Genomic DNA, 72,089 nt, shown 5'->3' with positions numbered 1-72,089 from the left:
ACATCCCTTCCAGCAGTACATGACCGTCTCAATTTCCTTACATCCTTGCTAGCACCTGTTATCTGACTCTTTAAAAAACTGTTTTGACTTATCCAGATAACTGAATAAGAGGTGTTTTATTTCAATTGATTTGAGAGACGTAAATTTATATTGTTCCACTAATTTATGCATTCATTGGATGATTCTGGTATGTGCCCTGACTAGGGATCAAACACACAACTTTGGCGTATCAGGACAATGCTTTAGCTAACTGAGCTGCTCTTTGATACTAGCCATTCTACTGAGTGTGAAGTGGTATTTTATTGTGGTTTTTACTTGCATTTCCATGATGGCTGATAATGTTGAAAATCTTATCATGTGCTTATTGGCCATTTGTGTATCTTCTTTGGAGAAATGTCCATGCAGATCCTTTGCCCTCTTTTAATTGAAATATTTGGGTTTTTTTACTATTAAATTGTAAGAGCTCTTTGTATTATATATATGCATATCTATATGTCTATCTATCTATCTATCTATCTACCATCTATCATCTCTCTATCTATGCGACAAGCCTCTTAACAGGTATATGATTTGCAAATATTTTCTCCCATGCTATGGGTTGTTTTCACACTATTCTAATGCTGTTCTTTTCCTTTAATATCCTTCTTTTCTTATTGCCCTGCTACTTGAAAGAAGTTTATTATGGTTCATTATGTCTCACTTCCCATTTATTCCTGACATCCACATCAATGTGGTTTCAACACCCACCATTCCCTTGAAACCCTCTTACTAAGGCCAACCTGCTCTTATCTATCTGAGCCAATTTATTGTTAAATTATCAGGCTTTTTCTCAATGCTCCCTCTACTTTCCATTTAACATTTGGCAATGCTCAATCTTTATTTCTCTGAAAATGTTTCCCCCTTAGATTCCATGATACCATTTCTCCAGATTTCACTCTTTTAATAATAACAATTCCTTAGTTTTTCCTCTGCTCCTCTTCTACTTACACTTAAATGTTACAGTTCCCCAGAGTATGATCTGCCATCATCTTTTCAGAGTACATTGTCTTCTTGAATAATCTCTCATTTAATTCCATGCCTTCAACTCTGTTGATAACCAACTCCCCAAATAAATCTCCAGCCTCCACCTTTTTCTAGAGTCCAGAACTATGACTCTAACTGATAGTGAGTAGCTCTCTCTTAAGCACTGGGAAATCTTACATGCCATTAAAACATGCCATTTTCAAAATCCAAAGTAACTTCCCTTCCTAATTGTTTATCTTCCCTTATTCTTGTCTCATTGAGACAAAGAAGTTTGGAATTATTCTCCATTAATTTTTTTCTTTCATGTTGATCTCACATTGGTCATCATGTTGATCTTTTCCTGTAAATATTTTGCTGACCTTATCCTTCTGCTTCCTCACTGTTGTCATTGCCTTTCAAGAAACTTTTACAACCTTTTATTAGGGATTATTTTTAGTAAACCTGTTTGCCATCATTCATCATCTCTCCTGTTCAATCCATCTTTGCTCCTTGGGCCAGCATTAACTTCCTAAAACACAAACCTGTTATAGGAACCTTTACATTAATTACTTTTCATGATTCCCTGTGACTCACAGGATAAATTCAGAGGTTTTTTTCATTATGTATCAGACCATTAATTAGTTTTTCCCTTGTCTGTCCATCTACCTCAAGATTCATAAATTTTAAACTTCTGTTTTCTGAAAATTCTATATTCATTTTTAATTGATGTGTAACATATTACCAGAAAATTTGCAGTTTTAAATGACAACAATTTATTCTTTTTTAGCTCACAGTTTCTGAGAAATTGGGCTCTGGCACAGTTTAGCTGGGTGCTCCACCCAGGGTCTCATTAAGGTGAAGTCAAGGTGTCTGCCACCTGCATCTTTATATGGGAGCTTTACAAGGGAGAATTCAGCTCCATACTCCTTCAGGTGTTTGTAGAATCTATTTTCTTGCAGCCATATGTCTGAGGTAGCAGTTCTATTATAAGCTGTTATAGGGACTACTATAACTAAGGGCTACTCTCAGCTCCTAGAAGTGGCTCTCACATCCCTAATATAGGCCCTATCCACAATGTGGCAATTTGCTCCTTCAAGACTAAGGATCTTAATTCCCTCTATAAAATCTATTTTCACATACAATACAACATATGCATGTGAATAATATCCCATCATTTCAGAGGCATGTCCTTCTCACACTCAAGGGAAGGGTTGCACCAGGCATGTGCAACAGGGGTGGGGATATTGGGGGCCATTTGAGAATTCTGCCTGCCAAACAAGACATGCTCTTTCATTACTTGATGGCTTTGCATGTACTGTTCTTTCTTCCTACTACATCCATTTCCCCATTATCAATTTGGAAAACTTCTGATTAGCGTTTAAGAACAACTTAAAAAGTTACTTATTCATTAAGCCTTCAAGATAAATCAGCTTTTACTTTCTCTATACTCCCATTGCACTTTCTATCTCTACCATAACTGCCCATGTTCCTGCTTTCCCAGCTGAACTGCAATATTTTCAAGGACATACACTACCTTTCACTTGTCTTTGCTTCCCCAACTCCAGACATGTATTAAGTTCTTAATAAATGTGTGTTGAATGAATTAAGCCATATTTTTGTTGTACAGTAAAGCCATAATAACCTCACAGGCTATAGGAGTGAATGGAGCTTTTGACAACATAGAAAATGTCCTCAGACTGACATTCTTAAGCCAGTGTTTTTTGTTTTTTGGGGGTTTTTTTGGTTTTGCTTTGCTTTTGGTTTGGTTTTTCCTCTCCCATATATTATCAGATTGTCAAATGTTACTGCTTCTTAGAATCAGGAGACTTAGATACAAAACTGCTTCTTCTGAATTGTGGCATCCAAATTGATACAGACCAGGAAACAAATTAATTAAACATATTAGAATTAAAGATAAAGTATGTGTACAATGGGTTTTCATTGATTGTCAGGAAGTCTCTTTAATGGGTGTAGTACATGACCTTTGGTACAGAGACTGAAAAATCAGTTTTGACTGTTTTTGTAGGCATTCCTCCAGGTATTTGGAAATCGGCTAGCAGAGTTTGCTGGGTAAGTGATCTTTGAATAAGTGAAGGCCAATTTTATGTTCACAAGGTTAACCATTTTAAAAGGTAGGTTTTGATAGGAGCCAGTTAAAAGCAAGAGGACTAGTCCACCTCTTTATTATTCTGTTTACATAATTATTTGCAAATGAAGGTTTTCAATGAGCTTAACAGAAAGCCTTGAAATTGGAAAAATGAGCTCAAAATATTTCCTCCAAACTTAAATAATTCATTCATTGGGTCTCCCAAGTGGAGAGATAAGAACATAAAGGTACATTTTAGAATCAGCCATCAAGTCCCCAGCAGACCACAAAAAAGCAAAAGTCAATAAAGCAGACCTCAGTGGAAAAAGCTATAAATTTTGAGCTGCCCAAGTTCTATACTTCCACAGGGTGCAATGGAAACTTGCCAGGAGCTTGAGGGCTACACGTAATTTGCACATAAATTTATATAAATTTTAAATTGTGAGCATGCATGCACAAGCTTAGCACTGGTTTTCATGATTAATGGTAATGTCTTGCTTGCTTTCAGTAGTTATGAAAATTCCAGGATGGATAACCTTTGTCCCAAGACCAACATTATGCAAAAATGGCATCTCTGGGATTTTTAACGAGACACCCCCAGAAAGCACAAATATAATTTTCTTAGCAGGTTCAATAAGGAGAATTGTGATTCTATTCCAAGCCTAGAGACAAATCTTCAATTTGGTTTGATGTTATTCTGGGACCATGGTCTGTCAACAACATGTCTTTATTAAGTGAGCTTTCTGATTGGTAAATGAGGGAATAGATTGGGCATTAACTATTTGCAGATAGCAGTGACATTTTTATAGAATAATATGTCCTATATAATAAAAGCATAATATGCAAATTGACCAAACGATAGAATGATGGGTCAGTGGGGGGTGGGCTGGCAAGCAGGTGGCACCAGGCCAGCCAAGGCACGTGCCAGTGGGCAGAGGAAGGGGACGGTGATGGGAGGACTGCGGCGACCAGTGGCAGTGGAGGAGTGATAGAGGCAGTGGGGTCAGCTGCTCACCAGCCTGCACAGTCCCCTGATCGGCCCACCTGGTTGCCTCCCACAGAGAAGGCCACCAGTGGTGGCAGTAGCAGCAGGGAAATGGGGGACAGGGATGGCTGCTCGCTGCCGGCACCTCCCCTGATCAGTCCGCTGGTTGCCTCCCATACAGGGAGGCCAGACTGTGGCTTAGGACATCTCCTGAGGGCTCCCGGACTGTGAGAGGGTGCAGGCTGGGCTGAGGGACCCCACAAGTGCACGAATTTTCATGCACTGGGCCTCTAGTGTATATATAAAAGCCTAAGTGACCAAACAACCAGTCGCTATGATGCACACTGACTACCAGGGAGCCGACACTCAACACAGGAGCTGCCCCCTGGTTGTCAGTGCACTCCCACAGCGGGAACGCTGCTCAACTGACTGACCTATCCTGGAGGCCCACCAGCCCAGTGGCAGCCACTCACTCCCTCTGTAGTCCTGCAGGTCCAATCTCCAGAGAACAGGCCAGGCACTGACAGATTGGTGCCACCAGCACAATCCCAACAGTGCGACTGGCCTCCTGGAAGTCAGCCTCAGGCACCACGGCTGCTTCCCCTCCCTAGACATTCCGCAAGAAGGAAAGGATATAAAAGCTGCCATCAGGTGGTTCCCGACAACCGGCATGGATGTCAGCGGGACGGATCAGAATCCCAGGTGGGCAAAAGCATCCCACTGCCCACCTAGAAGGCCGATTGTGTCCTGCCTCCCCACACACACCCCTTTGGGACGAGTGCCAGACACAGGGCTCACAGCTGGTGAGCGCCGTTGCAGCAGCGCAAGCCTCCCTCAATCGGGATTGACTGGGCCTGAGCTCACGGTAGGCACAGCGGGGCCAGGATGAGTGGGAGCAGCAGGCAGGAGCGGCAGGTGGCACTGGGCTGCCAGTTGATCCCTGAAGGCCACATCCAGGAACCCCACCGGTGCATGAATCCGTGCACCAGGCCTCTAGTATTTTTGTATAACAGCATGAGAGATAATGGAGAAGGCTCCAACCCATACCTGAAGAGACCTTTTTCACTTCTTAGCTAAGTAGTTCATCTTCTCTAGTGAGGTAGGATTGACAATGATTGGTAGACTCACATGCCAGTTATGCCTTTATATATTACCTATAGCTATTGTATGTATTATATATGTATGTTAAGGTTAAGAGTAAAATATTTCACAATATTACTTTGGTCCTTTAGAAATTTATATAAAGTCTTGAAAGCCTAACCATATTACTTTTTAATCAACAATATCTGGACTTGTGTGAATCAAATAATACTTTTCACAGACTATAAAGGCAGAATAAGAAAACCTCTTCTTAGGATGATTCATATAAAGAGCCTTCTTGTATCATTTATCATTTTATATAGACCAATTCCTTCAAACTTAATCGGGATAACATAAGCAGAATACAGATCTATTCCTGAAGACCCTATGGTATAATGTTAATGAAAAAAAAATTGAATGCTTTTGAATGTCCTTGAGTGAGTTTCTGGGACTTCGGGAGTCCTGTGGAGAGCCATAGCTAGAGCAGTTTTATAGCAAATACACTAAAGAAATAAACTACCCTGGAAAAATGAGGATGACTATTATCATGGAAACACTCATGTCCAGGGGTTCTGAATTCTACCATGAGATTATTCATCAGGCTATCTCCCTACTGAACTGATTTCAACACTAGCCATGGCTATTTCATCAAGGACCTTGGAATGAAATTTTTAACAGTCTCTAAAAATGCTTTGTGGAATGCATTGGGCAAATAGAGATGTTTACTCTGGGTGTCTTTTATTGGGAAATTCAGTGACTACATGGGAATGGATCAATTTCTGAAATCATAATGATTTTGATAATATACCAGCACCTTGAAAGCTAAAGGAGTATAAATACAGTATATTTTTATTGACATTTAAGAGAAATGGTCATCAAATAATGAGATTCTTCCCATTTATTTTGCCACAATGATTTCTGTCCTTGAAATGGCTGGGGTTCCAATTTATAGGTTAGACTTCTCTGTGAATGTCAGTCTTTTTTAGTTCACAGATATCTATCTGTTCTATATTTTCTGTTCCAGCACATGACCCAACATAAAACTCCCATCTAAAAATATACTGTAAGATCACTTGTAAGATTTCAATAAAAGTCAGTTAAATTGAACTAAAAACCTCCTCTACTGGCACAGTCCACATGGTAAATCGACCTGCCTTTTAAAAAGAGTTTTTCTAAACCTCCTGTTTTAATTATTTCTTGTCCTCCCTCAGAGGCCATTCCCAGTTAAAGACCATAGCAACCTTTTAGTTATTTATAAACACTGTTTCTAGATACAATAAACCTTTGGTGCAGTCCACAAATAAAGCACCAATTGGCTGCCATATCTTCTACCCTCTGAGCTTGAATGAGATGTTAGTTCCTAAAAATTCTGAAGGGAACATGAAAAAAAAAGTTGTATGCTATTAGCCAAAGTAATTTCTCTAAATAATACCAAAAGAGTAACAACTTTATTTTATGAGAGAGCATGCAGTCATTTCTTATACCAAAGTGAAATATCATTTGCTGTGAACTCTAACACAGAATCCTTATGTATTTGGCTGCCTAAAGAATAAAAACACAAAACATGTCTAGTATATTAAAAACCCTACTTCCAAATGTATGTCCATGGGGCCTACATGAATTTAAAATACAAGTTTATAAATTTATTATGTATTATTACTACATTCATTGGTGTTGAAAGTTTATATGTGCAGAACTTACAAAATGTAGTACCTACCTTCAAATCAGTTTAATTGAATTAGACCATCAAAGGTGTGTGTTTTCTAACTTGATTGTTGACTTTGGTTTAGGTAACTTTAGCAGAAAGTTGCCAGCTTCCGATCTTTGATCCTCTTGGCTGAAAACAAACCAGAACATGCTATTCCTCTGATTAAAAGCCATCAGAAACTCCCCATCCCTTTTTTCCCAAGGAACATTGTACATTGAGGAGTAATGGTTCAAATTCTGGCCCCGATGCTCAGTGGCTGTGTGACCATCATGTTTTCATGTGTATACTAGGTATAACACTAGTCTCCCCACAGCATTGTTGTAAGAATAAAAGGAATCAAGTATTACACCCAGAATAATTATGCATTTAATCAATACTATTATTTTTGTTTTAATCAAGTCATGCTTGCTTGCCTAATTTTTGTCTACCAACCAGGAATGCTTTTTTTCCTACTTTTTTTTTCTTTTAACCAAGTAAAGTTCTAAATAGCTTTTAAGTCCCAATGTAATTAAAGGTTCATTTATCAGCCTTTCTTTGATGTCTCCTGGTAGAATTGTTTCTTTTTGCGGAGGGGTGGGGGGGAGGTCTCTATAGCCACCTTACAAGTATCAGTATTAATTTTTACCAAATATCTACCATATGTGAAGCACTGTGGGTATACAAAGAAGAATATGACTTGGTCTCTGTTTTTGTTGTTGTTGTTGTTTTTTATATATTCTGAGTCTGATATATTTTATGAAGACTATTTGAACTCCCCCACCCAACTGTGAATAAGGCAGGGCCCAAACCTTATTCATCTTTGCATAATGAGCATAGTATATGCCACATAGTAACATTTGATGAATGTGGCTTGAATTAGGTTGAATTATGGCAAAGATGGATGCATTGTCATTTAATCTCCTCTTATACAATGGTCTATGCGTGGTTGAAGCATCCATATAAAAATAGGCCCAACTGGTCCTGTGGCCTGGCAGAAACCTGCACCGGTATGGAGACCCAGGTTGTTTCTGGTGCTGCTATAATGTAGATGGCCACTGGCTGCACCCCTTTTTCAATCGTGCTGCTCTCTAAAGAGGGTGGAATAGCCTTTCTTGGGCTCAAGTACAGTCATACTTCATCTTTTAACTTTTGTTTCTTACTCCTTCCAAATTGTATCTAACTCTCTATAATCCAAAATAGTACTCATCACACCCAGGCCGCATGGCTCAGTAGTTGAGCCTTGACCTATGAACCAGGAGGTAGAGGTTCGATTCCAGTCAGGACACATGCCTGGGTTTGGGGCTCAATCTCCAGTGTGGGGCATGGAGGAGGTAGCCAATCAGTGATTCTCTCTCATCATTGATGTTTCTATCTCTCTCTCCCTCTCCCTTCCTCTCTGAAATCAATAAATATATTTTTTAAAAATAAAACAGTACTCATCACAAATTTCCTCTCCCATATTTCCCTATGTTCTTTTTTTATGATGTATAGTTTTCATTTAATGGAATACTATACAGCAGTGAAGAATAGCAAAGTACCTCCCTATATACTTTTAGATCAAACTCTCCATTCAATTTAAGCTGAGGGTAACTAAATCCTGATACTTTAAATAGGAAGGGGATGGGTCTGAAATGAAATGTTTTATTTTAACTCTGAATACAAATGTCTCATCAAAACCATAAAATCTCCATGGCAGTTCATTTTCACACACTCTTTGCCAAGTCAGTAGAATAAGTAAGAAGATAAATGAACGTTGAATCACACTTCAAAGAGTGGATCCCATCAACCTTTCTCCAATGCACTCATCCAGAGGAAGAGCATTAATGATGGAGGCTAAGAACAGTACTTAGCATAATAAATTCGAGAAGTTCATCAGAAGGCTGATGGATATTTTCAGCAGGGCTGAAAATCTGCATATTATTACCTGCTGCTGAACAGCTGTAGGCATTTCCCCTAATCTGATAATCTTTTCCTGTTTACCAAACTTTACCTTTGATATGCCTGTTTGCATTCCTAAAGGACCAATGTGTTTTCCAGTAAATAAAAAGCCGTGGGTCTGGAGATTCAGGGAGCCACACCACTAGAAGGTGAAGCCTCCACCTGGTTCCCCAAAATGCCTTCCAAATTTATATTTCTTGTCTAGTCTCTATTCATTTATGTGCAGCCCTTCTCCAGATTCCTGAACCCAGCTGCAGAAAGACTACAGTACATTAATGGGCTTTTGGTTATGAAATACAAATGTAACAAGGACCATCTCAAGAATGTATCATAGAGAATAGCCCTTCGAGGATTGATTAGAAAGGGAAGGTCACAAGAGATTCAGAAAGCGATTGTCTGAGGAGAAAAGGAAAAGTTAAAAAAAAAAAAAGATGAGAATTCTTTCCACTGGAATACCAAGGGACAGAAACAAAAGCCTCTGCATTAGGTTGTGAGGGCTGCATAACAAAGTACCACACACTGAGTGGCTTAAACAACAGAAATTTATTGTCTCTACCTTCTGGAGGCTAGAAGTCTGAGATCAAAATGTCAGCAGGTTGGTTCCTTCTGTTCCATGCCTCTCTCCTAACTTCCTGTGGTTTTCTGGCAATTTGTGGCATTACTTGGCATCTATAAACATCATCCTGGTCTCTGCCTTTGTATGCACATGGCATTCTTCTTGGGTGTAGGCCTGTGCCCAAATTTCCCCCTTTTATAAGGACACCAGTGGTATTGGACTAGGGCAGTGGTCGGCAAACTGCGGCCCCTTGAGTGTGGCTCTTCCACAAAATACCACATGCGGGCACACACGTACAGTGCGATTGAAACTTCATGGCCACACTCAAAGGACCAAAGAGCCGCATGTGGATCGAGAGCCGAGGTTTGCCGACCACGGGACTAGGGTGTTCACCCTACTTCAGTCTGATCTCATCTTAACTAATTACATCTGCAACAACCCTGAGATTTCAACATATGAACCTTGAGGGAGACACAATTCAGTACACAACACCTCATTTTATTATGCACAGAAAGAGAGTTCATGTTGTTTGTGTGATTTTGAAGTGCATACAGCAATGGAAATTCAGTCCAAGACTAGGGATTCCCCAAGATAAGGATGTTAAGAGACTGAAATAAAAAAAAAAAGATAGAAAATAAGAATAGATTTAAGCAAGATCAGCAAGAAGCCAAATGCAGTGAATGAACAAGCCCATGGAGAAAAATCTCTACCATTTGCAACTGCCCCAGAGGAAACACTCACTGAGCTATAAATGTCAGTCATATATCTATAGGAAGACTTTAGTTAGTGACTGAAATACTAGGGCAGTGATGGCGAGCCTTTTGAGCTTGACGTGTCAGCATTTTGAAAAACCCTAACTTAACTCTGGTGCCGTGTCACATATAGAAATTTTTTGATATTTGCAACCATCGTAAAACAAAGATTTATATTTTTTATATTTAATTTATATATTTAAATGCCATTTAACAAAGAAAAATCAACCAAAAAAATGAGTTCACGTTTCACCTCTGACATGCGTGTCATAGGTTCACCATGACTGTATTAGGGCAATCATACTTGAACTCTCAGGTTTATTTGCTTCAATTGTTCATTTGTTCTTTTGTGACACAACTTTCTTCTTCTTCTTCTTCTTCTTCTTCTTCTTCTTCTTCTTCTTCTTCTTCTTCTTCCTACTAAAAGCCGGTGCACAAAATTTGTGCACTGCGGGGGGGGGGGGGGGGGGTCTCAGCCTGGCCTGCACCCTCTCACAGTCCAGGAGCCCTGAGGGGATGCCCAACTGCTGGCTTAGGCCCGCTTCCCATGGGACATCCTTAGTGCTGCTATGGAGGAGGGAGAGGCTCCCGCCACCACCATTGTGCTCACCAGCTGTGAGCCTGGCTTCTGGCTGAGTGGCGCTGCTCCCCCTGTGACAGTGCACTGACCACCAGGGGGCAGCTCCTGCATTGAGTGTCTGACCCCTATTGGTCAGTACATGTTATAGCAAGCGATTGAGTAGCCTTTGCATATCATTAGTATATTACACTTTGGTTGAACAGATGACAGACGACCAGACACTTAGCATATTAGGCTTTTATTATATAGGATTATTATTATTATTATTGCCTTGCATGGCAACTCAACATATACAGTTGTCACCAGCAGGTTAATATTGCTCAAATACTTGAGTGTTTTAGGCACTTATAATCATGCCTGGATAATCCCTGTGCACAGATTATCCAGGACTGTAGCATGGCAAACGGGCTCATGTGTCTCTTGTTTAGTTTTCCCACTTATTAGTTCTGAGCATTTTCGAGGACATAGTTCCTCATGTACCCCAACATTGTTGGCTCCAGAATACAGGGACACAAATGAGTGGAAGAATGACCTGAAAGAACCTCTACATTGCCCGTTGCAGACAGGAGCCGTGAACTATGTGACTGACCCAATAAGGAGGAGAGGGGTGCTCGCCCCTTGACCTGCAATTAATTATGTTAATTGCACTCTCAAACCATGCCTTCAAATATCTGATCTTTTCTTAGTTAGGCTAGTGAGTGATGGAGATTGCTCATAAATTGGTGTGGTCAGCATCTCCCTTTAAAATTTGGCCATACTTAATTCCTATTATCGTCAGTTTTTATGTTTTTAGAAAAAAAAATTAAGATAACAAAAAACAACCCAGCTAGATTACTTCAACTTCTCAAATACTCACTGGTTCTATCCATGATATAATTTTATACCTAAGTAAATTATGAGCACATCTTCACTATTTTTAATCTTTTATTTGTTACAACTATCTTATATAATAAAGAGCTAATATGCTAATGGTTGTGATGCCCTCATGCCATAACCATCGTTCAGCAGGAGGCTCCATGCGCAGTGGGGCGGAGCCGCCCCATTGCTCCAGATACAAGGCAGAAGCAGGGAGGCTCCTGGAGGAGGCGGGACCATCCTGTGGCGGGGAGGGAGGGCGTGAGAGCCCATAGCCAGTCCTTCGCCACTCACTGTTTGCACTCAGTGCACCCACCGCCCACCTGACAGGGGAGGGAGTGCAGCACATGGCTGCCAGGAAGTGGCACTTGAAACTCCGCAGCAGAGGGGAGGCTTCCACACTCTCCTCTGGCGCCATGATGGGGTGGAGCTGCCATGTTGCTCCGGAGATAGGGCAGAGCGGGGAGGCACCTGGAGGAGGTGGGACCAACCCGAGGCAACTTACAGGACTGAGGGCAGGGCTTGAAGCAGCCAGAAAAGGCCTGAGGGGTTGGGAGTGGGGCCAGGCGCCCTCATGCTCTGGGTAGAGAGGTTCCGGTGTCAAGGCAGGGTGGTGGGAAAGTGGGCGGGGCATGCATGGGTGGGCGGGGCCATGTGATTTTGCGCGCCAGGTCACTAGTAATATATATATATAATGATGCCTTGGGCACTCTTTTGTCTCAGTTTACATGACATTTTTTCCAAAAGACCTTTGCAGATCACCCTACTCATAGAACTCCCTCTCAGCCAGCTTCTCTACTACATCTCCAAGTTTGTATCCTCTGTCATACTTCAGAATCTCTGAGATCATCTTATTAATTTATTTATAGGTTTATTATGCTCTTCCCACTAGAATATGTTTCATATCCCAATTTTTCTGTTTATTCTTATGCCTTAAATCCCTAAAATAATTCCTGACACATAGTAAACACACAATAAATATTTGTTGAATGAGTAAATAAGTAAATATACAATAATTTTTAAAAACATGGCCCAGTTTCATAATTTCATCTTGGTCTTAGAGTGTTTGTCCCTTGATAGAAGAGTTTTATATTCACTGCTCATTTTAAGATGTTCCCTTTTTCTTGACTTCATTCATGCATTGAGCATTTTGTCCAGCAGCTAGTTGGGGATTTTTTTTTGTCCATAGCGTCTAACATCTAAAGAGAACCTATGTTCATCTAACACAACTGCCACAACTGAGGCCTGTACTCAGAATGAAAACAGGTAAAATAGACAGAGGAACCAATTTTTTTTTTTTTTTTTTTTTTTTAGGAACCAATTTTTATAGCTCATCTACACAGCTCTCTTGGGAAACTCCATTCATGAGGAAACACTGAGAATATTAGATATTCAGTCATACTTTTGCTTTATATACCTAATCATTTTTAGATTAAGTATCTTGCAAAGTAGCCCTCAAATCTGACCACTTCTTTCCAGTTTTACTAATTCTACTCTTGCCTTGAGTACTGCAACAGCGTCCTATCTGCCTAAATTCTTTTGTCTGTCTCCAGTCCACACTGCAGCCACAATGATTTTCTGAAAAATAAATGCTAAGATCTTTCCTTCTTTAAAAACATAAAACCCTCAAATATATTCAACTAGTTCTCAGGCTAAAGTCCAAACTTCGTTCTATAGCTTGCAAGGAACTTCATGGTCACCCCTCCTGGGCCCTCTATAACTTTAATTCAAACCACTCTCCGACCTTAAGAAGAATGTTCTCTCTCTCTCCTTTCTCTCTCTCTCTCTCTCTCTCTCTCTCTCTCTCTCTCTCTCCCTCTCTCTCTCTCCTCCCTCCTCATCCCTACTTCTTTTAACAAAAATATTCTTTGTAAATAGAATCATTTTCTTAATTTTTTTTATTAATCCTCACTCAAGGATATTTTCCCCATTGATTTTTAGAGACAGTAGAAGGGAGGAGTATGAGACAGAAAAACATGAATGTGATAGAGACACATCAATCAGTTGCCTCCTGCATATGTCCCTACCAGGGCTGGGGACAAACCTGCAACACAGGTACATGCCCTTCACTGGCAATCTAGCCGGTGACCTTTCAGTCTGCAGGCTGACGCTCTAACCACTGAGTCAAACCAGCCAGGACTCATTTCCTTAATTTGATTGTTTGACTTTTGTATATTGATCACTGATCTTACATTCTGTGACCCTGCTAAATTCACTTATTAAATTAAATTTGCATGATAAATCTTCTTCCATCTTTTTACTTTGAATTTATTGGTGTCTTTGTATCTAAAAAGTATCTCTTATAGTGAGCATACAGTTGTGTCATTTTTATCCAGTGTACACACTATGACTTTTAACTGGAGTGTTGAGTCGATTTACATTTTAGTTTTGCATTCTATATGTCTCACAACTTCTCGATTTCGTCCCTCCTTTGCTGCCTTCTTTGGTTAAACATGTTTTTTAGCATGTCATTTTAATTCTCTTTCATTTTATTAGCTATATTTTCAGATTTGGGGGGAGGGAGGTTACAAGATGAGTCTTCAATTTATCATAATCCACTCCAGGCTACCATTAACTTACCATCAGTAAATATAGCCATGCTACAAAGCTGTGAGTTCCCATACCTGCCACAAATCAAACCTGTGTCCTGCAGTGGCAAAGCTGCGAGCTTTGTAGCCAGTCCCAATCTATGAAAACTATAATTATCACCCAGTGTGGTAGGATGGGGGATACCCCTAGCAAATAGGCCACGGACTCCTACATTCTTCCCCGGTGCTCTAAGAGTTTGTCAACAATAAATGGTTCTCAGTTTATTTTTCACCTATAATCAACAAGACATGTTGTTGTTGTTTTTGCCAATTTTGTCCAGTTTTTGTTGTTGTTGTTGTTGTTTTGTGGGGGGTGGGGGTGGGAGTGGGGAGGAGTGAGGGGTGGTTAGGAGAGGTTCACCAACCTCATCATAATACCTTAAACAGAAGTCCCAGCTGCACTGCCCCCTTCATTTTTAACCTCATTTCTAATCTTTAACCATGGTTGTCAGGTATTCATGCTTTTATTAGTGATAAAAAAAATCCATTGAGTTAGACAGGGCTGTTTTCCAGCACACAAATCAATACACTCAGAGGTGATGTCAGCAAGATGGCAGAAGAGGAGGTGCCCTGCTCGTGTCCTCCCACAGCAAGAATAATTGGGCAGCCACCCATGGACCAACCACCCATGAGCTTTAGGGAAACTGGGAAAAGAAAACTTCAGAAAGTTTTCACCTGGGTACTAGTAAATTTTAAAAATGCAATTTGTTTAAAATACAATCCATATATACAAGCCAAAGTCTTTACAAAGACTTATCAAATTTATAAATATCGTCTCTGTAGGAACACCTGATCACAAGAGATTGGAGGTATGTGAGAATGCAAATGAGGACTTGAAAGGAATTCAAACATAGCTAGCATCAAAGACATATAATGTAGATGGAAAGAAGGCCAGATTTCTTTGATTAATATACGTTATTTTATTAATTTACATTAATACATTGATATATTATGTCATTCCGTCTCCACACCAAGCCTGTGGGACAACCAGTACTTTGTGGCACATTTCACCGAGGGAAGGATTGGCAGTGACCTCCCACCCTCGGAAACTCTGCCTCGTGCCCTGGGAATGTTCTTGGCCTGCTTGGAGAAGGTAATCCGAGGCTGCTCTTAGGCCACAAGCATTGCAGCGAGCAGTAATGACCTGGAAACTCAGCAGAACGATAGAGTTTAAAGAAGCCTACCAGAATGACTGAAGTTTTTCCTAGAGAATTTCTCAAGCCCTGGAAAAAGGCCGCTTACTACAAGTCAACATTGCGGAGGGTGTTTTTGTGTGAGAGTGAAGAGTGACATGTTTGGGGAGTGGGGACATGCAGGAAACATTAGGGAGCTGCAAGGCAGAACCCAAACAGGAATGTAATGATGAAAGAATGGCCCGTGCTGCCAGGCGCGCTCAGTTGATTGAGAGGAGTCTGGGGACCCTCTCAAAGTCATGGAAATAGAACTTCCAGAAGTGTTGGAAAATAAAGGACCGGGCGAGAGCCTCCTAGAAACATCCAGAACTTTCAGGAGGGAATTAGGTTACTCCTCAAAAATAGATGTCAGAAGACTGGGGTGCCAGAAGGATAAGACCAGCTCTAAGGGAAATAAATCCCCGGGTAGTGTTGTTGACGACGCCCAAAGTTTGAGATGACTTCCTGTAAACAGGGGCCGGCCAGATGTCCCAACACAAATGGCAAAATAGCACATACCCCGCCTTTTCCAGGTGCCCCCCGAGCCCAGGAACTGAGGCAGAACTGAAATTCTCGCAGAAGACTCCCCCAAACCTCAGGCTTTGGTGCCTCTAAGCCTGCCAGCTTTTTATTTGGGGATTTGTTATTCATTCTCAGTGAGGAGTTTCCTGAAAGATCAACAAACTCTATCCTCACAGATGTGACTCAGGCTGGGAATAGTGAGGGGAGCCAGGTCTCCCCAGGCTACATGCTATCTGGGCTCCTGAAGGTGGCCTTGGACCGTCTCCCAAGGGAGGTGTCAGCGTGCAGCTACCAGAGAGGACTTGGTTCCCAGTGGAGGCAGCTGTTGTTGGTGATAGATTCCCGGGCATGTCTCATCACCCAGTCACAACGGTGGTGACTCTTGTTGGCATGGCTTCCCGTTGGCAGTGGCGGCACATTCTTCTGTCAGCACCGTTCACAGCGCCCACACTATTTTTCTGAGTCTCTTGCTGACAGAGAGGTAGGGACAGTTAAGCACCACCTCAGATGGCTGCCCACAGCAGGGTCCCACCAGAGCCTTTCAGTAGGAGTGTCTCCACACCAGTCAGTAAAAGAACTTGTTGAACAGCCTCCAGAGGGGTAATGAGGTGCAAACCTAAATAACACAACTTATATCATTTCCCTCGTTTAAGCTCAGAGTCACTCATTCTGTCTTGGCTTCAGATCACAAAGGGGCCCCATCAGGAGACAGAGCCCATCACTTCCTTGGACCAATGTCTGCACTTGTCCAAAGACTGACCAGATGTGGAGACCGCCAGATATAAATTTTCATCCAGCCAATACCACTTATTAGCCGTGTTACTTCTTAGCTGCCTTACTTATTAATTTGCCTAGACCAGCCTTGGTTTCCTCATTAAAAAAATTGTTTTATCTCACAAAGGGACTGTAAAGATTAAATGAAATGCAGTAATTAATTTTACAGCCTTTGGTTAAATCTTTGGTTATATACTCCTGCCCCTAATAAAAAGAAGTGAACCCAAACATCCAACTCCCTGGTGTCTTGATTCACAAATCCAACGATATTAGACATTTCTTGGCACATGTGGACTGTCCTTGGGAGATATCCCAGCTCCTTGGTGCTGGGTCGGGTGAATCTGCACAAGGAGGTGGCTGGGGCAGTCTTGTGAAGCCCTATTTGACCTCATCACCAGGGAGTCAGGGAAGCCCGATCTGGGCCTCAACCTCATGGAGCTTGAGAAGCAGTAAATGAAGTGTCTCAGGAGAGGAGGCAGCCTCCTGGGAGCTGCAGGTTACAGGTGTGCAGGGGAGAGAAGCAGGGAACACCATAGCTCAGGTAGGTATGCAGAGAGGAGGAAGACAGCTGTGCTTTCTCTCAAATTTTTGAATAACATCAATTTTTGAAGAATCCATCCTCCTCATTAATGAAGTAACTCCGCCTCCCCAAGAAAAGCTTAAGCTGTCTCCAACGAGGTGACTCAGATATGTCTGAACATGTTTGGTGACTTGGTGGCCAGACCTACCAGAATTTGTATGAGGAACTATGGAAAGAGAATTAACCATCCATTCAAAACCATCCATATTTATTGAGCATTTGTTATTTACTAAGTGCTGCATAATGCCGTCATATGCGGTGATGTAAACTAATAGTGTTGTATAGGAAGAGAGAAGCAGGCAGAGGAGCCTGGCCCAAGAGTGAAGTCTTAGCTGAGGGGCTGTCACATGGTCATGTGGCTCGGACTTTTATCTGAGTTCCCCAGAGCTGTGAAGAGGACCCAGAGGAACAGTATTTCTATTCCCAAAGGCTGTGCAAGTGATAGAGTACCTTGAGTTCAATGGGCTTCCAGGACACTGTGTTGGCTGCTGCCTGGTGAGCAGAGAAGATTTCAAGGAAAACCATACTCGTGACTTGGCTCGCAATCTCTGTGGATATAGTGAACAGGATGAGTTATAGGAAAACTGAGGGAGGAAAACATGCACAGAAGGCACAAGTGTCAGCTGACAGGATTTAACCTGTGAACATAAGATACCTGTGAGGATTCCCAGGCATAACTGAGGGCATATAGAACTATAGCAAGAGGTGTGTTCAATGACCAGGGAAACTCACAGGTGGTGTTTCTATTATGGGAGCATGAGGGGCCACCTGGGCTCAGAGGGCAGTCTCAGCAATGGTAATGACAGTCAGAGCAAAAGCAGTGGAGAGGAGCCTCTGCTGACCCCATGAAGGACAATGCCCCCTTACCTGTGTGGGGTAGAGAGGGGATAGACCCTTGGGGTCGTTGGAGAAACAGAGGCCACTTACTCCTCAAAGTCAGGACATAGGGCCACATTGCTGTGAATGTGGAAGGATTCATCTCCCACTTGTAGGTGTGAGGTCTGCAACCCTGTTTATACTCCTTCACTCTGGGTTTACATATGTGTATCTGGCACAGTGCTCATTGCCACGGTCTTATATCTTTCTTATGTTTATAAAAGAATTGCTATTTATATCCTAGGATATACATTTTAGCACCAACTTTATACTAACATTGACTAAACTGAGCCCTAGTTCAGCTAGTATCTACATGCATGGCCTGGGCAACTTACTGAAACCATTTTACTCACACATAAGAATCACATGGCAATCTTGTTAAAATGCTGATGCTGAATCGATAGTTCTGGGGAAGAGCCTATCATTATGCATTTCTTACAAGCTCCCAGGCAATGCTAAAACTGCCACTGCTGCTGCTATTGGACCACTCTAAGTTGTAGGGACTTCAACATTTTGAGCCTCATTTTCATCATCTATAAAATGGGGATAATAATGGTGAGGATGTCATGAGGATTGAATGAGATGATGTGCTTAGCACAGGGCCTGGCAACTGTGAGGTACTTGATAACAGGATAAAATACAGGGTGTCCCAAGAACGTATACACACTTTAACAGCTGATAGCTCAATTGATGTTTCTTTCTTTTCAGCCAGACTAAGCTTTGAACCAAGGAAATTCATCCTAAAATGCTACTGGAAGTTTGAAAATGCAGTTGAAGTACAAACACTGCCTTTGTAATTATTCAAAGTGTGTCTACATTTTGGGGGGGCACCCTATATTATAGTGCTGTATAGTAATTGCATTCTATGAAAGCTATACTATATGCCTTTGATGTGAATTTGTATATGTATTCTGGGACAAACATCTCATTGCAAATTTTCTACTTTACATTTCCAAACATTGCAGTAATCCCTTTAAGTGGTTACTTTTGTTTTTTTATATCATCTCTGTAGTGCAATGAATAAATTTATTATGATTGGTAATAATTAAAATAATAATATGTTTATTTTCTACATGGTGCTATATATTAATTCTCCTTGTAGAAAGACCTCTTGACGAGCTACAAAAGAAATCAGATCTTTATTCATCCCTGGTGGCCTGTCCTCTATGCTGGTTTAATTAGCATGTGAAAGTGTTCTGACTTATTTTCTAGAGTTACCTTTTAAGTATGGAGTAACTTAATTATGGATCCCCCAATACTAGTAACAAACTGTTATGAGATTTATGGCTTGGTTGTTTATATTGTTTTTTGTAGACTAAGCATAAAAAAATCATTGTGCAGATTCTTCCAAATAAAATGGTAGAAACCTTGATTTACATTTCTCTCAAAAGAGCTTAAACCTTTCTTTAATACCCATGTTAAAGCTTTTCTAATGTATTTCCTGTTTGGTGCCTTATAAAGAAAGAAATATCAGAAGTTATGAAATTTCAGGATGATGGGTCTGTAAATTTATATGAAATAACTATTTTGACTCATTTAAGAAATTTCCCCCCCTCAATTTTACATCAAATTTTGTATACAACTATAGAAGAATATCTTTGAGTAATAACTACTAAAATAACATGTTGTTGTTGTTCTTTAAATCTTGCTGCTACTGAGAACACTGGTCTCTACTCTCTGCCCAAAACCTGTAACATCACATTCAAGGGCTTTTGTAGGTTCGGAGGAAAGAAGGAATTCTGTATGCTACTCTCTCTTTCCTCCAGTACTGCTAAGGTGAGAATGAACTGATTATTTTTGTAGCCCGGAGACTCTTGTCTTCTCTTTGGTGGTTGCAGAATTGTTATCATTTTGTTCCCTGAGAAGAAGTTATTCATCATCACCCTAGAATGATGATCACTAACACTCATTGAGCTCAAATCTAATAGTTTTCAACACTTGCTGAACTTTAAAATCTTCTGGGGAGCTTTAAAAAGTACGACTGTACATATCCTACCCCAGACTGGTTGGATCAGAATTTTTGAAGCTCAGGTATTTGAAAATTTTTTAAGTGCCCCAGATGATTTTGGTGTACAATGTAGCCTGAGAAACACTTAGCTAGCCAAATTATAGAATATACTAATCAAAGTCTAGTTACAAATTAGTAAGACAAGATTTACTTGTAATATAAAATCCTTGTAACAGTTGTGTGAAATCAGTATATTTGGTTATATCTTAGATTTAGGCTTAGGAAGACTAATGAGCTCAACCAAGATCACAAAACCAAGAGAACAAGTGATAGATTTGTGAGTTGAGTCCAAGTTTGTCTGATTCTCCAAGCTAGCTCCATGCGATTCCATGCTCATTCCACAAGACCATATAAACTTCAAAAAAATAAAATAATTAAATTAATTTTAAAAATAAATGATGAAGAAGCTATTCCTGGTTGGCATTTTAGCAATAGTAAACATGCTATTTCTGCCTTCTAGAGAGTTCTATTGTAATTTAGGCCCAGAAAGACCAAAACCAGTCAATGTTCTAAAAAGAAAGGAACAATAAGACATCCAGAGAAGATGGTTTTGGACACAGCAGTAATCAAGAATGAAAAGTTAAAAAAAAAAAGAATAATAGGTAATTGATAACAACACCTTCTGCTGTGTAAGTAAATGTAGCCTCACTCATCTAAAGTGGTTTAACATCCAAAAGTTGCCTAAGAAGACAATGAGATGATGAGTGCTTGAAGGCAAGCCCTAATCTAGGTTAAACATAATGTGTGGACTGTAAAGTGTATATCAGAAGTGAAAATATCATCAAAGTAAGGTAAAACCATATATAGCAATATGCTGAGAAGACAACACCACCATTCACAAGTATTTCAAATTCCACATTTCAAATCTCTGGTTTCAAAGTTGTCCAAGATCTGGCTATCTGCTTTAAATGCAACACTTCCAAATTTTCTGCTTGCTTAACTTCACTGTGATCTCATTTTTTACCATCATTCTAGTCCAAAGAAACCTCATTTAATAAGCTAAGAGTTGCACCTGCCAAGCATTACCAAGTCAAAGACATAAAATCTTAAGATAACACCACTAGAATCATTCTAAGCAAGACTATAACACTGAATTGGTTCCTGCCCAGTTACTAGAAAACTGACTTAAAAGTGAGACTATACTTAGACAGGCTATAATAATATGAAGGCAATCACCTTTACCCTATCACTTTTTCCAACATCAGTTCTCCAACTTAAAGAAACAAACAGTTGAATTACATATACATTGACTAAAGTTAAATTAAGGGTAATATTTGTTGAGCAATTACCCAGGACATGAATTTCTAAGAGACACTGGAAATGTAATGGGAATAGAGAAAATTAAACATATGTAAACTCTTTTTAGGCAGAGAACCATTTGAGCCTCATGGGATAAACTATAAGAATTTCCACCACCACTACCACCAGAATTCCTTATAAGAATTGTGCTTTTGTAACAGAGAGTGTCTAAAATAGGCCCAAAATATTCAGTTACTGTTCCAGTTAACTGAAAAGCTTTGTTATGCGAGTTTTTCTTTTTACAAAGTGGGATATGCAAGTTTAGGGCCAGAAGAGGCATGCCACCTCTGGTCCTCTTATCCCATTTGTTGATATGCAATCTTGCCTCTCTTCAAAACTAAAGTGAATTGAAATCTCAAAATACCAGTTTGAAAAGGCCTGCCTAGAACAACAAGCCATCGGTTGGCTCAGGGCATGTATCCATCTTACTATGGTACTGATTCTCCTATCTTGTTGCCAAGCTACTGAACTAGATCTTGATTAAGATCAATTTAGACTAGGTTCGTTATTATTCGGAGGAAGATTTCATTCAACATTGTTAGGAGCGATGTGCCGGGCAAAAAGAAAGTCATCTATGGGTCTGTCCTCGTGGTGCTCTCTCTCTAACCATGGCTGGGATGTAATGGAAATTCTAAATGTGAGATGTTGTGTGGAGAAAGTGGCAGGAATACAATTCATTTCTTATAATAGAAGAATTTACTATTTTGAGAAAAAAAAATCAATGTTTCTTAGCAAACAAAAATTTCAAAGAGGGGAATGTTCTCTCCTGTCATTTCTTTTTTTTTTAATTTCTTTATTGATTAAGTTATTATATATGTGTCCTTATCCCCACATTACCCTTCCTTCCCCCCCACTCATGCCCTCACCCCCTGTCATTTCTTGTTTAAATGTCTGTGACCCATTCAGTTAACATTTACTGAGAATCTGTTGTATTCTAGGCATTTGGGACAAGGGGAAGCTAGACTGGTAAAACATGGTGGATGAACCACAGCTCAACTCATGAAACCAAAGAAATTTTTAAAAATGTATAAACCGCTGAACCGGTTTGGCTCAGTGGATAGAGCATTGGCCTGCGGACTCAAGGGTCCCAGGTTCGATTCCGGTCAAGGGCATGTACCTTGGTTGCGGGCACATCCCCAGTGGGGGGGCATGCAGGAGGCAGCTGATCGATCTCTCTCATCAATGTTTCTGACTCTCTGTCCCTCTTCCTTCTTCACTGTAAAAAATCAATAAAATATATTTTTTAAAAAAATGTATAAGCCAAAAAAGAACAAAGAGAATGAGGGGAAAAAAGGTAGAAAGAAAGTCAGTGGGTGGATGAGTGGGTGGGAAGAGATCAAAAAGAACTTGTATGCATATATGCATAACCCATAGACACAGACAATAGGGTGGTGAAGGCCCCAGGGTGGGGGCTAGAAGGAACCAATGGGGAGGAAAAGGGGACATATGTAATATTTTCAACAATAAAAATTTAAAAAGAAACTCAAGTGCAAACTGAAAGAGGGCTAAGTGAAAGTAAATGGTGTCTCATATTTGTCCTTTGAAGATTCTGGCAGCCAAGGATAGACCATCCCAACCACATCTTTTGCAGAAAATGGGTGAAAGTTTTTTCTTTAGAGAAATGGAATCGTTCCCTGTCTTGCTCTATTTCTATGTCAACCTTATCATTAATTTTAATTTAACATAATTGATACTTCAACTATTAATCAAATATGTGGACACAAAAAATTGTTTTCAGACAGGCTAGTTTGAACATTACTTACCTTCCATTTCTTGTTTCTTAAGAGACTTCTACTGGACATGCTTCACTAAAATGAGGGAATAAGTCTTGAAAGAGGAAAATAGCAAAATCAGCAAGAGGGGAAATGTAACAATGGAGGGAAGCAGAGCCTGGGTAAGCTCGCTCACTCCTTTTTCTTTATAACCTGGGGTTATATATATTGGGGTGACTGGGCCATGCTCCCATAGAAGCCCCTGAAACATAAACATTGCCAGACAGTGTCTCCATTGTTTATTTTGGTAGCATACTCAGTACCCTAATAAGCTGCAAGGAGCATTATTTATGTGTAAATGGTCCATAAATAATACTTCTCAGCTCAACTTAAGGGCACATTTACATTAGAAGCTGCCAATCCTGCAGCCAATCTACCTTTCATCTGGAAAACAACACCATATCACACTCCTCATCTGCTTACTAAAAGGCATAACACTGGAGTAGTAATTTCAGAGCAGTGCTTTGAAAATATGGTTCAGAATCTACTACCTTAGCATCATCTGGACTACTTATTTAAAAAAATAGATTGCCCAATACAAACCTTCCCTTTTGTTGTTGTTGTTGTTGTGTTTTTTTTGTTTTTTGAGCACGGCCTTATTTATTTGCATTACAAGTTACTCCAGGCTCATCTTGGATTTTCTCTGTCCTGATTCTAGAACTAGTCATTTCTCCAAGTCATATATATTTTACAAAAGAATATATCAGGACAAATACCATTCTAGTTAATCAGCACTGCCTAAGTGTCCATTTCCGAAGTGAGATCTGAGACACACCCAGGTACTTGTGATCCTCCTAAATTCTCAATTATAGTTCTGGATGAACCACTAAAGCTTCAAATAGAATTCTGGGGCCCATCCAGAACATAGCCCATATACTTAATGGTTATGTTTTGGTGATGGCAGCCTTTTCCTGGGCCTGTGCTCCACAAATTTTGAGGAGAGCATCCAGAATATTTCCCCTCTTACACACTTCTCCTGCATGAGCAGAGCAGAATCTGACATCTTGGACATGTGTGCACACCTGCCATGCACACCTGCACATGCAGAAACCACACCTCATTTGTCCTGATGAATGAAAACCAGGGAAGCTAGTGTCTATTCTCTAATTATCACAAAGATCGGCATTGTAGCTTTAACAAAATATTGGCACCCTCACGTGTGAACAGATTCACGTAACATTAGCCGTTCCCCTTTTTTGTTTATAAACTGTGATAATATCTCTTTCCATCTCTTCCACTTGCCTCCTGCCAAAGCTTATTAAACTGATCTGAGTTAGTCATGCCTGGTACTAAATGAATTAGTATTGCAGTAACTTTAGGAACGTCGCTGGGGTGTGATTTATATTAGATAAACAAACCTGCTTATAAACATTCCAAAGTTAAAAGCATGTTTTTAAAACTAAAATTTGATAATCACGGTAAAAATACTCAATCATGGTATCTGAGAATAAAGAAGTTAGCAATAAAGCTCTCTTTTCTGTTAGTTTTATTATTACTTTGTATCATAGAGAAAAGAGGTTGTTTGTTTGTCAAATTTTGGATGTCACACAACTTAACTTTAGACTCATTCTTCAAAGTCCCAAGCAATCTTCAGGGTTGATGATATTCGATAAACACTATAAAGGAAGCCCATCCCTACACTGAGGTCTCGAGTGTTTACACAAAGGTGATTTCTTCCATAAGATTATTACTCCTTGTTATATGGCGTGGTAGAGGTCCTTATTTCTTATAAATTTAATTTTTCAGAATGATCTGCTTACCATGTTTGATGTATTACTTTTATTTTATTTTATGCATTTTTAAATACTTTTATTTTTAAATCTTTTTTGTTGGAAGTATTACATATGTCCCTCTTTTTCCCCCACCCCAGGCCTTCATCACCCTATTGTCTATGTCCATGGGTTATGCATATATGCATACAAGTTCATTGGTTGATCTCTTCCCACCCATCCAATGTCTCCTGCCTTCCCCCTATGGCTCTATAGTCTGATGTATTACTTTTAAATGCTAAGAGTTTTGGTAGAGTACCTTCAAGCATTTAATTCTACATAGAAGCACAATAGTTCAAAGAAACTTCAAATCATGGTAGTGAAGAGTGCTGTAATAAAAAAATAAATAAAAAGGTATAACCATCTGACCCTGAGATATATCTGTTATCTGTGACCATGTTCCCTGGCCCCACTCGTCTCAGCACATGTGGGGTATTTTGAACCAGTGAGCATGATTCTGATTTGTTGTCAACCTTCAGAATAGGGGATCCTAATCCAGTTCTAATTCTTCCTCACTGGATCTAGACTCAGGAAGGGCCTCTCCCAGAAGGTGACATTTAAGCAGACACTTTTGCATGAATTCAGAGATGAAGCGAGGGGAAGATCTAGGGAAGGAGCAGGCCAGACAGAAGGAAAAGCCGATATGGAGGCCCAGAGGCTGTGGTGGGTTAGGTTTGCCTAAGAAAAAGCAAGAAAGTCATAATGACTGAAGCAGAAAGGAGAGAAGGAGAAGATACAGTTGGTGAGGAAGGGAGGGGTCAAGCATAGAATTTTGTTCATTTTGGCAAGGAGTTTCAGCTTTATTTGGAGTATGATGGGAATGCACTAGAGGATTTTGAAGAGATACTGCGATCTTAATGCAGGCAACTGTGGCTTCTGGGCCCCTTTTACTTCTTGTGGCAACCACCCACCCTTCTGTTAGTTCTCCCAGAGTGCTCATATCACCCTTTACTAAAGGAGAGAAAAAGTCCTTCATACCCATTTTGTTACACTAGTACATACAGAGCATCACCTTGAACGCAATGTTTTTAATAGCAATGCTGTGCAAGCAGTTCTACCTGTTGTAAGCCCCTCTACCCAGGTATCTGGTCCAAGTCCCTGGGTTAGAGTTCACAAGGCAGTGGAAAAATAGAGTGACACATCTGCTGTTATCAAAATTCTCCTTTTAACCTCACCAGTAGTTATCTTCCCTGGACTAAGGTTTCGCAGGGAGTCTGCTTTTGTCCTGATGGTCAGGTTCTCCTATAACCAGCATCCTTGCAGAAAGACCTCTGACAGGCCTACCCACCTTATCTTCCAGATACAGGAGCTTCTGCTCATAGTCTAGCACAGTGGTCGGCAAACTGCGGCTCGTGAGCCACATACGGCTCTGTGGCCCCTTGAGTGTGGCTCTTCCACAAAATACCACATGCAGGCGCGCATGTAGTGTGATTGAAACTTCGTGGCCCATGTGCAGAAGTCGGTATTTTATGGAAGAGCCACACTCAAGGGGCCAAAGAGCCGCATGTGGCTCGCGAGCCGCAGTTTGCCGACCACTTGCTAGCATCCTTCCATAATACCTGCTCAGCCTGAGCCCCATCTAATGAGGCCTTAGGGGAGTCTTGGTCTCTGGATGAATAACTCATAATCGAAGTCCATATGGCTTTAGGGACTCTTCTGCCTCCTCTACAGAGGGACTCCCTCCACCCTTCCAACAGGCAACATCAAAAGACCCCTCGAATACCTAACTGTCCAGACCAAAATGCCAAATTTTCTTCCCCTGGGAATTTTTGCCTTCATTTTCTTTACCTTCACGTCTTCAAAGAAGATGAGTGTTTTGTTTGTTTGGTTGGTTGTTTTTTAAACATGTTATTGATTTCAGAGAAGAAGGGAGAGTGAGAGAGAGATAGAAACATCAATGATGAGAGAGAATCATTAATCGGCTGCCTCCTGCGTGCCCCCCACCAGGGATCAAGCCCGCAACCTGGGTATGTGCCCTGACCATAAATTGAGCCATGACCTCCTGGTTTATAGTTCGATGCTCCACCCCTGAGCCATGCTGGCTGGGCAAGTGTTTTTTATTTACTATCTGCTTTCCATCCTGTTACTGTTTTTCGTTAAGCAAATACTTATTGCAGTGACTCTGTACTTGACATCTGGTGAGGAATGAGGCACAAGTACCAGCTTCTCAAGAACTCAGGATGACAAGGTGCCCAAAGAACACAGGGATTTCTTGAGGTTAATTGCACCACTGATGATTTGTGTTTGTTCATCTGCAGTATTTGTTATTGCCGTTGTTTTGCATTTGGCAAAGAACAACTTGTTAGTAACTTAGGCAAACAAAACCTTCTGCCACATTCTAGAAGTACAGAGACTGAAATGTTCCATTTTCAACTGGAAACATCTTTAGACATGATTATCTGATCTGTTTGCCCAAAGCGTTCACATAGAAAGTGATGCTATGGCTTTATATGAAATCACAGTGCCATACTCTTAAGGCTCTCAGATACCCAAAGGCAATGTTCCTTTTTCCAAGGAAAGGCTTTCTTTTTAAAAGTTTTCTAAGTAGAGCCCTGACTTAGCACTCTCTTAGAATTTTAAATGTTCTCATCTTCTGCTGGTATCACCGTGATATTTATCATTTTATACGAATCTTTGATGCATATGTCCCACTTTCAGTAAGTCCCTCCTTTTGTTTTTACATCATTTCAATGTTCACTCTTTCACTTTTTCTCTGTTTAAAATATAAAATAGCAAATCCCAAGAAATCTTCTTCTCCATACGGCTGTGCTCTACTGTGGTGCATATTAAATTCTGCTTCTGCACAGGCAAGGTGTATGACCCTATCTCCCCCGCCCTACCCTATTAAATGCTTGTATATTGTGACCAAGAATACAGAAATAATTTTACAACACATGAAGTTCTTGAAAAATATTAATTTTACAAGCCCACTTGAATTAATAAGCACCGATGATCTTGCATTTTCTTTAAAGCTCAGAGCATGAGATACGGAGGGACTTCCCTCTGGCTGCGTGGGGAGGAGGCTGCGCTATGGCAGTTCATTTCCGCTGCCTTCATCAGATAACATGTGTAGGGCCAGATCCTCAAAACACATTGCACATTTCTGGACCAATTTCATTGTGGAAGCTTTTATTGCTGCTTTTTAAGTAATTTTTAAATTGCCCTGATATAATTGCTTTGAAATTGTGCCTTGCTGGTCTTTTCTCCTCTGTTTTCATCACATGCTTTTGGTTTTAGGGACATTCACATTTAGGACATTTATTTAACTCTGTTTTAACCACAGGGTTCTGAGTGCTGCATTTTTTACTCCATTGTTATATTTCGTTTTTGTCATAACCTGCGGCCAGATGTGCCACCTGGGACTGGAACACGCCTTCTGCCAGACACAATCCTGAATTCATGAACTTGCCATTTGTTTTCCTCTCCCTGGGGCCTGACAGACGAGCACCTCCATGAAGGAGGATTTATCCAACACCAACACCTGCCAAGAAAAGCAGGCGGCAAAGAAGGTGGAATGGGTAGGAGCATGCATGTGTTTAGAGATTGAAAGAATTTAAAAAGTGATTGTTTAGGGGTCTGGGAACAGGATTCCTGCTGCTGCCAAAGCATCCCAACAGTGACATAGGGTCTAATAACTGAGCTGAGGGAAAACCTTGAACTCTGCACGTCTGAGACACATGGATTAAAATCACAGCAGAATTCTGACAGAGAAATGAACACTGTGATCTCAGCGGGAGTCTCTGCAGGGTGGTAGCCCAGTGGATTACAAACTAATCTCTGGTACTTACATGCATTTGGCCTCTTCAGTGTGTGGGAGAAGTCATGGATGAACAAATAGGAGGGTTTGATTTTCTGCTAGTAGAAGGGTGGTCTTGCTAAGGCAGGGTCAACGATCGGGCAGGGAAGGCAGCGGCAGAAGCGTGTTGTTTGGCTGGCTGACATAACCCCTGGATAATTAGACAACTGAAATCATGTCTTGACATTCTCATAATCCCACAGTCCCAACACTTGCAATCGTCAGTCTGGGCTTAGGTAAGGCAGAGCCCTCTCTCTGTACTCCCGTGCTTCTCCCCAGGGCATTCTCCTCCCACTCAGCCAACAAACAAAATACAGCCTATTCTCTATTTCTTCTTATCTCTGACACTCTGATAGAGGAGTTCCAGAAAGTGGGAGAAAATGCACAAAATAGGAACAATATCTTCTTCCTTTCTTTTTTTCCCCAGATGATAGCCTTTGCCACCTTGGTTACACCTTACAGCATAATGGTGAGCCAGCCATGGGAATGAGAAGCATGTTACCTGAGTCACACATTTTATTTTATTTTACTTTTTAAATTTTTTTATTGCTTAAAGCATTACAAAGGGTATTACATATGTGCCTTTTTTTTTTCCCCACCCTTGACAATACCCGGGCTTCCCCTACCCCCCAGTGTCTTATGTTCATTGGTTATGCTCATATGCATGCATACAAGTCCTTCAGTTGATCTCTTACCCCCCTCCCTCCTGCCCCCCAACCCTCCCCGGCCTTCCCGCTGCAGTTTGACAATCTGTGTGAGGCAGCTCTGCCTCTGTATCTATTATTGTTCAAAAGTTTATAATGGTCTCTATTATCCATGAATGAGTGAGATCATGTGGTATTTTTCCTTCATTGACTGGCTTATTTCACTTAGCATAATGCTCTCCAGCTCCATCCATGCCGTTGCAAATTGTAAGAGTTCCTTCTTTCTTACAGCAGCATAGTATTCCATCGTGTAGATGTACCACAGTTTTCTAATCCATTCATCTACTGATGGGCACTTAGGCTGTTTCCAGATCTTAGCTATGGTGAATTGTGCTGCTATGAACATATGGGTGCACATATCCTTTCTGATTGGTGTTTCTGGTTTCTTGGGATATATTCCTAGAAGTGGGATCACAGGGTCAAATGGGAGTTCCATTTCCAGCTTTTTGAGGAAACTCCATACTTTCTTCCATAGTGGCTGCACCAGTCTGCATTCCCACCAGCAGTGCACAAGTGTTCCTTTTTCTCCACATCCTCTCCAGCACTTGTCGTTTATTGATTTGTTGATGATAGCCAGTCTGACAGGTGTGAGATGGTACCTCATTGTTGTTTTGATTTGCATCTCTCGGATGATTAGTGATTTTGAGCATGTTTTCATATGTCTCTTGGCTTTCTGAATGTCCTCTTTTGAAAGGTGTCTATTTAGATCCTTTGCCCATTTTTTGATTGGATTGTTTATCTTCTTTTTGTTAAGTTGTATGAGTTCCCTATAAATTTTGGAGATTAGGCCCTTATCAGATATGATGTTGGCAAATATGTTTTCCCACGCAGTGGGCTTTCTTGTTGTTTTGTTGATGGTTTCTTTTGTTGTGCAGAAGCTTTTTATTTTGATGTAGTCCCATTTGTTCATTTTCTCTTTAGTTTCAAATGCTCTAGGAGCTGTATCAGTGAAGAAATTGCTTCAGCATATGTCTGAGATTTTGTTGCCCTTGGATTCTTCTAGAATTTTTATGGTTTCCTGTCATACATTTAAGTCCTTTATCCATTTTGAGTTTATTTTTGTGTATGGTGTAAGTTGGTGGTCTAGTTTCATTTTCTTGCATATATCTGTCCAATTTTCCCAACACCATTTATTGAAGAGACTATCTTGGCTCCATTGTATGTTCTTGCCTCCTTTGTCAAATATTAATTGAGCATATTGGTTCGGGCTGATTTCAGGGGTCTCTATTCTATTCCATTGATCTATATGTCTGTTCTTGTGCCAGTACCAGGCAGTTTTAAGAACAGTGGCTTTGTAATACAGCTTGATATCTGGTATTGAGATTCCACCTACTTTGTTCTTTCTCAGGATTGCTGCAGCTATTCGGGGTTGTTTTTTATTCCAGATGAATTTTTGGAGAGTTCGTTCTAGATCTGTGAAATATGCCGTTGATATTTTAATGGGAAGTGCGTTGAATTTATAGATTGCTTTGGGTAGTATGGACATTTTAATGATGTTGATTCTACCAATCCATGAACACGGTATGCTCTTCCATCTGTTTATGTCTTCCTCTATCTCTTTTTTCAATGTCCTGTAGTTTTCTGAGTAGAGGTCTTTAACCTCTTTAGTTAAGTTTATTCTTAGGTAGCTTAATTTTTTTGGTGCAATGGTAAATGGGATTGTTTTTCTAATCTCTCTGCAAGTTCACTATTGGTGTATAGGAATGCCTCAGATTTCTTGGGGTTAATTTTGTATCCTGCTACTTTGCCAAATTCATGTATTAAGTCTAGTAGTTTTTTGACGGAGTCTCTAGGGTTTTGTATGTATAATATCATGTCGTCTGCAAATAAGGACAGTTTTACTTCCTCTTTTCCAATTTGGATGCCTTTTATTTCTTCTTCTTGTCTAATTGCAATGGCTAATACTTCCAGGACTATGTTGAACAGGAGTGGTGAGAGTGGGCATCCTTGTCTTGTTCCTGTTCTTAGGGGAAATGGTGTTAGTTTTTGTCCATTGAGTATGATGTTGGCTGTGGGCCTGTCATATATGGCTTTTATTATGTTGAGGTATGATCCTTCTACTCCCACCTTTCTGAGAGTTTTTATCAAAAATGGGTGTTGGATTTTGTCGAATGCTTTTTCTGTATCAATTGATATGACCATATGGTTTTTTTCTTTCAATTTGTTTATGTGATGTATCACGTTTATTGATTTGCGGATATTGTACCATCCTTGCATCCCTGGGATAAATCCTATTTGGTCATGGTGTATGATCTTTCTGATGTACTGCTGGATCCAATTTGCTAAGATTTTTTTGAGGATTTTGGCATCTATGTTCATGAGGGATATTGGCCTGTAATTCTCTTTCATTGTGTTGTCTTTACCTGGTTTTGGTATTAGGGTGATGCTGGCTTCATAGAATGAGCTTGGAAGTGTTCCTTCCTCTTGAATTTTTTGTAGTAGTCTGAGGAGGGTAGGTTTTAGTTCTTCCTTGAATGTTTGGTAAAACTCCCCTGTGAAGCCGTCTGGCCCTGTGCTTTTGTTTGCTGGAAGCTTTTTGATGACTGCTTCAATTTCTTCCATAGTTATTGGCCTATTGAGATTTTTAGATTCTTCCTGATTGAGTTTTGGAATGTTGTATTTTTCTAGGAATTTGTCCATTTCCTCCAGGTTGTCTAGTTTGTTGGAATAGAGCTGTCCATAGTATTGTTTAACAATCATTTGTATTTCTGTGGGGTCTGTTGTTATTTCGCCTCTATCGTTTCTGATTTTGTTTATTTGGGTCCTCTCTCTTTGCTTCTTAGTGAGCCTGGCTAGAGGTATGTCAATCTTGTTTATCCTTTCAAAGAACCAGCTCTTAGTTTCATTGATTTTCTGTGTTATCTTTTTGGTCTCTATGTCATTTATTTCTGCTCTAATCTTTATTATCTCCTTCCTTCTGCTCACTCTGGGGTTTTCTTGTTGCTCTCTTTCTAATTCTTTGAGTTGTAGAGTTAGATAATTTACTACCATTTTTTCTTGCTTTTTGAGATAGGCCTGTAGGGCTATAAACTTCTCTCTCAGGACTGCTTTCATTGTGTCCCAGAGGTTTTGGATTGTTGTGTTTTCATTGTCATTAGTTTCCAGGATGCTTTTAATTTCTTCTTTGATCTCATTGGTAACCCAATAAATATTTAATAACATACTATTCAGCTTCCAAGTGTTTGAGTATTTTGGGTTGTTTTTTTTGTAGTTCATTTCTAATATTATGCCATCGTGATCTGAGAAGATGCTTGGTATAATTTCAATCTTCTTGAATTTGGGGAGACTTTGTTTGTGACCCAATATGTGGTCTATTTTTGAATGTGTCTTATGAGCCCTTGAGTAGAATGTATATTCTGTGGCTTTGGGGTGAAGTGTTCTGAAGATGTCAATTAAGTCCATCTGATCAAGTGAGTCATTTAGGGTTGCTGTTTCTTTGCTAATTGTTTGTCTAGAGGATTTATCCAGAGATGTCAGTGGTGTATTAAAGTCACCTACTATGATTGTATTGTTGTTGATCTCTCCTTTGATATCTTCCAGGAGTTTTTTTATGTATTTGGATGCTCCTGCATTGGGTGCATAAATGTTTACCAGGGTTATATCTTCTTGTTGTATTGATCGCTTTGGTATTATGAAGTGGCCTTCCTTATCTCTGGTTATGGCCTTCACTTTGAAGTGTATTTTGTCCGATATAAGTATTGCTACCCCAGCTTTCTTTTCCTTTCCATTTGCCTGGAAGATATTTTTCCATCCCTTCACTTTCAGTCTGTGTGAGTCCCTTCTAATGAGGTGGGTCTCTTGTAGACAGCAAATGTATGGGTCATGTTTTTTTATCCATTCAGCCACTCGATATCTTTTGGTTGGAGCATTTAGTCCGTTTACGTTTAAAGTTATTATTGAAAGGTACTTGTTTGTAGCCATTTCTTTTTGTCTGTGTGGCTGTTTTCTTTCTGAGCTTTTTATTTCTTCTTTTTACACCAGTCCCTTTAGCATTTCTTGCATTGCTGGCTTGGTGGTGATAAACCCCTTAGACTTTTTTTGTCTGTGAAGCTTCTTATTTCTCCTTCAGATTTGAATGATAGCCTTGCTGGATAGAGTATTCTTGGATTCAGTCCTTTGCTTTGCATCACTTTGTATATTTCCGTCCATTCTTTTCTGGCCTGATGTGTTTCTGTTGAGAAATCATTTGATAGTCTAATGGGAGATCCCTTGTATGTAACTTTCCTTCTCTCTCTTGCAGCCTTTAAGATTCTCTCTTTGTCCTGAACACTTGCCATGGTAATTATGATGTGTCTTGGTGTGGGTCTTTTCGGGTTCACCTTGTTTGGGACTCTCTGTGCTTGTGTGACTTTTTTCTTCCCCACCTCAGGGAAGTTTTCTGATATTATTTCTTAGAATAGGTTTTCTAATCCTTGTTCCTCTTTCTGTTGTTCTGGCACCCCTATTATTCGTATGTTGTTTAGCTTCATGTTGTACCAAAGCTCCCTTAGGCTCTCCTCCTGTCTTTTAATTTTTTTCTCCAATTGCAGTACAGTTTGGGTGTGTTTTGCTTCTTTGTCTTCTAATTCACTAATTCGGTCCTCCGCTTCTCCTAGTCTACTGTTGATGCTTTTAATGGTGTTTTTTATTGCAGCTATATCGCTCTTCATTTCTTTTCTTTTTTTCTTAATATATTTTATTGATTTTTTACAGAGAGGAAGGGAGAGAGATAGAGTTAGAAACATCGATCAGCTGCCTCCTGCACATCCCCCACCAGGGATGCGCCCACAACCCAGGCACATGCCCTTGACCGGAATAGAACCCGGGACCTCCCAGTCCGCAGGCTAACGCCCTATCCACTGAGCCAAACCGGCCACAGCCGCTCTTCATTTCTTGTTGGGTCTTACATAAGTTATTGATTTTTTCATCTGTTTCTTCTTGCTTCTTGCATAAGTAATTGATTTTTTCATCTGTTTCTTCTTGCTTCTTGCATAAGCTGTTGACTTTTTCCTCCGTCCGGTGTATGCACTCTAGGACCCTTATTCTCAATTCTTTTTCTGTCATGTTGCATGCCTCTGTCTCACTTAGCTGCTTTTCTGGCGAGTCCTTCTTTTCTTTCCTTTGGGGGTTTCTTTGCCTACCCATGTTTGATCTCACTGACATATGTAGATGTTGAGACGTTCAGTGGCTGCTCCCTGGGTGGCAAGGGCTCCTTGGGTTGTGGTTGCTGCTCAGACGGTTGCGGTAGCAGCTGCTTTCCAGTTGGTAGCAGTTCCTCTGGTGGGTGTTGTTCACAGCTGTGTTGGCTCTTCTGGCTGGTGGGGGCAGGCTTCACGTACAGCTACTGTTCCTCAGACAGAGGGTGTGGTGATCAGGAGGCTGCGGTGATCAGGGGGCTGCTGTTGCTTGGATCTGCTGCGTTGATTTAAAGGCACAAAATACAACACAACAAGGCACAACATACCAGGCACTGAACACAAGTATATTCACGATATTAATAACCCCAAATAAAGGTGACCACCCGAATTAAGAGAATTAGGGGATAAGGGAGAAAGAAGAGAAGAAGATAAAAGATAGAAAAGAAAATAAAAATAAGAAAAAAACAAACAAAAAAGGAGTGCAAAAATAGAATTGGGAAAAAAGAGGGGGGGAAAAAAAGAAAAAAGAAGAGCGAAAAGAGAGAATGAAGAAGAAGCGGGGAAGAGACTATTTGTATGAGGAGCAAACTCCAATAGAACTGCCACTAATCTCAACAAATTCCAGCAACAGATCCCTGGAGATGAATGCAAACTACAAACCACCAATAATATCAAGAGGGGTAAGGGAAAACAGAAGCACAAAAATAACCGGGGTGGGGAGGGGGGGAAGGGAAGGGAAAAACCAGCAGAAAAAAAGAAAAAGAAAAACAACCTCACAACCAGTCCTAAAAAAGAAAAAGAAAAAACACAAAACAAAACAAACAAAAAAAAAAAAACCCAATATATTCAACAATCAAGAAAACAATAGAAAGATAAGAGAAAAAAAAATGTTTGGAAAGTGAACAAGGATAAAGAATAGGTGTATACGGATTTAGAGCAGTGGATTGGAAATAGGATATATAAGTAGGGTGGAATTAGACGGGGTAAAAAGACGGAATTGGGAAAATCTGAAGCAGGAATAGGGTAAGAGAAACAGGACACCAAAAGGGGAAAAGTGAGGAAGAGGGTTTTAGCAAAGAGGTGAAATTGAGATAGGGAAAATTAATGCTAAAGGAACGATGAAAATAGAATGGAGAACACTAATCCCAAAAGAAAATAAAGAAAAAATAAAATGGCACTTTAAAAAATGATAAAATGGTAGCAGTAATAATACTTGTTAAAAATAAAAATGTGGTAATTGAAAGGGTAAAATCAGGTGATGGAAAAAGAAGAAAAAGAAAAAAAAATTGGTTTCTTAGTAAAAAGGCGAAAAAATAAAAAAGAAAAGAAAAAGAAAAAATTTGCAGTAGTGATGGTCTTTCGGTTCTTCTACTCTTCAGCCTGGTTCGCCTTAGTCCTGCCAGGTATTTAGGAGAGTGTTGAATTTCCCTGCGTTACACTGTTCCTACGTGTTGTAAATCACAGTCCTGATTTTAAAGCAGGCCGTATTTGTGATTCAGTCTGCCTTAATTTGTATTCCCCTAAGAGTCAGTTTGTGGCTCAGCCTCTGGGTGGCAGTGTTTTTGGGTTGGCCTCTGAGGCTATACAGCTTCTCTATCCTTTTTTAATCGTTACCCTGCTCTGTGTTGTTGGTGGGACTGAAAGTCCCTCTATAGGCCAGACCCTGGTAACTCCCAGGGACTAATCAGCTTGTTTTAATCCTTTATCTCATACAGGGTGGAATCTGGGTGTGGCTGTGCTCCTTGCCTGGGGGGCAGGGGGGAGGAATTCCACCCTCTGGAGAGAATGGCTGCCCCAGTCCTGGGCCCAGGGGTATCTCAGCACTCAATTCGCTGCCACCTCCCCCAGCTCCCCCTCTCTCTTCAGCCTCTCCCCAGATTCCACTGGTCCGCACCTTCGCCCTCTCTTCAGCACAGGTGAGTGTATATATCCGAACTGTCCTATGAGCAGGGTTCAGTGAAAACAAAGAAACAAACAAACGCCGGCCGGCCACGGAAACGCTCCTCTCTTACTGGTCTGGGAAACGCTCCTCTCTTACCAGCACTGCATGATCTGGGAAACGCTCCTCTCTTACCAGCACTGCATGGTCTGGTCAGTTCCTCAGGATGCCCCCTTTAGTCTCAGTTCTCCGCAATCACAAAATCCAAATCTCAAATCTCCCGGCGCCAGCAAACCTGAGGAACTCCTTTCCCTGGTCAGGGTCTGTGTCTGTCCCAAGAGATGCGGCTGTCTGCCATGAGGTCTCCCTCCGACCCTCTGGGCTCAGGTCTGGCAAACTTTCCTACCCAGATCCCTGGTTTTTAACCTTTCCAGGGGAGCTCTGCCCTTCCCGGCTGCAAACCGTCTCACCAGCTGAGTAAATCTGCCAATTCGGGGTGGGTGTTATTAGTTTCAGCTGCTTACTCCGTTTGCTCCGGGACAAGACCTGGGACGCGTCTGCCTATATCGCCGCCATCTTGCTTCTCCGAGTCACACATTTTAGAGACACACATTATATTGCACAGCTAATGGTTGTCATTTGTCATGGAGAATTATGGAGACACCTCCACTCAGGAAAATCCCAGTCTGGGCCAGGGGATAGTTCCTCTACCCTCCTTCTGGAATCACAGTTGCCATCCCTTGTCCTCCATATTCTTCTTCAGGAATTAACAGAGCCAGTGAGGAAGAACCCTGAGCTACTGGAGACTCCAAGAAGGGTGAGATAGAGCCAATAGAATACATCTGGACCTCCTTCCCCATGATTTCGGCTCCTATACACAATGGTGTTCCATCCCACACCATATTGGATGTAGACCTTGTTTCACAGGATCCTAAGGTGTACAAGTGCAATGCTTTACTGCTGCAATTCCATGAAATATTAAGTGGTGTCTCCTGGACAAGTATTTCATAGACAAGTACCTCTTCACTGAGGGATTTTCTAAGTCTTTATGAGGCTAACGTGCAATACAAAATGTGAAGAGTTCCTCAATAGGAAATATCTCCAGAATATATTTGACTATGAAATGCCCGTTGTGATTTTAAGACAAAATCTCCCAGGACTAGAGCTATGAGAAACCCACATTAAGTGATTTATAGGAGGTCCTGTGTGCTCTTTAAAAACACAGGTTTATGGTTCAGAAGAAGTAGAGCTTTGGGGATTTGAACAATTATAGTGTATGTGAAGTATCAGAGCCACACCTTCAGATTTCAGTTTAAGAGACTTCCCCTCAACTTCCTGGCTATAGATAGTCCTCCAGTTAAAGGATTCCACAGCTTGGATGAATAATATAGTCTGTTCTCTACAGCTCATTAGAGTATATACCTAAATCAAGCTAATTGTTAAATTAACATTAAGTTGCCGAAACAGGTTTGGCTCAGTGGATAGAGCGTCGGCCTGCGGACTGAAAGGTCCCAGGTTCGATTCCGGTCAAGGGCATGTACCTGGGTTGCGGGCACATCCCCAGTAGGAGATGTGCAGGAGGCAGCTGATCGATGTTTCTCTCTCATCGATGTTTCTAACTCTCTATCTCTCTCCCTTCCTCTCTGTAAAAAAAATCAATAAAATATATTTTAAAAAAAAAATAAAAAATAAATAAATTAACATTAAGTTATAGGGATCTCTATAGTGACTTGCATTAAGGTTTTGTTCTTGATCTTATTCTTTTCAATATTGGTATCAATGTTTGAAGTCATAGAATGCATGTTCACCAGATACCCTAAGCACCCAAAAGCAGAATGGATGATAAATTTGTTAGATGACCATCTTAATTCAACAGTACTGATGGAACAAAATTAGCAAACTGAAATATAATCAAAATAACATAAAGTCCTCTCCTAAAGTCCCTAATTTGTAAGTGCAGCAGGAAGAAGATGTGACTGCTTAAAAAACTACTTAGCATCCTCAATTGGCTACCAGGTCGATATGAGATAATGATGAAGTAAGAGTTTGAAGCCACATGTAGGTTAGAAAAAGTGTGTGAAATACACACAGTTTGAGACAAGGTGACAGCTATTTGCGTAATGTTTGTCACTCTGCAAGAAGGAGCACAGGCTGGAATGAGGTTATGTCCATAAACACCCATCCCCTGTGAGTGAATAGGCCAGTATGTGCAAGAATGTGAATGGGCGTCACACCCTACACTCCCCGATGCAATAAGTGCAGCATGACTCACAGGAACTATCATTCAGGAATTGTTACACGTTTAAACAATACTCATAAAATTCTCTTCCAAATTCTTATAATTCAAAATAATTCTGGTTCATTGACAAGTCCAAACACTTTCCTTGGCTAATAATACCTCTCAAACCACTGCCTCTTAAACAGAGCCAACTGCTCTGTTTCCATGAGCAGGGCCTTTACTAGAGTGTCACAGCTACACGGTGATAATTGTCACTTCTTTCTGGCTTACAGGTGTGTGTGTGTATGAGTGCATGCACATTGAAGTCAGTTTTCACCTGAATTATGATTAGATTATATTCACAACCTAAAGCAATCCTTTTGTCTTTTCCCTTATCAACATTTTAAATTTTTTTCAGTATTTTAAAATTTACTTTTTAAATTAAATTAAATTTTATTTATTTTGTACTTTTTTCTTGACACTATAACAGATGTCTTCCATCTCCACTTCCCCCTTAACCCACCTCCTCCCAAACCCCACCTCCCCTCCTCTAACCAACACCACACTGTTGTCTGTGTCCATGGGCTATCCAGTGGTCGGCAAACTTATTAGTCAACAGAGCCAAATATCAACAGTACAACGATTGAAATTTCTTTTGAGAGCCAAATTTTTTAAACTTAAACTATATAGGTAGGTACATTGTTATTAACTTAATTAGGGTAGTCCTAAGGCTTAGGAAGAGCCACACTCAAGGGGCCAAAGAGCCGCATGTGGCTCTCGAGTTGCAGTTTGCCGACCATGGGCATATATGTTCTTTGACTAATCACTTCACCTTCTTTCATCCAGTCCTGCCCCCTTCCCCTCTTCCCTCTGAGATTTTCAGTCTGTTCCATGTATCCATGCTTCTGGTTCTATTTTGTTCATCACTTAATTTTGTTCATTAGACTCAACATATATGTGAGATCATATGGCATTTGCCTTTCTCTGTCTGGCCTATTTTGCTTAGCATAATAATCTCCAGAACCATCCATTTTGTTACAAAAGGTAAGAGTTCTTCCTCCCCAGAGCTCGAGCTCTTCCCCACCCTGCTTTCCTGCTTCTCCATATACTGAAGTTCTTGCTAAGTGGTGCCGATTCTATTTATCGGGTTGATAAATCCACTACTCTTACTTTGCTGAAATTTTTATCATGAGTGAGTATTAGTTTTTATTTTTACTTTTTGTTAATCCTCACCTGAGGATATTTTTCCATTGATTTTTAGGGAGAGTGGGAGAGAGAGGGTAAGCCAGAGAGAAACATCAATGTGAAAGAAACACATTAATTGGTTGCCTCCTGCACGAATCCTGGTCAAGGCTCCAGCCAGGGAGAAGCCTGCAACAGAGGTACATGCCCTTGACTGGAATCAAACCTCAGACCTTTTGGTCTGCAGGCCGACGCTCTATCCACGCTCTGAGCCAAACTGACTAGGGCTTGAGTGTTAATTTTAAAATTACTTTTCTTGCATATGTTTAAGTGACATAACTTTCATTCTTTCCTTTATTAACATAGTAAAGTTCATTAATTGATTCAAATGTTAAAAATCAACCTTACACTCTTGGGATAAGCACATTTTAATATATATATATATATATATATATATATATATATATATTGCTGGATTTTTATATATTAAAACTAGAGGCCCGATGCACAAAAAGTTGTGCACTCGGCTGAGTCCCTCAGCCCAGCCTGTGCCCTCTCGCAGTCTGGGACCCCTTAGGGGATGTCCACCTGCTGGATTAGGCCCACTTCCTGGGGGATTGAGCCTAAGCTGGCAGTCAGACATCCCTCTGGCAGCCCGGGAGCCCTTGGGGGATGTCCACTTGCCAGCGGGGAGCAGGCCTAAGCTGCAGTGGGACATCCTTAGCACTTCTGAGAAGGCAGGAGAGGCTCCCACCACCACCGCTATGCTGGCAGCCATCAGCCTGGCTTGTGGCTGAGCAGAGCTCCCCCTGTGGGAGCACACTAACCACCAGAGGGCAGCTCCTGCATTGAGTGTCTGCCCCCTGGTGGTCAGTGTGTGTCATAGTAAACATTCATCATTCATTCCCAGTTGTTCTGCTGTTAGGGTCAATTTGTATATTACCCTTTTATTATATAGGATTGTATATATATATATATATATATATATATATATATATATATATATATGGATTAGATATACTAAAATTATTTGTTCTGTACTTCATTTCACTGTGGTTGGCTTCTATTTTATGTCTTTTGCAGAATGTAATCTGCCCTTAGTCCAATCCAGTGAATGTCTCATGTCAGATACTGTATTTTTTATGCCTTTGGTTTCATTTGGTTCTTTTTTATATCTGCCTTTCTCTCATGCAGTTCACATTTTCTTTACATGTTGCAATATATTTTTAACATTTTTTACTGTTAATTCTATCATTTCCTCCTGTTTCCATCATTTTTATCTTTTTTCTCTTAACTGATTTTTCTTTATATTATGAGTGATATTTTCCTGCATCAAAAGTCTAATAATTTTTCACTGGATTTGGGGCATTGTGAAATTTTTAAAGTCTGGATTTGTTGATTTCCCCTACAGACTGTTGGACTCTATTTTTATAGGTAGTAAAATTAATTGTAAGTTAAGTTGATCTTTTTGAGTTTTATGTTAAGCTTTGTTATGGAAGGTCCAGTGCAACCTGTGCTGTAGCGATGACTTAGTCTCATTCATAAGGTCTGACCCAGTCCATGGTCTCTAATAAATGCCCCAAACGATCAGTGGAGTTTTACAACTTTGACAGTTGAAACTTCACGTCCTGCTTGAGTTCCTGGAACCATTCCCATTCAGTTCACAGGTACCTGGTCATTGTTTTCCCAATTGCATGGAGTTTTGCCCTGCATGCACATCTTTGTATCAGGAAAGACTTGGGTACTTCTGTGCATATTTCTGGAATTCTTTTTCTCCATTGCTCCCTTCTTTCTGAATTCTGCCCGGCATAAAATACAGTGCAACTCTGCGTCCAGCCATGGTAGAATAACAGGGACCAGATCTTCCCACCCACTGCAAGTACCTGGAAAACTGCACAACAGAAATGAAACAATTGTTTTTTAAGTGTTGGACAATAGGCAACCCCATTTTGGCCTCCTGCTGAGCAATCTGCTCACTCCACAGTGTGTCAAGGGAGATGTAGAAGGAATTCCAGGAAGATGAACAGAGATATTTTCCAGAGAAAGACAGAAAATATGCTGAGAAAGTGTTCTGAAATGACAAAGTCCACTGTTGATCCACATCACCCTCTCTATCCCTTCCCACATCGTTCTTGAGCATATAGCAGATGTGGATATAACATTACATGTTAAAAAAAAAAAGCAACAAACAGAAAGGATTCAACATGAGACATAGGTACATAGTCAATAAAATGAAAATTTAGCAAAGGCTATTATAACCAGATGAATACATTTCCAAAGCATATCTAAGAGATAAGAAAATATTCCAAATAAGCTATTTCTTGGATTTTCAAAGAAATTAGTCAGACAATGAACTGGAAAAGATACAAAATACCAAGATATTTACCCTGTAGTTCTCAAGGGCCCCCTCAATCAAAGACCCACAGGAAATTACACATGACTTCTGGTGCCTTGCCCTTCAAATTCCATCACAACCTTTGGACTCTGATTTCTGCCTCCTCAGATGTCTAGGCAGAGGGCTGCAACCAGGCCACAACTTGCGGCACTTCTTAGCCACAAGTAAAGTGCGGCTCCTGGAATGTCAAAGGATGGTGTTAACCTCGGTATTTGGTTGTTTTGCCATCTTCCTCCCTAGCTTTTGTAAGTGCAAATCTTAACACTGGGAACTCACAGGGTTTTCTAGCCCATTGCTGAAGCTCTGATCACTGTCCGTCCCTTGTTAGAACTTTAGGTTAGGTTGCCAGCCCAAACCAGCAACAGGATCCCTAGGCAAAGAGACAATCGTGATAATAGTGAGCAGCACTATGTACCATTTGAAGTCTTTTACCTGCACCAACGCATGTCATTGTCGCAAGAACCACATGAAATAGATTCCAGCTTTATAGGTAAAACACTGAAAATAAAGATTAAGTAATTTGCCTGAGGACGTATGACTTGGAAGTACAGAGCTAAGAGTTAAAGCCAGTCTGACCCCAGAGCCTGAGCCCTTCCCCCCTCTGCTTTCCTGCCTCTCCATTTACTGAAGTGCTTACCAAGTGCTGCTGATTCCTGGAGAGCTAGGAATTTCTGTTCTACCAGTAAGTTGCCATAATATTCAGCTTGTGTTGTAGGTAAAAATATACTCTTTCCTCTGCCATAGCTATCACTTTTCAATGGACACCACCTATTTCCTTTTCCCTTCAATGAACATCTGTTTCCCAGCATCTCGGTGACCTGGTTAGAATACTGCAACTGGAGAGCTGGAGAGAGGTGGGTGGTGTTACAATGAATCCCAGCCAAGGCAAACCTTAAAACCCAGCAGCCCTACTGCTCTCCAGCACAGTGCAGAAGTTTGTTTGGTGGACCAGTTTTGATTTAGCCATCCAAGTAACTTGTCACTGCCTGGTTTACATAAGAGAGTGTACTGTGTGTGAGTATGCATGTGCATAAAAGTAAGTTTCTTTCCACCTTTGTATCTCAGGCCAAATGGCTCCAGGGATATAACTTTAAAGCATTGTAAGTAGAAACAATTCTATTGACTTTCTCACCACACATTTTCTGGGTAGAAAGGGATTCTCTTCAACTTAAAAAAAATTGCTAGAGGACAACATTATTTTTATTTCATATAATGAAGACAATTTATTACCTTTCAACTTTGAAACAGTTGACTAATGTGAATTGGTTTTCACAACACCCTTGTGTGTGATATTCTACAGATTCATAGCAGAGTAAGTGATTTTGAGTTGTAAGTGGAGTTGACATTCACCCAGTAACTACAAAACTCTGTCCTCTCCGTTTTAAATAAACTTTACCTTCATTCCTGCTCCTGGACACATAAGCCTCTGTGTTCTCTCTGTGAAATCCCTAATAATGAATGTTTATGTCTTGATTTTCACTCATTCCTTTATTCATTATTCATTACTCTAAGGTGCTGTGTCAGGTGCTATAAGACAAATGTGACACCGCCCTGGAGAATCCTCTAGTCTAAAAGCTGACATCTACATGTGGACAGTGTGCTATGAGCATGGTAGGAGAACTATGTAGGAAGTCCCTGAATCCCGGGATCACTGAAGAGGGAGAGGTAACTGACTGAGCAGAGGAGGGAAACACACAGAATGTTCCACAGAGAAGGTGATAAGGCAACTGCTTCAAAGATGATAGGAAGTTGTCACCTGGAGAAAGCTGGGAAGGTGTTCTGATCTGAGCATATAGGACATGTAAAGAAAGAACAATGTGATGTATGTATCATGGTCCATTCTGAAAGGTAGCTGCTATGATATGAATGGAGCGAATCTAGGCTGTGTTAGGCCAGCATTAAAAAATGAGGTAATATTGTGATGAACCTTATGTTCTGCTACAAAGAGTTTGGATTTTTTCCCCTGAGTTCTAAAGAACTGTTGGTGTGAAAAGGAGAGAGTGAGAGAACGAGAGGAAGCAGAAATTGAATAAGCAGATGGATGCTGCTTACTTTCTAATAGAAAATAGAAGACAAACTAGAAAATACAGTAGAGATTTTTTTCTTTTAAACCTGAATTTAATTTTTTTAATTAAGTAGCTTTTCCATGAGGCAACATTATTTTACATGTTCATATATATTCAGAAAATAAGGCATCCTTAATTTCTAAAGATATATTTGCTCTGAACTCAAAAGCAGGGAGCTCAGTAGCTTCCCATGACTCCGATTGTAATATTAGTGTAACTAATTATTTGTTTCAGTGTAATCAAAACAGCTTCTCTATGGGGCTAAAACATAACTAAACATCTTGGTTCTGAGGCATTGCCGCTAAATAAAAGAAAATGCCTTTTGAGATTTTTTTAGATAATGAGTTTAGCACTTTGTGTTTGGGAATATTGTTCAAAGACAGAAGAACTGGCGACAGCAAAATGGAATATCAGGAACAAAAATCACACACACACACACACATACACACACACACACACACACACACACAACTCCGTGCCCATTACAGAGTAACTGTCCATGCCTTTCCTCCCCCTGCCCAGCCCTGGCAACCACCATTCTACTTTCGGTGACTATGAATTTTATTACTCTAGGAACCTTATATAAGTAGAATCATTGAATATTTGTTCTTTTGTGACTGGCTTATTTCACCTAGCAAATGTCTTAAAGTTCATCTACATTGTAGAATTTATCCGAATTTTCTTCATTTTAAGGCTGAATGATATTTAATTATTTGTACCTACTACATTATGTTTATCTATTCATCTTTCCATAGACACTTGGGTTGCTTCTATGTTTCAGATATTGTTAATAAAGCTGCTATGAACATAAATTACAGGTATCTGATCAAGCCTAATATTTCTTTATCAGCACTATAAGGAGGACACTGAAATCACATGCCATTTAAGGAAGATTTGTGAGACAGTAGTGAGAACTTCAACAAAGAGATAAGAAACTTAAGAGCAAAACTAGAAAACATAAAAAGGAACCCATCAGAAATGACGAATACATTAACTGAAATGAAGAATACGCTATAGGGAATCAACAATGGAGATAAAGCAAAGGATCATATCAGAGATTGGGAAGATAAGGAAGCAGAAAACACCCAATCAGAACAGCACAAAGAATCCAAAATAAATAAATAAATAAAAATAAGGATAGTGTAAGGAGACTCTGGGACAACTTCAAACATACCAACATTCACATCAGGGGGGATTACAATCTTTGAAGCACCAGTTTTTATGAAAAGAGAGAATGAGGCTGTTTTGGTTAAGGGGAGCAATATAAAAATGGTGGGATATAAAAATGAATATGAACAAAGTATATAGAATTAAAGCAAAGGAAGAAATGAATGATGAGTAGAAAAATCAGCAAATGCTTCAAGATGGTGGCTTTAACCTTTCTCTGCCAAGACAGCCCCTTGGATGGGAATGGCCTTAGTGTAGTGGCATTTGGAAGGCCAGAAGGAGGAGCTCCCATGTATGTTTCATAAACTCTGCTTATTTCATAAAATTCAACCACTAGAAAGCACACATTTTTCATTATGCAGCTGTGGTTATACATGAAGAAGTGGCTCAGAGAACTGATCTCCATTTTCTCCTGCCTGTCCTGATTTCACATAGAATTTGAGATTTTGTAAAACAACTCACCTAGGGAATACCAGACATATGAATGAGTGCAAAAGCTTCTTATCCCAGCATCTTACATCTACTTTCCAGCAAAATAACTTTAAGATGTATCTTTTCCTCCATTTAAAGATGGTAAGTGAAAACTGAAAATGGCTACAAAGGGCACAGGAGACCTTTTTGTAATCAAAAGCTTCTAAAAGTGTAATTTAAATAGGCTCCAAGTAGAAATGGAACCTTCCAGTAGTGTTTGAAATGGCAACTACTTAATGCAATAGCAGCAGGTTAGTAATGGAAAATCCACTTTGGCAGGGGGAAAAAATAGGTTCCATCGTTAAAGGTGAGGCAAAAAGGTTTTGTAAATTAACGCATAAATCCATCAACTTTTATTTTAATTAACTTAGCTGAAAACACTGTGAGAAATAAAATTGCTAGAGTTTAGAATGAACTATAAACCACACAAACTTAATGATGTACTAGGTGTATTGGTTAATAATGGCGGATTTTGTAATCAAAGAAAACACGATAATTTCAAGAGAAACATCAAAAGTGTTTTATTCAAAATAATGTCCATCACTAGCTACACATTTCCCCCATCTTTCAGGTAATTTGTGGATACCGTCCCAATAGAATTTTTTTTGTTTTGAGGCAAACCATTCAGAGACCCAATTTTCCACTTCTTCATACATTTTGAAGTGCTGCTCAGAAAATGCGTGTATCATCGATTGGAACAAGTGGTGATCTGAAGGAGCAACATCTGGTGAATACAGTGGGTGGGTTGATACTTCTCAGGCAAGATCTTTTAACGTGTCTTTAACTGGTTATGAAGTGGGTGATGGTGTGTCATCATGAAGCAAAATTACTTTCTGTGTCTTCTGGAATATTCTGGTCGTTTCATGATCAAAGCGTGGTTCGATCAGTATTAACAGTAGCAATCAGTATTAACGGTTTCACCTGGCTTTAGAAGCTCATAATACACCACACCTTCCTGATCCCACCAAACACAGAGCATTGTCTTCTTTATGAAGCGATTTGGCCTTGCAGTTGATGTTGATGGTTGACCTGGACCAGCCCATGATTTTGTGCATTTGGGATTCTCAAAATAAATCCACTTTTCATCGCCAGTCACAATTCAATGCAAAAAAGACTTTCTTTCTTGCCTTTGAAGCAACATTTTACTGATGACTTTTCAGTTTTCCATTTGTCTTCCGTTCAGTTGATGTGGCACCCATTTTCCTTCCTTTACAATCTTTCCCATGGCTTGTAAATGATTGGAAATTGTTTGCTGAGCAACGTTTAATCTTTCTGCAAGTTATTTTTGAGTTTGACACGCATCTTCATCCAATAATGCTTGTAATTGTTGGTCTTCAAACTTTTTCAGTTGACCTGGATGTTCTTTGTCTTTCACATCAAAATCATTACTTTTAAAGCTTTTAAACCAGCGTTCACAAGTATCTTGAGATGGAGTGTGTTCACATAAGCTTCCTGAAGTATATGATAACTTTCAGCAGTACTTTTACTTCAACATAAAGTAATGAATTAAAACTTCCCATAAATGCTCTTTTTTTGGCACGATATTCGACATTTTTAAGTGTAAAAAGTATCTATGATGTTAACACCTTCAGAAAATTTGGCATATGAAGTTTTGAAGCTTGTTGTCAATACAACAAAATAGCATACATATCAAATCGAATATATATCAACATATGAGAAACTCCATCTATTGAAAAAAATCCGCCTTATTAACTGGTACACCTAGTATATGCAACCATGTAGAAAGCTTCATTTGAAATAATAATTGTATTAAAAGAACTACCGATGGGAACCCAGGCCTTTAAAGAACTGGAGGTACTTAGTTTGTAAAGACAAAAATCTAAGGAATTAAGATGAAAATGGAGGTGGATTTGTTCACTAATCCTATATAATAAAAGCCTAATATGCAAATTGTCCCCTCGTCCTGGAGTTTGACCAGGAGTTCGACCAGGGGGTGGGGCTGGCTGGCCAACTGCCCGTGGCCCCTCCCCCTTGCCAGCCCTGGGTGGCAGCCAGCAGCCACTTGGGACCCTACCCATGTACGAATTTTGTGCACTGGGCCTCTAGTATTCAAATAAGAACGTTCTCTTGAAGCATGAAAGTGGCAGCTTAGGACAAAATGTATGACTATGTAATATAGAGAGCAAAAGTTTTCTTAAGGGGACCTACATTACAGACTGGAAAAAATGAGACTCTAGAATGGTTAGTTAAATTAATAGGTAATAGTACCACCAAGGGTAATTGAGAAAGCTAGAGATGTGACCTTAGTTTTGTAGCATAAAAAAGTGTCTGGCACCTTTATCAGAAAATATAAATTTTCCCAACAGGACTTTTTTCCATCTATATTTGGAAGGATTTTTAGGGGAAGGTGGATCTTAATTTAAAAAAGGGTTTTCAAAAGTCTGTGCCCCACAGACAGAATAATCAATTAATGTGAGGTGATTAAGTCAATGGGAAGTAGGACATAACAGTATTATATATAGGTAGATTTTTAAATACATGTATCTATCTATTTCAGTAATGGCGAACCTATGACACGCGTGTCAGAGGTGACACGCAAACTCATTTTTTTCTGGTTGATTTTTCTTTGTTAAATGGCGTTTAAATATATAAACTAAATATCAAAAATATAAGTCTTTATTTTACTATGGTTGCAAATATCAAAAAATTTCTACATGTGACATGGCACCAGAGTTAAGTTAGGGTTTTTCAAAATGCTGACACGCCGAGCTCAAAAGATTCGCCATCACTGATATTTCATGCAGAAACACTGCATGAAATTTTTTTAGCTTTTAATTTCTGCACTGTTCTAAGAGTAGTGAGTGTTCCTTATGGAGGGCAAGGGCTTGCAAACTAAAACACATTGCAGTGTTTTAATTTTCTGCACTCCCAATGGATTTCTCTAGAAACTACTTCATTAAAAAGAAACTTATTCCTCAGCTTCAGGATTCATTGAAGCAGGTGTGTCTGGGTCATTTCAAATCTAAGAAACCATGATTGATCGAGGGGTGAATCTTAGAGCATTGTATTTCTGCATCTTTGTTTCCCTGTAATCGGGCATCTAGTGCCTTGACCCCTCTCCACTTCCCTTGCCCTTCACATACACAATTCCATCATCAAGGCAGGAGGATCTGATATCAATCACCTCCTCCCTACCCAGAGCACAAGTCCTGTTTTTTTCCTTATCTCAAGGTATTTCCGCTAAAGCTTCTGTATTTATGGGCTAAAGTTATCCAGTCAAGTGGTTTTCCATTCTTAGGAACCACTAGATGAAATATTTATGTGAGTAACACCTTTTGCAGGTGCCTCTAGAACCATCCTATTTAGTCAAGGGAGGCAAATAGATGTCATTTGTGCTACCCCTCACTCTTAGGCTAATGTTTCACAGAGTAAAGTCTTACTATCCTTCCCAACACTGCACTCTGGGCTTCCTCTAAAGCATTTCTTCTTCACAGTTGGGACAGACACCTACTCTTCTCCTCTGTCAAAGAATTTATTTAATCATGAGCCCTGCAGTTGGGAGGCCCTTTGGCAAAGGGCGTGATTTCTTTTTAGCCATCCTCTGAAGAGTTGGGGAGAACACTGCCCTGAATGTAGCAAAAAAAATCTTCATTTTTCAGAAGTGGATTTTGCTTTTTATATATGAAGGAAAAAAAATCAGTGTTTCAGGAAATGAAACTAGTAGTAATCAAAACAAAGAATTACATTTTTAATGGGACAAGGGTTGAAATTTCATTTGTATCCTGATACTATTTTTAAATGGAAAAAAAAAATCAAAGCCAGATGAGTCACTGTATTGTGATTGATTTTCATTTCATTTCTTCCTCTTCAGTTTCCAATATTCATCTATCCTCTCTAATCATATAACTTGGCAGTTTTTCAAAATCTCTTTCCTTTTCCATCTCTTTTCTTTATGCCTTAAACTCCCAGAGTGCCTCTTATTAGATGAGTCAGAGATAAACATTTTCATGACAGTGCAGCTAAGCAGAGATTCTTTCTTTCCCCAGGCTCTTACACACACTTTCAGAACCGAGCAGAGGCCTAGCAGCCCTTGGTACTCCAGAAGAGGTAAAGAGAACTACATTATAGTTTCCACTTGGTTCCCTCTTATACCCATTTTCTGCTCTGACTTTCTCTCAAAGAAGCAGCTTCCTTAGCTACATCATTCTCTCTTTGGAGAATTATTGGCAGCTTCTTCGAGTCATGAAATGCTTTAAATATTCAAAGAGTGGGTGGAGTGCCACACTGAAGAGGCAATCTTGCGTTCTGTACAGAAGTGAGCAAGTACCTCTCTTAACAAATTTGAGAGAGAAAAAATAAATCCTCTTTTTGTTCTTGACTCCTATGGATACATTACTGAAAAGATAATCACCATGCAAATTAAAGTCCATATTAGTGTTCCAAAGATATTTTTCATTGTGAACCCAGAAAAAAATTAGTATTGTAGGCTAGCAACTATTTTACATGGAACCAGGCACCATATTTCTACCTTTCTGACCTCCCATGACCTTGTTGATTGACTACTGGGTTGTGGAAGAGGTCAAGTTGCTAAGGTGACCACAGTTGTTTTACACATGTCTGGATCTGCAAGTGCTCCATGGGTCCCTCCAGTCTCCCTCTCTTCCCCTTTGCTGTCTTTCTTGCTGGCATTCAAGAATAGGCACATACGGGACTGACGCATGAAATCCCCCCCACATTTAAGAAAACATGAAGGATTTGGAATGGAGTGGGGAGGCCAATGTGTAAGAGCCAGCTTCTGTTCTATTTACTTCGTGTGTATTTCTTAAGAGAAAGATGTTCCCTTTCAAAAGCCTGGGACCACCCAGGACAGTGAAACAGTCTCGAAACAGATGGCCTCGTCAGGTGGGTCTCTTTGGGCACAAGTTGTCTTACTTCTCAAGAGATTGGCTTGGAATTTCAGTCACATTGCACAACAGTTCCTGGGGATTCAAACTTCAGTACACACAAATCTCCAGAGGGAGAGAGGGTCGATTTACAGCCATCCCTATCATGTCTTCCTTTCCAAGGCCCCTGCTTTTCTGCCTGAATTCCCACTTCTTATTTATTCCTTGATCCCCCAACCACCAGCAAGCCCCTGTAATAGTGCGCAGACCTACTTGAAAGTCAGCTTGCGGAGTTGAGAATCCCAATCCTTTCCAAGTCTCTGTGGTTACCACATTCATTACTCATAAAAGAGACAGGGAGCCCCAACTCTCCACGGAGCCTCTGGTCTTTACTTTACTTTATTTATTTGTTTATTGATTTTGCCACAGCTCACACTGGAGTCTGCGGGGCCGGGGGGGGGGGGGGGGCGGGGGGGGGCAGTCTACTCCACCAAGTCTGCAAGCACTCAAGCTTTGCTAGAAAGAGCCATCAAGTCTAGCATTTCAATCAGGTGAGAGTTGGAGTGTTGTTGTTCTCTTAAGCTTCACTCAACCAGATTGTTATGTGTTTTCATGATTGTTCATACATGTGTGATTTTAAAAATGTGACTCTCAGTAGGGGCAAAGGAAACGTCTTCCTGCAAGTGCATTACTTAAAAATAACAATACGGAATGTAAATAAAAAGGGAAGGTACTTCCTGTAAGTTTGTGAAGGATTCTGAAAATAGCTTCAAGCCTCCGCCAATGTTAATACGGTTACACAGCCAGGATTTCCATGAAAGCATTGGTACCTTGGGTGTTTGTACTAGTAAAATTGTGCAAATATCTGCAGCCTGGATGCTCTGCTCACCACAGCCTGACTGTCCTGCACACGGTGACTTGAGGTTCCTTGGATCTCATGCCCACTTTTAACCCCCAAATAAAAAGGTGGCCGTCATGTGCTTTCTGATGTCCAAGGATTTTCAAACCCGTGCTGTATTTTGTAAAACAGCATGAAACCCGGCTGTGTCATTAAACGGAGACATGGAAGGAGTTTTCATCATTCTGGGAGTGTGGCTGTGTGTGCGTGTGCAGGGTGGGCCAGGGAAACTTTCCTCTCATTCACCACACTGCCGTTTATATAGTTTTCTACATCATGCAAAAATGAAAAGTTTTTTCCCTGTTGATAAAAACAATCATGATTTTTGAAAATGGTTTCACTTCACTATCTTCACATTTAATCATCCCCAAAAATCCAGTGCAGCCCAGAAGTTGGACAAGTACTATTTTCACCTTAGAGATGAGGAATTGTAGAGACTCAGAGAAGTTATAAAATTGAGTAATTCCTGAATATCCAACTTCATATGACACCCATGGCACAACATGGGTTAACCTTGAGGACATTATGCTAAATGAAATAAGCTATTCACAAAAGACATACTGTATTATTCCCCTTATGTAAGGTACTTAGTTAAAATCAGAGAGACAAGTGAAGGGTAGTTGCCAGGGGCTTGGGGGATAGCAATAGAGAGTTATTGCTTACTGGGAATAGTGTTTCAGTTTTACAAAATGAAAAGAGTTCTGGAGATGGGTGGTGGTGATGGTTGCACAGCATTATGAATGTATTTAATGTCACATATTTGCCTTATAAACTTGAGCAAGTTATATAACCTCTCTGAGCATCAGCTTTTGAACTTTAAATTTGTGGTTATAATATCATATTCAGAGGAAAGACTAAATAAGATAAGGTATACTATATACTCTGTATCCCATACTCACTCCCATTCACTCATCCCCACCCGATTCCAGCCACTTTATTGTATCTTTCTGTTCTGATGTAACAAAATCGATTCATGCAGATGGTTAAAATAATTGAAAGATTTTGCATGCATTTTTTTCAGATGGGCAAAGCCAAATCAATCATCTTCTAGTATTTATGTGACATCATATTTAAGTCCAGAACCACTAAGGTTCATGTTAAGTACAGTAGAAATTTAAGATATGTTTTCTTGAGAGAATTTAATGGTACATCCTAGAAGTCAAACTAACAAACACACTTGAAAACCATTAGAAAACAGTTAAAGGAATAAATTGTGGAGTCTGGATTTTTGAAGTTCAATTTTTTAAAAAAGTAATCCAAGTAGTCTAAGGAAGAAAAAGAAGTTTTCAAGGAGTGTGGGCTAAATGTTAAAATATCTATAAGACATGGGTAGGCAGAAGGTTGAAGGAAAGGTGTTCCAGGTAGGGTGTGGGTAACATCAGTGAAGCCCAGTAAAGAAATGGGGCAAAGAGTGGAAAGATCAATCTGTAAGAATGAATGTATGTGCCAACTAGAAGACAAAATGAGATTGGCTTGGTAGAGTGAGGCCAGAATGGGAAGAATAGGAACTATATCAATAAGATTTTATGTTGTTGCCAAAAGTAGACTATTATATGTACTTGGGCAGAACAGTAGCCTAAAGGATAGATAGATGGTAGATGCCGTTTATTGTTCTCTCAGTTCTTGATAATTATACAAATGCATTTGCATTTATGATTCCACCTTCTTTTCCCCCTGTCCTTGAGCCTCCAATGCATTTTCCCAGGCATAAACCTACAGAGGTATAACCTTTCAGTCAACCTTTCTAAGGATTACAGTGAATAATATCTTTTGAAATAACTTTTTATGGACCTTGAGTGCTTGTTTGGAGGTTCTAGCAGGGGAGCGCAGCTACTCTTATACCCTTGACCCAAGACCAGTCCTCTCCTGGGGGCGGGGGGGGGGGGGGGGGAGGGGGAGGTCGTCCTCTTCGACGGAGCGCGTAGCTTCGGGAGGGACACACATGGATCGGTGAGGGAGGAGGGGGACACCCGCCTTGCCAGCCAGATCAGCCGAATCAACCCTGGCGATCAATGGGGTGACAGATGTCACAGCCAGATCGCCCTCACATCCTGAAATAACTTTTTAAAAAACCACTAAATCTTTTAGAATTTATTGGTTCTGATTCCTCTCCTTATTGCTCCATACACAGAAGTGCAGGGGAGATGGGGGAAATTATATAAATCTATCTTATGCTAAAATATTACAATAATTTGTAACTTGAAAACATTTACATCATGATGACCGTCCTCATTTGGGACAAATCATATTTATGATTTTATTATGCATATTTTCTACATTTGAAATATATATTTTTATCCTTTTAATTTTCAAAGTTCTCTTAGAGACAGTTTTTTAGAATAACTATAGAGTACAAATGGTAACTTTGACAAAATTCTCTTAATATTGATAGAAGGGTTGAGGTTTGAATTTTCTTGAGAATCATGCTCCATATCTCTCTAAAATTTTTGGCAGGTAAATCAGAAAGCTTTTATTTATTTATTTATTTATTTATTTATTTAATCCTCACCCGAGTATATTTTCCCATTAATTTTTAGAGAGAGAGAAAGGGAGGGGGAGAAACATCAATGTGAGACACATTGGTTGCCTCTGAGCACATGCTTTGACAAGAGGGCCAGCAGCCAAGGTACAGGCCTTTGACAGGAATCAAACCTGGGACCCTTCAGTCCACAGGTTGACACTCTATCCACTGAGCCAAACTAGCTAGGACAGATCAGAAAGCTTTGAGCTGTAGCTTACTCTTCTCTTTGTCAGTTGTCATAAGAAAAAAAGGCCAGTATTTATTTTGAAAGTTCTTGGCTTTTCTAACATATTTTTAGTCTGAAAACAAAAGTTCATTTAGTTATTTTGCCAGAATATGAGTCTGATATTAATATTCATTGGCTACAAGTTAGTAAGGAGTATGGTAACAATAGGGAAAAACTGACTTGTGGATGGAAAGGGAGGTGACAGATACTCTTTTGTTCCATTGTCCTTTTCCTTTGCTATAACCTATTTTCTCTCTTCATAGGCCTGAGTCATAATGACATTAAGACTTCTACATCGACTGCCAAAACCTTTAAATTATCCCATTCATGCCACCCAAATGTATGCGATAGGGGGTAGGTTTAGTTCAGTGTATCCTACTCTGAAGTTTTATTATATTGCTTCCCTTTACCTGCTATATATATAGCCCATGGAACAAAGACCCCAAGACTTGAAAGACACTTTTCTTTCTGTGTTAAATCTTCTAAAACTAGTCTCTTTTGATGTCAATAAATTCAATACCAAAAGGGAGAAGAGAAGAATGGTTTTGGAATAATGGAAATGTTTTCACAGTGGGTAATTGCATACTGAGTGAACTATCTCAGGAGAGCCTGTCTGACCAAAAGCAGCCAAAATAATATGAAAATTGAGAGAGCTAAAAAAAATAGAATAAGATTCTTTAAGCTAGCTCTATAAAAGTTGAATGTGTTGTATTAGAAATTAATGTATGATAAACTTGAATTTTGATAGTCTTTCCTCCTAAAACTCTGAAGAAAGAAAAATATATATTTTGAGTTTGCCTTAAACCATTCCCAAGAGGACCATGGAACATCACTATTTCTGGTGCCAAATATTTTATGGTGGTTTATTATAAAGGATAATTCAGGAGAAGCCTTAGAGAAGAGAAGGAGGGTAAAATGTGAGTGTGGCATGAATATCATGCATATAGGTAAAGATGTTAGATCAGATCTTCAATGATCCACTATCTCTCTCAGATTAACCCTGTTTTTCTAGCTCATTTCAGCTCAATCTCTTAAGTTCACTTCAGTGTTTCATTCAATCCTTATCCCTTTCACAGCTCTATTTTTCTCTTTATTATGATAACTACATTTCCAAGTCATGGAATTTTTCCAATTCTTTGGCAATTTTTAGATTAGAAACCTTCCAGTACCAATCATCCCATTGTAATCGCTTCCCTTTGTTTTGAATGCATTTTCTATGACATATAATACAATGTTCTTTGCATAATAGTCTTTATTTCCTAAAAGACCACTGGACTGATTTGTAAAGTGCCAGGATAAATTGAGCTCTTATAAAGGAACACCAGAGTTCTACAGCAACAGATCTCAGGCAAACACCTTGATAATATATTTAAACAGTAGGCACTCAAGTCTCAAGCAGTCAACACACTACTTATTTTCAGGAGCAGGAATATAGACATAGCCAGCGTAATAGTTTACAGAGGTGGGAGCAAGGATAGGGAGGAGGTTGTGGCTAGAGGAGATGGAATCCTAGGATGAGCCAAATAAAACTTTAAGCTGAATCCTTGATTTCTCAGTGGCAGGTATGGTTCAGCAAATAAGGATTACCCATGGAAATATTTAATAAAAACAGCTTGTTCTGTTCTGCTTCGTGGTGTCAGGAAGACCACACCATTGAGTATAGTCAAGCACTGCGCTTGTTGTCCAAAAACCTGTGTATTCTTTGTCGCTTGATCAGTAGCAACCAGGAAAATCTTTCTGCTGTGGATTTCTCATCTGAAAGCTGAGAGAGAGTTGTGGCACTTTTCTTACCTGCTACCCAGTGTGGTTTTAAATTAAAACGATGGGACCCACAGTTTAGCAAAGAATATGCACCAAAAAAACACTTAGTGAGTGAATAATAAATGTTGACAATTTAACTTGACCACATGTGAGTGTGCTCTGTGCGAATTAATCAATACAGACCCCATTAAATCAGGAAGGCAGATCTAGGTATTTCCTGAGACCTTTTCACACCTTATCTTTCATTTCATGTTCTAATGTTGTACCTACTGTTTCTTGTGATTTCATAGATATTGTGATTTAAAAAGCAAAAGCAAATTTCAAAGAATGTATGTAAACACTGCTCCCTCAAGAAGGGAGAGCATCATATCCCATTTTTAAAGTGTGGACTGTGCATAGCGGTGTCTTTCCAAAAGGTGTACTAGAAAAGCAGGCGAGAAGGAGGAGAAACCAGACTCACACTGCCTCAGCTAGGTGATCAAGCTTAACATCAGTAGTGTTGTCATGCTGGCAGTATGCACCCTGGGTAGATGTGATGAGACTGGCACCTCAGCTCTCTCATCTTCCCCCCAAACACCTATAACCACAGTCTAACCATGAGAAAAACATCAGACACTCCAAAGTGAACAACACTCTACCAAAAACATCTGACCAGTCCACCTCAAATTCATCAAAAATAAGGGAATTCTGAGAAACTGGCACAGTGTAGAGGACCATAAGGGGATAATACCCATAAGTGTAAATGTGGTGTCCAGGATGGGAATCAAAGATAGAAAAACAGCTGAAAAAAAAAGAAATCTAAATAAAATATGGACTTTAGTTTAAAATGACTTAGTTTATAATGTATCCATATTGATTCATTACTTGTGACAAGTTTATCACATTAATGCAAGACCTTAACAACAGGGCACACTGGAGGCCGGGTATATCAGCACTCTTTACTATCTTTGCTACTTTTCTGTAAATATAAACTTATTTTAAAATAAAAAGTTCATTTAAAACTATCAATTTAAAAATTTTAAAGACAGTGCCCCTTTCCTCTGTTTCCTAATGGGAGAATCTGGTCACATGAACCCTGTTGTTATTTTAGATATTTAGTCCTGAGTTCTGATTCCCGGATGTGTGTGTGTGTGTTCACCCTGTCTCTTGTAGAGTCATTACTATCTCTTATACATTAACTGAACAAGGCTGCTTGGCAGGTACCGATTTAGATATTCATTTACCTCTTTTTATTTAGTAGATTATATGAATATATTGTGAGCAATCCTGTATGGAATGCTTCTGGAAAGAATTATAATATATACCTTGAACATCCAGAATGCCTGAAACATCTGGGACAAAGAATGACAGTTAATGAAGTTAAGAACAAAACACTAGCCGGCCAGTATTGCTCAGTGGTTGAGCGTCGAACTATGAACCAGGAGGTCACGGTCCGATTCCCAGTCAGGACACATGCCTGGGTTGTGCGCTCGATCCCCAATGTGGGGCATGCAGGGGGCAGCCGATCAGTGATTCTCTCTCATCATTGATGTTTCTGTCTCTCTCTCCCTCCCCCTTCCTCTCTGAAATCAATAAAAATACATTTTTGAAAAAGAACAAAACACTAGATTAGGAATTTGAAGAATTAGACCTTAGTCCTATATCTATTAAATTGCCACATGATTTGAACAAATCTGACCTTTAGATGGGATTCTGGTCATTCACCTGGGAAGTGCTGTTCATTGGTATCCATTCCAATTTACTTTACTTGCCGTCCGAGAAAGCTTTCCTGAGTGTGTGTTTGTCATGACTCCTTGCTACAAAAAAAGGAGAGTTAGGTGTTTAAATGGAAAGCAGAAATTATATTCCCAAAGCTGGAGCTATAAGCACAGTTGACTAACTCTTCACTAGCACCAGGTAGAAAAACACAGACACACAAGCCCACCACCACCCACGCTGCTTGAGGAAAGTGACTGGGTCCACAGATGCTCTTTCCATTCCCCGTGACTTGTTGAAAAGTTTGAGGTGCTAGATGCTACAACCTACTGTTTGCCTTTGCTTAAAGAAAACAAGAGTAGAGAAATTCTATTCTGTTTTCCTAGAGCAGTCTATGTATAGAGGCTGTCTGTATGTGCCGACACATATAGTGCAGTCCTTAGATTTTCTCTTTAGTGCTGAAAAATTAGTTACCTTCTTTATTAATGAGGCATCAGGGGCTGATTGAGGTGTTTTTTGGCTGAACTTTGTTTGTCCTAATTGCAAATCCAGAGTTCGGTGCCTTCATTGATTTCTGTTTGAACCAGGGATTACGTCTTCCTCCTTCGTGTAACAATGCCACCAAAGAAACCGCTCCCTGGGAATAGTCACTTAACATGAGCAAAAACAGAATTTCGTTTAAGAAAAAGCAAAAGAAGTAATTCACAAATGATTCCCACAACTCTTTGGAGAAGCTTGATAAACACAGTAAGTCTATCATGTTGTTGATATAGACAACAATCTAAACCACCCAGGGGTCTGTGGGAAATCAAGCCCCAAGAAATGGGGTAGATAGGAGCTTTCTGGGAGAAATTCCCAGGCAACTTGTGAGTGTGATTCTAAATGAGACTGGTGGGAATTTCCAAAGTAGATGGCACTTTGGGGGGCCAGAGCCTGGCAGAGGAATGGGAAATCTTTTTCCTTTAAAGTGGGGCTGGGAATGTTTCTTGTGAGCAAAAACGGAGCACCCACAGGTTGGACTGGTTTCTCAGAGCCAAGTTATAAATGATTAATTTTATCAAGGAAAAGAAACAGTGCCTCTTTGCTAGGCTTTGTAACGGGGTTCATATAAATTTGCGTAAAATATTATGTGGGATTAGCGCAGCCAGCCAGGAATCGAGCTGCAGGAGCCAAGAGGAGGATGGAGCTCGGCCAACAGGAGAAGGGGGAGATGAAGTGGATGGAGCCTGCCAAGCCAAGGAGGCCAGCCAAACCAGAGCTACAGTAGCATAGCACTAAGTTAGAGCCTGGCCCATCCGAGGGTGTTACCATAATTATTATGGCTGTTGTTGTTTGTAAAATGAACGTTCATCATCTCTTTCTCCTCAATAATATTCTCACTGCTTTCAAGTTTGGTCAGATAGATGACCACAGGGAAGTTTATTTGCTTCTTAGGTTCATCCTGAACAGAGACCCAGTGGGTTGGGAGGTGAAGGAGTGAGGCTGCAGATGGTCCTCCAGCCACACAACTCCTGGGAGACAGTAAAGAGAGCTGAATGTAGAGCATGAGCTCACACTATTTACCCAAGAATCCCATGTTAGAACCAGGTCCAGGGCATCAAAATAGTTCTGCCCAGAGAGTCCTTAAGTCTTCACTATGGATTAGTCTTCCCCTGACATCTTCTTTGGCTCATTTGCCCAAGCGTTAGGAATGGAAGTTCCAACGGTGATATCAGGATAGGCCTGATTATGTCTCCTCAGTTCCACTCTGGGTAATTGGGTTGCTCAGCTGTAATCCCATCAAGATAAAGCAGCACAAGACATTGGTCAGTACAAACACACTTGGGCTACACACAAGACATCTGCTATTGTGGTCTGTTCTGGTCAGAACCTGAGTGTACATCTATGGACCCCTCTGACCCTCATGATGGTCCTGGGCTCCGAGCAGCAGCAGATGCCCCACCTGCCAAGTTGTGCCCCCTCGTCACATCCAAATAGGACTTCTCTCCCCCCCACCCTGCCCCTGTCCCTTACACAAGCTCCACATAGAGATCTAAACTGAAGGGACCCAGCAACTTGTCAACAGTAGCTCCTCCGAGACAGATGAAGGGGGAGCCACCCCCTGGCTGAGTCAGTAGGAACTGCCCTCCTCTGTCTCAAGAGGGAATTATTTCTGGCTTGACTTCCAACCCCATAGGCACAACATATGCAGTGTACAAGTGTGCGGGGCGACTCCCAGCTCAGAGGCCCCTGGTCCAAGAGGTCTCCTGCCTGCCCGGCGCCCCCCACACACAAGCACGCAGGCATGCCGGGGAGAAACAACCCCTCCAAACCTTCAGCAAACTCTGTGGGCTCCACTCGACTCAGAGGAGGGAGACATTCTTTTCACCTTCAGCTGGAGTGAAACCTACAATGTTCTCGTAAACACAAACTGAGAGATTCTTGTTTTCTGGAAAGAGACAGGGTGAAGTCTGGACTTTCTCCCTGAGCCAGCATGAAGGGAATTTCCCTCTTGGAAAAGTCAGTCTTGCCAGCTATGGCTGGCATCACGGATGCCTAGAAGTGGGTGTTTGCAACCAAGGTCCCCTTGTCTGAGAAATTGTTTTCATCTCGTCTTACTTTAGGGAAGCCAACCTTAGGTTTGCTGAAGTCCATGAAAATAAAATTTCCTGGTTGTGATCTAGGGTACAAGAGACAAAGCTGCCTCTGGCCCTGCCACATGCCCATCTTCATGGCCGATATCCCGGCTAACAGGTGTGTTTGCAGAAAGGGGCTGGGGTGTACAATCATTTGCTGAAAACGAAGACATTTGTTCATTTATATATATTTTTAATTCTCATGACAACTTCAGGAGCTACATATAGTATTTTCATTTTACAGGTTCAGCTATAGATTCTAGGTATAGAACTTCCTTGAGGACAATTACCCTAAAAAGTTCTAGTAACTTCTAGCCCAAGGATTCAAACCCAGGTCTGTCTGACTTTAAAGCCCAAGCTCTTGCCACCTGCCTTACAAAGCCCTGGAATTCTGTGTCTCAAGAGATGAATGCTTAGCCGGGCCACCCTGCCTGCATCTCCCTCAGAATCAGAGCCTAACACCAGAGCAAACCTTCAAGGTCATCTGCGCCCACCAGAGCAGAGCCACCCAGCCTGCCTCCTGTAACAAATGAGGAAACTGTAAGTGATGTGCCTGAGGACACAAAGGTAGTGAACTGTGGAGCCAGCACTCAAACGTAAGATTTTTATTTATTTTCTTTACTCCTACAGTCATTTGAGAGTGAAACCAAATCAGTTGGCAGGGAATAAGTGCAGTTCCCCCTTTAATTGTGAAATAGAGACAAGTTGAATTCTGTCAGGTGAACTCACTCCTTTTCAGTCCTAGGACATGACTGATCTTTCTACTCCTTCCGTGAATTTTCCATCATAAATAATAAGAGCTCCCATAAATAGAAGAAAAGACTTTCTGATTATTTAGGAGAATCAAAACTTATCTTTGTTCAAATTAAAACAGGGAGAAAGCCTTCTATACTTGCTTTTTAATTAAATTTCAACCAACTAAATAATCACATGAAGATCAATCTTCTATTCTTGCTTTTTTATTAAATTTCACTGCAGCTAAATAAGTACATAAAGTCAGGTTGTTCCTTCAGTAGGTGGTCCTGCGCCCGTATGTTCAGACATTCTCTCCTCAGTAAGCCAAACAATTTTCCTGAGTTTAGAGATTCGGGAGAGTAAGATGATCCATCACTATTTGCTGATATGAAGCGATATTTTATCTCTGTGTACAATCATCTGTCTACTATATCATCAGCTCCTTACAGGCAGGATTTTTCTTATGAATCTGTATATTCTTAGTACTTGAGTGTTATGAAAAAAGTGATTGATCAATAGACATTTGAAAGCTGACAGATTATCTGTTCCCATCCCCCAGGAATTCAGGATCTTTCATTGAAAAACTGGCTGGGAAGAAAATCAGATTCCTTCTTTAAATGTGAAGGAACCATTTAGCCATAAACTCTACCTCCACTTGTCCATTTCATTCACTTGTTGAAACATTTACCCACTCCCCCTGCCCTGTGCCAGGCACTTGGGGCTGGGTGCTCTTAGCAGTACACATTCCATCAGAGGAGGCAGGTTAGCAAACATAGATAAGTACAATGATAAAGTAAAGAAGAGAGACATCTAACACAGCTCCTAGGCCCCAGAACTGCTTTAATCTTAAGAGAGAAAATAACTTGGATGCTTGAAGTTGAAAGGGCACAAATAACTTTGGTTATCCTTTGGGCAACTGTAAAGATATTTTTTAAACTATTATCTCCACATCCTAAGTAACATATTTATGGCTTTGCCTTTGATAGCATCATATCAATGACGCTCTTCAATGCCTCAATTCTCTTCCTCCTATCTTCAACATATTTTTGCTGGACAAATAACCCTTTTCAGTATCCCCTGGGGTTTCTTTTCCCAGTTACTTCTCCAACTGACCCTTCAATTCTTTGTGGTAAATGCTTGTGTTGTGGCCTTGTTATCCGAGAATCTACCTTTTAAAAGATTTTATACTAGCTAATGGGCATACAAAGACATAGGTGCCACTCACAATAAAACTGGATTGGTTGCCGAAGTATTACATTGGGCTTTCCTGAAAGGCTGCATTTAGCTAAATGAATCTACCTACCTTTAAGAGGTACTGTTTAGAACATGCTGTCTTCTATTTGGACCCTTTCTAAGAATCTTCTTTTTCCTCAAAGAGAGCTCAAAAGGAACATGTATTTCATTCATCCACTTATAGTTAAATATGAGCACTTACTGAGCCAGCACTGAGCTAATGATGGGAGTCATACTCATCCCTGGTGGCACTGAGTCAGAGGAATCTCAGTCCATTGGGAGAGAACGATGAGTAGTAGGGTGCTGTTATGGGCTGTTCTAGAGACACAGAGGAGAAGCACCTGAGGCAGATGAAGTGTTAGAAAAGGCATCTTGAGGAAAGTACATCTAAGTCAAGACTTGAAGAAGGAAATTGAATTAGCCTGTAATAGGATTAGGAAAGAGAGCTCCAGAAGCATGTGAACAGCCTTTAGTTATAGATATGCTCAGAACATAAAAATGGGCTTCTACACAGAAAGACAAATATTGCATGATTTCTTACATGTAGAATCTAAAAAGAAAAAAATGCCAAACTCATAGTAACAGAGTTCAATGGTGGTCAGGGGGAAAGAGGAGATGCTAATCAAAGGGTACTTTGAGTTACAAGATGTCTAAGTTCTTGAGACCTACTGCACAGCATAATGACTATAGTTAATAATTTATTGTATACTTGAAAAAAAAGAAAATACATGTCTGGATAAAAACATAAGAACACAAATGTTTATTGCAGCCTTATTCACAATAGCCAAAGAGTGGAAATAAGCCAAGTGTGTAGCAATGTGTGAATGGAGAAAATGTGGCAGATCCATACAGTGGAGTATTTTTTCTCAACAAAAATGAATGAAGTTCTGATGCATGCTACAAAGTGGATGAACCTTAAATGTTATACTAAGTGAAAGAAGCCAGTCACAATTATGATTCCATTTCTATGAAATGGCCAGAATAGGCAAATTCACAGAGACAGAAAGCAGCTGAGTGGTTTCCAGGGACTGGGGCACAGGAGGGGAATCAATGAGCAATGGGTACAGGGTTTCCTTTGGGGTGATGAAAATGTTTTGGAACTTGGTAGAAGTGGTGATTGCCCAACACTGGGAATGTACTAAATGCCACTGAATATGACACTAACCATGGTGAATTTTATCTTATGTGACTTTCACATCAATTTTTTAAAATCAGTAATGAGTATAAATAAACAAACAAACAAACAAAAAGTTAAAAATTAAAAATAGGCTTTGTATTAATCAATTATGTAGTACAACTTGGAGAACCATTGCTGTCTCAATCCATGAAGTTAAAGACCAATTGCAGAAAAATAAAAGCATTTTTCCAGAATTCCTTCAACAATTTTCTTATTCCCAATATCTTGTAATTCCAGTAAAATTTATAAAAGTATTTTGATATAATTTTCAACATAAGATGTGTGAACTAATAAGTTTACAGAAGCCATAGAATGAATTAATCCATGCACCTGGTATGTGGTAAAACACAGGTGTGCCCCAGATTTCAGTGGAGCTGGTGAAGAAAACCCCAACTAATACAAGGAGCTCAGAAAAGTCTATGAGTATCTTATCCAAACCCATCATTATAACCATAAGAAAAATAGGTCCTGGAAAGGAAAAAGTTTCCTCTCCAAGTGTACTGGTGAACCCAATATTATCATTCTATCTATCTACCTCCTAATCTATTTTACTTCTACATCAAACCTTCTTCCATTGCTATAATTGCTAAGATGATATGCACTGATTGGCTGGTGCTCAAAGGCCTTCAGAGAAGACCCTAGACAGCTGAAGGAAAAGTAAGAAACATCCTACCTGGTAGGCAAGGGACAGTAAAGATTATCAACCAAGGAGCATCCCCAGAAAATAAAGAGGAGGAAAGGAAGAGTAAGGAGGAGGGCAACGTTTACCTAATTCAAAAGGCTTTTTCCAATATGGGTAAAGATAAGTCATGCCAGATAGAGATAACCACTGCATTTCCTAGGGGTTGGTTGAGGGGATGAAAAGGGAAGGAACAGGAATTAGCAAAGGTTGGGATGACTGAATCAGGCTTTCTTTGGGGATTTCCAGAGCATCTATTCTTGAACTTCACAGTTGGAGGGAAGTAAACGCCCAAACTCAACAAATGTCCTAAAAGAAAACGTTCCTAGATAAAGAACTTAAATGTCGGTTATCCTCTCAACAGAAATTGGAACTCAGTGGGATTTTTTCTTAGTAAGACTAAATGTCATACAAGAAATTTCAAATCATGTGTAGTTTCTCTCCTGAGAAATCTTAGGGTCTTCAAGTTTTCATTTCATCAGTTAATGATGATTGCAATGTGACTCCAGAATAGCATAGCTGTGAGTAATAGTTTAAGACATTAAAATGTTTTGACTCGATGCTTTTTTGCATTTCTAAAATATGCAAGCAACATGTTTTATTGGTAAATTGGTTTTTAATTTATGTTTATGCTTTGCCACTAACATATTATAAGACTGCATAGTAGTTTTCATAATTTGAGAGAGTCGGGACACAAGATATTTGCTATGTAATTTTTATATATATACTCAAATGCCTTTAGACAAAACAAGAACCTAATTTAGCCACCCACTAGCCAGGAAAGCATCTGGGGTACATAATATTTTTCCACGGGGCCTAGATGACTGCTTTCAGTGCTTGTTTATTTGACCTGGGAAAACATAGCTCACCAACAACATCTGGATTTCAGAGAAGGTTCCTATATTTGCCCCCGAATTCTCTCTTTCAGTCAATGGTATCCAAGTGACTCATCTGCAAGGTCAGAGAGTTGAGTTGCTCAGAGAGACTAAAGCATAAGCGTCTCTGGCTCATTCCCTGTAACCACCAAACCCCACAATCTTCTCCCTGGGTGTGTGGCATGGGAACCTGCACGAGGTTTTGCCAAGACCACCAGAGACTGGGAAAAAAACAGATCTTATAGCCAAAAGTGGGCACCACAGTCCTGACAAGGGTAAGAGGGACCCTGGAGAGGTTTGAGAACTTGTTTGTTTTATTTAAAAAGTTCCCTGTTAAGAGCAGAAGCTGGGGTGGGATAGAAGGAGAGACTTTCTTTTTCTTTTTCTTTTTTTTTTTTCATTAAAAGGTGTGACTGAGAACTTGCAATATTTGATGACATGTTTCTCCCTGAGAGATCTTCGCCATTGGCAATCCCATTTGAGACACTGATGAAAAGCTGTGGAGCACAGTTTTCTGGTTTCCAAGAGAAACCCAACAGTTTTAATCCAGTCTCAGCGGGGTGAGGAGCTCAGAGCAAAGCAAGAAACAAACAGCAAGTGCTGCATCTTGAGCACTTGAGCAATGGTGGAACAAGGCTGGACCAAGACAGTGTCAACTTGACCTGTAGCCTCTAATCAGCCTCAGAATTATGGCTTTCCTGGGTTTTGCCCAGTTTATTTATTTCCTTTATTGTACAATTTCTGGAAACAGTTCACCTGCCTTGTGTCAAGGACCTGCCACAGTGATTTTTAGCAACAGCAGATTGAATTCCATAGTTGATTTATTGTACAGCTATTGCATCATCAAGGCATATCTCAGCATAAAATCAGGAACATGGAGACGCTAACTGTCATTTGAATAGATACATAATAAGGCTAGACAAAGTGAAGAAATATCTTCTCATTTCTTAAACAAGCTCATTAACTATGATTCCAGTTAACAATTAACTCTAGACTTCTCTTACATTTTTTAATCTTCTTTTCTGTGTTTCTTTCTTTTTTTAACTTAAGTTATGATGTAAGGAAGAAAACTCCAGTTTTTCTGCAATGTGTAAAGTCAAGCCCCAGGTATACCTACAAAGCATTGTAAATCTGCTAAGAATCAAAAAGTATTATTATGCTGAAAGACTATACAAAATTAATGTTAATACTTATACAGCAGCATTTATGTAGGGATATAACCTCAAAACAAAAAGAGAAAATAAGCTTTTATATTTACCTTATAAGTAGGAAACCCTAATTTTTAAGTGTTACTGACTTTCTACACATAGAGTCGATATTTTGCTCCCGGGATTTTTCCCATAGAAGTAGACTGAATTAGATTTCCCTTGCTCTACTTACTTTTTCTTTTTCTCTCTCTATTTTTCTCCATATTTTCCTCCTTTCTTCCCTTCTTCTCTTTATCTACCCATAAGTTCACATCTTTTGACTCTAGATCAACTGTTCTCAACCTGTGGGTCGTGACCCCTTTGGCGGTCGAACGACCCTTTCACAGGGTTCGCCTAAGACCATCCTGCATATTAGATATTTACATTATGATTCATAACAGTAGCAACATTACAGTTATGAAGTAGCAACAAAAATAATTTTATGGTTGGGTCACAACATGAGGAACTGTATTTAAAGGGCCAGAAGGTTGAGAACCACTGCTCTAGATCATCATTTTATTTGTTTATATGTTTTTTACTTAAATAGCAGTGCTTTTCTTGTCTTTGTGTAACATTATCTTCTTGAGACTCACAGCTTTCTTTGTCATCTTAAAATGAATTCATTGCTGCAGATAAGACCTGTGCTTATTTATGTATTCTACAGTTTTGAAGAAATGTGCATAGCATTTAGAAACCTAGTTAGAATTGCTCTCAAATCTCCCCAGTGCTTTTATGGTGAAACCCTATCCATCCCAAAGCTAGGTACTTTTTGTAACAGACATGGTCCAGCCTTGAATGATAACACTGGCAACGAAAAATTAGAGGTGAATGTCCCCAGTGTAGTTTGCAAAGAAATCCCATATCACAACATTTCCTTCCCAACATGTTCATAAATTCTCATGATTAGGGGAGGCAGCGTTGTGAGTTGGAACAATTACAGCCTTTGAAATAGATGAACCTGACTTCAGACATTAGCTCGCTAGCTCTGTAATCATGGTTGAGTTAATAAACTCTCTCTGCCTCCGTTTCTTATAATGCCTGCAATGTAGCACTGCGGTGAGGATCATTGAGAAACTGCGTGTGCAGTATTAATGCAATACCTATCGCATAGTATGTGCCTAAGGGACAAATATTTTTTATTGATGGTCAAGAACAAAGCAAAAAAGCCACCTTACATAACACACATTAGCTTGCATAGCATAGGAGAAAGGCACAGTTCCTACAAGGTAAATTCAGTACAATTATTATCCATGAAGCAGGGTCTTAATTTGAGTCTCGGCTGGATTAATTTTATTATAGACCCTGCTTTTTCGAGGTCTGGTACTTTACTTTGGTTGCAGAGTTCTTTTCTGAATAAAGCCCAACCCCCGTGGTGGCCCCTAGCTGGCTAATAGTGAGGCAGCGTTAGTCATATAATGTGCTGAGCACATTGGCTGCAGCAGTGGCCTTCAGGGGCTCGATTCCACTATCTCTGTAAGTTCTCAGAAGGAACTACCTGAGCTCACTTACAAACACAGCGTCATAACTGAAGCCAAGAAATCCGGGTTTCCCCTGTTTCACAGGTGTTACGGATGCATTTAAGAATCATAATGAAAGCTATTATGTAACATCTATCACTTTTCTCACCAGCTCTGGATCCTTCATAAGTTTGTAATTCTGAAACCTGTACAGTCCACAAAAATCACAGGTGCTGAGTATAACTACTCCTCACTAGCTATAACTACTGCTTACAGAAGAAAGATGATATATCACCAAATTTATTTAATATTTGACACAAAAATCTTTAGGAAAAAGAGAGTATCATAAAAGATAAAGAAGGATGTTTCTTTATGCTAAAAAGCTTAAATCAACAGGAAAGATACCACTTATAAATTTCATGTACCTAAGAACATAGCTTCAAAATATAAAAAGAGAAGTTGACAGATATAAAGAGAAAACATTGAGTTCCCAATTGTAGAGGGAGATATTAACACACTACTCTTAGTAACTGATATAACAAGCAGATAAGATAAAATCAGTAAAGATGTCAATTTTAAAGCATGATTAACCAATTTAATTAATTGACTAGTAGAGCACTGCACCCAACCATTGCAAAAAACATATTATTTTTATGTGTGTATGGGATATTTAGAAAAACTGTCTGTTAAAAATGACTGGGGACATAAAACAAAGCTTGACCAATTTCAAAACATTTACAGCATACAGAGTCTAATTCCTCACTACATTGCAATGAAGCTAGGAACCAATAGTAAAAAGATGACTGGAAAATCCCCCTATGGTTGGAAATTAAGAAATTTAATTCTAAATAACCCATTTCTTGTCAGAAGAAATCCCAGTGAATATTAGAAAATATTTTGATCTGACTAAAAATAAACTGTACATCAAAATTTGTGAAGTGCCACTAAAACCATACATTAGACATGGGTAATGGTGGATGAATTTGTTTAAAAAAAAAAAAAAAGAAAGAAAGGCTGAGAATCACTGCACTAGCATACATCTTCAGAAGTCAGGAAAAGAACATCCAGTAGAACAAAAAGAAAGTGGAGGGAAGAAAATAATAAAGATAAAATAATTCAGTGAAATAGCAAACAAATAATAGAGAAGACCAATAAAGAAGCAAGTTGGTTCATTGAAGAGCCTAACAAAATAAATAAATGCTGGGCAACACTATCAAGAAAAAAAAAAAAAAAGACTAAGCACAAATAACCAATGTAAAAAATGAAGAAGGGGCAGTGCTGCCGAAGATCCTGCAAGCATCTGAAAGTGTCATCAGATGAAGTGAGATGGTGTCTGAGACTTACTTTAAAATAATCCAGGGTAACCCTGGCCAGTGTGGCTCAGTTAGTTGAGTGATGTCTCTTGCACTGAAGAGTTGCAGGTTTAAGTTGGGCCACATGCCAGGGTTGCTAGCTTGATCCCCAGTAAGGGGTGTGCAGAAGGCAGCCAATCACATAGTTGCTTCTCTCTCTCTCTTCCTCCCTCTCCCTCTCCCTCACTCTGTCTCTAAAAGTCAATTAAAAAATCTTTAAAAATATAATAATCCAGGAGAATGGGGTAACTGGGAGACTATAGATTAAATAAATTGGCCATGCTTTCAGAATTGTTAAAGATGTGAGATTAAAGTACTTTAGAGTTCATCATACTATTATCTCTAACTTGATATATGCTTGAGTTCTTTCAGAGAGAAAGAGTGAGACAGAGAGGGGGGAGAAGAAGAGAGAATAGGAAGGAAGAGGAAGAGGAGGAGGAGGAAGGGGAGGAGGAGGAAGAGGAAGAGGAGGAGGAGGAGGAAGAGGAGGGAGGGAGGGAGGAAGCTTGGATAGAAGGAAGGAAGGATTTATCAAAGAGTATTATTATATGTCCCAGTTTACACCTTTTGTCCTGCAATCAATCCCAACTGCTTCTTCCCATTTCGCCTGAGTTTTCCTTTAGTAACAAAGTGTTATTTGTAATACTTGCAGTACAATCATCCTGATGAATTGAGTAGACTCCTTCTTTGTATTTTCACTTCTGCCATGGCTTTACTTAGTAGTGTTGAGATGTATGTTCAGCAAAATTTCATTATAAAACTGAAGATAGTAGATAATGACCTGCCACTCTTTGGCTAACCCTAACCAGACAGCATAACACCGCCCTTCACAGGCAACTGACTGCCAGTCCCTCACTAATTGAATTAGGTGTCCTTTGCAGGAGGGGCAGCACCAGCTGATTCTGGTCCTGGTGGAGGGAGGTGGGAGACTCTTTGGCACCACTGCCCATCAGCTCACTCGGTGTTCTGGTAAGTTCGGCCTTGACTCGCTGCAACCTGAGGTGCATGAAACTTCCAGGCTGCCAGCAGTGGAGTCTGTGAGAAAAATGAAAAATTACATGTTAAATGAGAAATTTATGTGGGAAAACAGCTGTGGGGTCCTGCCATGAAGTATATAGACTTGAAAATTCTAAACTCTCTTGCTATAGTGCTTTTGTCATTTGTTAAAGGGAGTAAAATCTATAAATGTTTCTTTTACTGTCAAGTAATTTTTTTATTTTCTGTTAAATAGTTTTAAATCATATATATTTGGTAAAAAAAATATGTATGATTTTTAGCTTCTCAAGGATGTTGCTCTTAAACATGTTACTTATACAAAACATTAGTTTACATTTACCCATCATCATGGGAATTACAGTGTTATTTCCGACTGTACACACACAAAGACAGAAGCTATAAATCTGCTAGCTAATGTATTCACATTCGGCTTCAAAATTAATCATTATTTTGAGAAGACTATTTTTGAAGACAAAAATTATCAAAAGCAGCCGCAGAAGGTGTGCTTATATATCATTCTGTGAAGCATGGCTTTTCATCTGGATCAAATGACTGCTCTAAATTAATTCCACTCATTTGTTATGATAAGGTTTCTGGTGCACGTAGGAAAAGTGAAGTGGAAGCTATGAGTGTATTGGCTCCATTAGTTCAATAACTTCCCAATTGTGTGAATGCTGGCTTTATACTAGTGTCATCAGATGCTTCCAATAGAAACATAGCTAATTCAATAATGCTTTGTTGTTTACACAGAGTCAAATGCTTAGGAGTTTTTTATGTTGAAATTCAAAATAGCACATTTTTTGTGTATATTCTTGTAAACTTTGTTTAGAAATTCAACAATGAAGACAAAATAATTTTCTTTTTAAAAAAATCTTTATTGTTGAAAGTATTACATATGTCCCCCTTTCTCCCTACTGACCCCTTCTAGCCCACCCCCGCCCCTAGGCCCCAGGCCTTCACCACCCTATTGTCTGTGTCCATGGGTTATGCATATATGCATACATATTCTTTGGTTGATTTCTCCCACCCATCCACCCACCCCTGCCTTCCCTCTGAGATTCAACAGTCTGTTCCATGCTTTTATGCCTCTGGATCTATTTTGTTGTTCATCAGTTTATTTTGTTCACTAGATTCTACATATGAGTGAGATCATGTGATACTTGTCTTTGTCTGATTGGCTAATTTTGCTTAGCAAGGTTTGGTAAAGCATGACACCAATATAAGGCAATATTCTTATGAAACTTCAAACTTATATCTTAGTTAATCATTGACTGTGGTGCACACATAATTCATAATTATACCCTAAGAAGCTGCTGTATTCTAATTAAAATAAAAGCTCTAATTTTCAGCCCTAGCTGGTTTGGCTCAGTGGATAGAGCGTCAGTCTGCAAACTGAAGGATCCCGGGTTCAAGTTTGGTCAAGGGCACATGCCTAGGTTGCGAGCTCGATCCCCAGTAGGGGGCTTGCAGGAGGCAGCCAATCAATGATTCTCTCTCTTCATTGATGTTTCTATCTCTCTCACTCTCTCCCTTCTTCTCTGAAATCAATAAAAATCCATATTTTTTTTAAAAAGCTCTAGTTTCTAGTACTTACATATACATTTAAATTTTAAGATGAACTAAATTTTAAGATAAAAAATTGTGATGAGCTTGTTATTGAATTAAATATATATATTGTGTCCCAAAAGAATGTATACACACTCTAACAGCTGATAGCTCAATTTTTAAAATGTTGTATTTTAATAAACACTGACTTTATAATTATTCAAAGTGTGTATGTATACAGTCAGTCCTCGGGTTACGTTGGACTTGATGTATGTCATTTTGTGGTTGCGTCGCTATCTCCAATTTATTTATAAAAAAAATAGTTCCGTCATTTCGACATATGTACATATGTGCTTTATGTGTTTTATTATTTATTTACCACAAGTAAAGGTCAGGAATTGTTATCTTTCTTTTAAT

This window comes from Myotis yumanensis, unplaced genomic scaffold (assembly GCF_028538775.1).
Source record: "Myotis yumanensis isolate MYYU_CA2020_CCGP unplaced genomic scaffold, mMyoYum1.0.hap1 SCAF_3, whole genome shotgun sequence".
Taxonomy (NCBI): Eukaryota; Metazoa; Chordata; class Mammalia; order Chiroptera; family Vespertilionidae; genus Myotis; species Myotis yumanensis.
Note: the sequence above shows the minus strand (reverse complement) of the source record.